Source organism: Pristis pectinata, chromosome 11 (genome assembly GCF_009764475.1).
Source record: "Pristis pectinata isolate sPriPec2 chromosome 11, sPriPec2.1.pri, whole genome shotgun sequence".
Taxonomy (NCBI): domain Eukaryota; kingdom Metazoa; phylum Chordata; class Chondrichthyes; order Rhinopristiformes; family Pristidae; genus Pristis; species Pristis pectinata.
In genome coordinates this window covers 13,071,657-13,143,745 of record NC_067415.1, presented here as the reverse complement: position 1 = coordinate 13,143,745, position 72,089 = coordinate 13,071,657, and the positions used below count along the sequence as shown (strand labels likewise).

Genomic DNA, 72,089 nt, shown 5'->3' with positions numbered 1-72,089 from the left:
GTAGGGATAGTCCAGGGAATTACAGACTGGGGAGCCTTACATCTGTGGTGGGTAAGCTGTTGGAAAAGATTCTAAGAGGTAGGATCTATGAGCATTTGGAGAAACAGGGACTGATTAGGGACAGCTAGTATGGCTTTGTGAAGGCAAGATTTTGCCTCACCAGCCTGATAGGGTTCTTTGAGGAGGTGACCAGGAAGATTGATGAGGGTAGTGCAGTGGGTGTGGTCTACATGGATTTTAGTAAGGTGTTTGACAAGGTTCCACATAGTAGGCTTCTTCAGATCCGGGGAAGCTTGGCCATGTGGATTCAGAATTGGCTTGCCTGTAGAAGGCAGAGGGTTGTGGTGGAGGGAGTGCATTCGGATTGGAGGGCTGTGACTAGTGGTGTCCCACAAGGATCGGTTCTGGGACCTGTACTTTTTGTGATATTTATTAATGACTTAAATGAGGGGGTGGAAGGCTGGGTTAGCAAGTTTGCAGACGACACAAAGATTGGTGGTGTTGTGGACAGTGTGGAGGGCTGTCGAAGCTTGCAGAGGGGTATTGATAGGATGCAGAGCTGGGCTGACAAGTGGCAGGTGGAATTCAGTCCAGTGAAGTGTGAGATGGTACACTTTGGAAGGACAAACTCCAAGGCGGAGTACAAGGTAAGTGGCAGGATTCTGGGCAGTGTAGAGGAGCAGAGGGATATGGGGGTTCATATCCGCAGATCACTGAAAGTTGCCTCTCAGGTGGATAGGGTAGTTAAGAAAGCTTATGGGATGTTGGCTTTTCATAAGTCGGGAGATCGAGTTTAAGAGCTGCAAAATAATGATGCAGCTTTACAAAACTCTGGTTAGACCACACTTGGAGTACTATGTCCAGTTCTGGTCGCCTCATTATAGGAAGGATGTGGAGGCATTGGAAAGGGTGCAGAGGAGATTTACCAGGATGCTGCCTGGATTGGAGAGTATGGATTTTGAGGAGAGACTAAAGGAGCTAGGGCTGTTCTCATTGGAGAGGAGGAGGATGAGGGGAGACATGATAGAGGTATATAAGATATTAAGAGGAATAGGTAGAGTGGACAGCCAACGCCTCTTTCCCAGGGTGCCAATGCTCAAAACAAGAGCACATGGCTTTAAGGTATTGGGTGGGAAGTCCAAGGGAGATGTCAGAGGGAGGTTTTTCACTCAGAAAGTGGTTGGTGCATGAAGTGCGCTGCCTGGGGTGGTGGTGGAGGCTGATACATTGGACAAGTTCAAGAGATTGTTAGATAAGCATATGGAGGAATTTAAGTTAGAGGGATATGTGGGAGGAAGAGGTTAGATAGTCTTGGGTGTGGTTTGAAGGTTGGCACAACATGGTGGGCCGAAGGGCCTGTATTGTGCTGTATTGTTCTATGGATCTATGGTTTCTAGTCTTATTTGTGCAGTAAGCAGATTGAAAGAATTATTAATGATTCAAAGAAATTGAGCATAAGATATATTGGTGGTGCAAAATGAATTCGAGGTTTCTGACTGTTATTCCACCAAAAATAATTCAACCTCTCCACTTCATTTCATAAGAGAACTCAAGAAGCCCACCAAGTTTTAGGTCGTCATTTCTAATGTGTTTTCTCTTTCCACATACCTCTGAACTGCCTTCTGCTTTGACAGAGTAAAATATCCCGCTGTAAATGCAAATGCGAGTCTTAAACTATAGATGTTGGAAATCCTGAAATAAAAAATAATGTTGGAAGCACTCAGCAGTTTGGGCAACATCTGTGGGAAGATGAATATAGATAACGATTCTGTTTTCTCTTTCCACTGTAAATTTTTTGAGTCAGAAGTGTCCATTTTCTATAATTACCCATATTGTATCCCTCAACATACACTTGCCATAATTTCATTTTGTTAAATATTCACCCCAACACTACCCATAATTAAACTAATGGAATGTATACAGTATCTAGTCATATTATTATTGCTATCTTGAAAAATGCTTTAAAAATGTGCATAAAGTTGGATTTTTCCCAAGTCAGGTCATCTGTAATCTGGGGAGCCCCTGTATGTCATACATTTGGTAGATAAGAAGATAATTTCAAATTAGCAGTGTGTACTTGGTGGGAAAAGTAAATATCACAAAGCTTTAATTTCAAAATAACAACAAACCATAAGCAAGGATAAAAGTGAATAGAAGCCAGTGCTGGAATCTGTTGCTTGTATTGGTTCTGTGCTGCAGTGATCCAAATATTATCCCATTTTCTCCTGCACATATCCCTCTTTCATATTTGTATCCAGTTTTTTCCTGTGCTGGACATACCTCAGCAGATCTCTGGAGTGAAGCACTCCACACTATATATTCGACACCTCACTCCTTCACTGATCCAAGGTGGTTTGACTCCCCAACCAAAGGAAATTCTTTTTCCATCACCTATAATAAAACCTATGATTATTTTGTTTTAATGTTCTATTCAATGATCTCTTAGTTTTTTTCCACAGGATGAGATTTGAGGTGACTTTCACCACTTAAGTTTATCACTCCTGCCATTGTTCTGTGGAGTCTGTGCCATAACTTCTAAATTTAATGATTTTTTCCACAGATTTCAATATTGCATACTAACTCCGGACTGACTAAAGCTTTGTACTTGTAGTCTGTGCTCCTCTGTTGATGTGTGGATGCTTTTTCTTTCTCTCTAACTGAGCCTCCACTACATCCTCTTCCAAGGCTTATCCTTTCTCATGTGGCACCCAGAATGAAGATGCTCCTCCAATCATATCTGAACCAACAAATCATAAACTGAATGTGGTCCTAGTTTGATTGCTTGTTGTGGTCCTGGTTTGTTCAGAATAAATAGTCTTGATGTAAATGATAACGATTATTGCTGAAATGGCATTGTGCAATTTGTGCTTTGTGATGTGTTCTTATCGGAATTGTGGTTTACCTGGCATTGGTCTAACTGCTGTGCTTGATGCAGAACATTCGTACTGAAACTGTTCAACTTTTGACTTAACAGAAAGGCTCCAGAGATGAAGGATTTTTGCTGTGAGGTTAGACTGGAGAAGTGGGGTTTGTCCCTGGAGTAGATTAACGGAAGATTTAATAGAGTTGTATGATATCTTGATGGGTTTAGCTGAGGCCATAGACCAAGTAAGGCAGATTTGGTTGGCAAAAGATCAAGGGATAACATGTAGGAAAACATAACGGTTATGCGCAGGCTGAAGGTGTGGTGGATACATTTTCAGTAGTAGCTTTCAAAAGGGATGAGTATTCAAAGGTAAACATACAGAAATGGGGAAAGAGCAGAGTACTGGTACAGACTGAATTGCTCTAAAGAGACTTGATGGGCCAAATGACCTCCCTGTTGGGGTACACAGGAACAACTTTTTCTGAGCAGTGCTGTGGAATCTTTACCAGCTGCCTGAAGAAGCCATTGGGGCTTCTACTTAATATCTATTTCAAAAGGCAATGCTTCAAATAGAACAGCATTTCCTTATTGCTGAAGCAAAGCCAGCATGCATTATTCCTATGCCATATTTGAAAAGCAACTTGTGATTTCACTGAACCAAGATGATATTTAGATGGCAATTATTTTATTACTGTCTGAATTCTGTAGATTGATGTGAAAGCATGATATTGTTTTAATTGTACTGAGTAATAGCATCAGCTGGTGGCACTACTACAATGATGTATATGGGCATATTCTTTGAAGGCAACTCTTGGACCAACAACCGCATGTTTGGACTCTTTTTTTCCCCCCCCACCTAAATTTTTTTTTTATGAAAAGCTTTCGTAACGAGGCTACGTCCACGTTCAGTCATATCACTGGAGAGCAAAGATGGTAGTAACCCAGATTCCTTGCCCCCTTCACTCCTCCTCCCTTTTGTGTTTAGAAACTACTGCCTGGCTGAGGTTAGTTGATTTTAATCTGAACTGAACCCGTTTACTGATCAATTTTCGCCTTTTCTTTTATTTCTCCTTCTAATCTTCTCACTTGCACAATGATGATGTCAAGTCTGCATTGCGATTGGGGCGATGGATATTTACTAGTTATTCCCCTTCGTGGTACTTCGTTCACAAGCACAGTGTAGCCACTTTTGATTTGAGATAATCACCACATGTGGTCTTGAATTTTTTTTGTCCTTTCTTGCATTTGCATCTAAACCACTAATGGGTATTTCTAATGGTATTTAGAGTGAGCCATTTCTTTGCTACTGTTCCAAATTCTGCTGCCCCTTTCCATGTCCTAGTTGAGATACAGCTGATAGCAGTTCCTGACCATGTGTCTTCCTGCACTGGTGTGTATATTTGATCAGATTTTTTGGTATATATTTTAAAATAATTTATTTTGTTCCAACAGATTGATGTTAAAGATTATATGCTGGTTGGCTTAAAGGATCAGACAGTAGGACGGTTGCCTGGTAAAGTTGCTGGTGAGCAGTTTGTCATTGAAGAATGTGAAAACTGCAACATATATATATTTGACCACTCTGCCACCATCACCATTGACGACTGCACCAACTGCAAGATATTTCTGGGACCTATCAGGAGTAGCGTGTTTTTCCGCAAATGTGTAGACTGCAAATGTGTCGTGGCTTGTCAGCAATTTCGTACGCGAGATTGCAGAAAAATGGACATCTTCCTCTGCTGTGCAACGCAGCCCATCATCGAATCATCTACGGGCATGAAGTTTGGTTGTTTCCAATATTACTATCCTGAGCTGGGTTATCAGTTCAAAGATGCAGGCTTGAGCATCTTCAACAATAATTGGAGCAACATCCATGACTTCACCCCTTCATCAGATGAAAACAATTGGATGTTGTTAGCTGAAGATGCAGTACCACATGATTATGTTCCTCTTCCTGATTCAGAGGAGCTGAAAGCAGTTCGGATCTCCACTGAGTTGAACAGAAGCATTGTTCCGGTCACACGAGGCCAGAGACAAAAGAGCAGTGAAGAGTCGTGCTTGGTTGTGTTTTTTGCAGGCGATTACACCACAGCCAATGCCAGGAAGTTAATCGATGAGGTGAGAAAATTGTATGTCTGTGTACAGTGTTCTTGTTTACTTTTGCTACAAAGGAGGTGCTCAAAATTGATTTGCAGCCCTACTTAATGAAATGCTTAGCATCCTTCCACTGAGCAAGCTGGCAGTGAACAAATTAGCAGTCATCTGAGAGTGGCCTGTACTTGCCTCATTTGCAAAAAGCAGGTTGGCTAACAGAAAGGGGAAGAAGAAACTAATTTCTATTTTAATTGATGGTACTCAATTATGAAAGCAAAGCAAATCATTAATGAATTGCTTAAGCAAAGAATTAAGTGGTGCAATTGGCAAAATATTTATCCATATTGCGAACTATCATATAACTTGTGTGAGAAGGTAGAATATGTTTTATTGTAGTTGAGGCAATCAATATGGACCTTGCATTGATGTAATGTCACCTAATTAATTGCTCTGCCATCAGGGTGGCAGATTGTACGGCAAGACAATAATGTTGAGCTTCCTGATGTAGTTCTTTCAAAGAGATTTAGATGGCACAAAAACAGTATGGTGTTTCCAAATGAGCCATGAAAACTTGGCACTGTAATTTTTGATCGTTAAACTGCCAAGCAGTACAAGGCATTGGGGAGAGAATGCTACATATGACTGTTATTGGTCTTTCTATTTCATGTGACAGTATACACATGCTAGCAGTCAAACAGAATGAGCTCTGAAATATTAAACTGTTAACTAAAAGTGTCACACTGAGTAAATGGGGTTATATTGATGGCTTCTAATTCTGGAAATCTACTTGAATAACTGTCAAAAGACATGCTCAATTTTAACTAATTTAGGTAATTTCTACTAATAATGTGATAGGGCCATGTACAGTACAGTTTAAAACAAAAATGTAAAATTAGCATTGCAGATCTTGTGATTCTATTTATTAATGAGCTTCCTGTAGAAATTGTGACAATATACAAGTCCTGCTATCGCATTGTGAGGAGTGTGGAGTCATCCTGGTGAAATTTAATTCCATGCCTTATTTTTTAATTTGATGTTTCAGGTAGCTGTGGGAGTCCGTGTTTTATTGTAGATCTCGATGGATAGTTTTTTTCTGAGAGAGGGACACAAATCAAGAAAATGTAGAGAAATTTCGGAAATTGTCTGGGTGAATTTGAGATTGGGTTGAATGTTGGTGGCAAAGGTGATAAAATTGACTTCCCATGAGTCCACCATCTGTAGTCTCTTGTGTCTCCAGTATGTTGATACTGATTTCCATAAAAGAATTTGGTTTCCAATCTTTTTGGGAAAACTAATAGCAAATGGGTTGAATTAATTTGCAGGTTTCTAGCATGCTTTTGAGCATTGTAGAGTTCTTAGAATTATACTGCAAGATAAATTCCATTTGTCTTGCTGTGTTTGTGCTGCGTGTTTGAAGGAGCTACCAATTAGTTCTGTTCCCTGTTTCATTCCTTGTGGTCATGCATATTTCTCCATTTCCAACATCTGTTCAAATACCCTTAATTTGTTATTACTACCAGCATCTTTTTCGGGCAGTGCAGTCCACTATTTATTAATGACTGTGCAAAATTTCTGAAGAATGGCAATTCATCTTAATACCAGTGTTTAGCTTTATTATAGAAAAAAAGCACATTTTTGTGTTTAGTAATGATATTTGCCTCATTCAGAATACCACTGTAGGTTTAACTTATTCTTAAAATGTTGCAGTTTCTGGTAGATGCAAATAAAATTGGTATTCTGTTTCCAATTTTGCTATTAAATGATTCTGGCAGTAAAATTAACTTTGCTCTTCTTTTCAAAAGATGGCCACAAAGGATTTTGCTCTTGTTCAAACAAAGGAAATTTCAATGAAACCAGATGATGTCAACAGGGTATTCAAAGAGAAAGCAGCAGAGTTTGTTCCATCGCTTCAGCAAGGTAGTTATTCTTCCCAATCATAATTTTAATTGAAATTTATTGAGAATGTATTTTAATTTGCATGATCCTTTACCACCCTACAACATCACCATTGCTCTGCCCCATCTCTGCATCCACACCTCGCTAAACCACCAACCAAAGTTCTGTTTCCTAAAGTTCCAAATTCCAACACAATCTCTTTTGTAACAATCAACGGCATAAAGTAATTTCAACATTTCAACCTCCTGTTAGTTTTATTTTAAAAAAAAAACTGCTGCCTTTGTTGGTCAAAAATGTAAGATTGTTCCTGATCGTGCATGCTCAGTATTCATTTTGAAACTGTGAAAGAGTTCCAGTGAAAATTGCAATTAATAGATTAGTCCCACCACTTTTCAGTGGTTTTCTCAAACTATAGCATGTTTAAACTTAGAAAAAATTAGGGGTGGTACTGTTGATCCTTCGCTTAAATTTGAGGAAGTTTCAATATTTCCATATGATATAAGCTGACCTTCTTCAGATCCCTCTCAATAACCCTTGAATGCAGAGGAGTGGAGTTGACGACATAGTTATGTTTTTTTTTCTTTTTAAGAAATATCAGTCCAGCTTTTTTTATGAAGTTTTGGGGTTTTTTTGGTTTATTATCAATATTTTTTTGATTTGGGGGTTCTTTCATATAATTTTCATTTCTTTTCAATCTTTCCATTTATTTGTTCACTTAATAAGAGAACGGGAAGTTTAGATTTTTTTTACTCTTTGTGATTTTATCTATATCTATGCATCTATATGCATAAACTGTTATGATTGCTATCCTGATCTCTTTGCACCATATGTATAATTACTAATGTTATATTATTTTGTACTAATTTGAAAATTAATAAGAAGATTGAAAAAGAAAGAATAGATTAGTTAGCCTGAAGCTTTGCAGTAGAATTGCTAAAGCAAGAAATAGAAATGAGGACCATTTTGGATTGCAGAGTCATCTTGTGGATGGAAGATTATTTAAAATGTCCAAATGTGATTAAAGTGATACAAGATTTGTTATGTTATAGCATTAAGTGTAAAATTGTGTTCAAATGATTAATTAGATAATCGACACAATGTTTGCTCTAGATAAGATTGCCAACAAACTAGATAATGAGACTTAAGTTGACAGTCTTTTGAGTGAAAATGGCCAAAACTATTGCAATGGAGAAAGCTGCTACATAGCCCGATTGTTTTCTTGTGTTTATAAGATGCAGATTGAAAAGGAATTATTATTTACTTCACCTTCTGAACTGGAAACAATAAATTGCTAAGAATGTACTTGACTTAAACTAAAAATTAAACCAAGCCCTGAATTTTATAATTTTATACAGCAGTTTTCATTCCTTTGGTACATTTTAAACCACTGATGTGAAGTCAATGTTTTTATTATAAGTGAGGAATAAATGGGAATGAGGAATTCCTCTAAATTGAATTACATAGCGCACATGGTACCGAAACATACCATTCATAAAAACTAGTCCATGCTGGCATTTGGGTGCCTTTAGAGCCTGTATATCTGCTCCCTTTTTCCTCTTATGCTTGTCCAGCCTCCCTTTAAATGTATCTCTACCATTTACTTCAATCAGCCCTGTTTCAACAAGTTCTACATTCCTACCACTCTTTGGGAAAGAAATTTCATCTGAATTTCCTGTTTGATTTCTTGGCGACTCCTGTATTGATACCTTCATCTAGAAGTAGAAATTTTTTCTCTGTATCCATCTATAGCACTCTTAAAGTGCAGTTTTAACCAATGCTAAATATAGGTTCAACATAACCTCCCTATGTTCAAGAAATAAACTTTGGTAGTTTGTTTGCATTATTAATGCACTTGCTGACCAGTGCTGCAACTTTCAGTGATTGGTCGATTTGTACTCTTATCTCTTTACTGCATTTCCTCCCTTCAACCTGACTTCCTACCTTCCAAGTAAGAAGTGACCTCCCTACATTTCCTACCAAAATGCATTATCTTTCATTTGCCTGTTTTGAACATTAAGAAACTCTCAGAATAGGCAAATCATTTATTTCTGTGGCAGTCCTCTTCCATGTTTATTATAACCACCCCACCCCAAAGTTTGTATCAGCTACAAATTTAGAAATTGCATTTTTGATCCAAAGACTGTAAATTGTCAATAGCAATGGTCCCAGCATTGAATCTAGTGGAACACCACTACCACCAACCTTCTATTGTTAATAGTTACCCTTTAGTCTCTCTCCACTTTGTCTTGAAGCCTGCTCATAATACATTCTGCTATTGATCTAGAACATCTTTTCATTAGTCTAATGTGATGTTCCTTTGAAGAGTGACCTTTTGCAAATCTAGATAAATTACATTGACTGCTTTATCATTCTCTCTATTGACTGTCCAAATCTTAATAAGAATCGGCTGACCATTATTGTACTCCTCATCTCTACGAGACTTTTGGGCGGCACGGTAGCGTAGCGGTTAGCGCAATGCTATTACAGTGCCAGCAATCGGGGTTCGATTCCCGTCGCTGTCTGTAAGGAGTTTGTACGTTCTCCCGTGTCTGTGTGGGTTTCCTCCGGGTGCTCCAGTTTCCTCCCACATTCTAAAGACGTACGGGTAGGTTAATATGGGTTTAAAATGGGCGGTGCGGATTCGTTGGGCTTGAAGGGCCTGTTGCCACACTGTAAATAAAATTTAAAAAAAAGACTTTTATATTGTCTTTTGACATAGTTTCCATTATTTTTCATACCATACCATAAGGGGTTATTTTATAGATTCTTGTAGATGTTCTGACTCCCTTTTCTTATGTTACCAAACTACCGATTTCTGACTACACTTCTCTCAAATGAATTAATAAATGTACGTCAGAATCCTTCTATCTCTTCCCTAGTTCCTTTTAAAATGTGCAGATACAATCTATCCGCACTGGGACTTTTATGTTCCAAGTTTGGAACATAATCAAAAATATGGACTTTTTGATTCTTTATTTAAATGTATTCAAATTGTTACATATCTCAACATTCAATGTCATGACCACCAGTTCTGTATCCCAAGTAAATCCTGAAGCAAGGTAATTTAACATTCTGCCCTTTCCTTCTGACTACCAGTGGTATTATCCAGACTATTCCCATCAAAAATTGTTCCTCAGTCTTGTGCTCTATGACCTGTTAAGATTTTCCAGCATTTTCTGTTCGTATTCCCTTTTTTGATTGGTGTCTATAAAAGAATTTGCTGTTTGTTTCTGTAAGTTCCTGTCAGTTTCAGTGTAATGACGATGATGACAGTTTTACCATTGCCATAATGATAAAATTTGGGTGACTGTCGAACATGTCATCTGAAAATAAAAACTGATTCATACCATTGTCAGTGATTAAATGATTCTGCACCCAAGAGATGGTTGTATCTGCTTTGCATTTTCAGCAATGAAACTCCTGTTTATTTTTATCTTGTTGCAGGCCCTGTTGTGGCATTGGAATTCAATGGAGATGGGGCAGTGGAGACTTGCCAGAATATAGTCAGTTCCGTATTCACTGCTTCCAAGGTAAAATAATTTTTTTGGAACTCTATATTTTGTTTTCCATCATGGGTTAGACCATTCAGTAATCTATATGCAGTGTCCATAATTAAAAATTTATCTCATCTTGGAAAGTAATTATAATGCCTTGTAATAAGCATATGTTATGATGAAATTAATTACTTTTACTAAATCATTTCAGTGCTTCCAGAAACATAAATATTATATTGAGTAAGATGTCAAAAGCATGTCATTGGGTTTAAGGTTCCATCTTGATCTGAACAGCTGAGTTTGCAGTGAATGAATACCAAGGATCAATTGGGTAACAATGTGTGGCACTATTTTAAAATGCTTGTGACCACTCGAATCATCTTCTACATGGTTGAACATAGAATTCCAAGCTAAAATGTAGTCTTTGACAATTACTTGTCAATTTTTTCTTAATTCAGAATTTCTAAATACATATTTTGGGTTAAACCCATATATATTCATTATAATGTAATGTACTGTCCTGTCAAGACTATTGGATTCTTTAGTAATTAGGTAGTGTTAATTCTAACACCAGGAGAAAATTCTGCATGAACTTTTCACTTTTTAATTTGCATATTCACATTACTGACTGCTCAACTGATAAAGTACCAGTTTTTGCCTTCTCTAAATGAATGGCATTACAAAGCATGCTCACGAGCAGTATATTGATCAAATTACTGAAAAGCATTAGCAAAATAATTCAGACTATAAATGAGGGCATATATTGTTCCAAGAGGTGCAATGTGGCTTTTCATTAAAGGTGTAGAGAAACATTTTCTGTTCGGTTTCTAGGACCAGAAGATATTTCGAACTAGGTTTTTGAGAAGTGAAGTTAGGTAACAGTTTGAGCTACAACAGGTCACAGTAGTTTGGAACTCTTTTTGCAAACAATAATAGATACTAAGTTAGTTCTAAATTTTCTTTTAAATCTGAAAGTAATAGATTTTTGTCATTCATTGTGGGATTTTGGTCAAAAGTGTGCACGGACTAAGATCACAGATGAATGATCTCATTAGACGGCAGACATGAAGCGTCTTCAGAAGTAGAAAATCAAAACATTATGGAAATCAATTTTTAAATGTGCAGATTATGGAGTATGTTTTCAAGTCAGGACATGCAGTGTGTGGACTCCATTTTCTGTCAATACTCTACACAATTGACTTTGCTGTAGAAAAAAATAGATAACATATACCACAGAATAGCATGGAAATATTGTCTTTTTTAAATTAAATGACTGTAGAATGGTGTTATTATTCCATTGAAGACAGCTGATATTTGATTTGTTATTGCATGCCACATGGACATGATTTCCAATCATCTGCTTCTGTTTTTGTTTTAAACAGGTGTTTGTTTCTGAAAGCAAATCTTCAGCATCCCAAGATGTGGACAATTTCTATAACTATGCTGATATACAGATGGGAATGTGAAAATGAACAAAGGTTATGTGTGACTATCTTGCCTGCAGATTGCTATTTTCCAATTGTAGAATATTTTTGAACTACTGGAAATAGTAATGTGAAGTAAGAGTGACTTTAGCTAAGATTTAACATCCTGAATGTACTGTTTTCAAAGTACTGCTAGTCAAATTATATAACCAAAGTATTTTAAGCATTCTTGTATATATATTTTAAACTTTGCCTGCTTTTGCTTAAAAAGGAAGAATCATTTAAAAGAAAGCAACAGGTTCTTGGTGTTTTTTTAATTTGATGTAATCATAGAATATTACTGTAGAAGATGAAAATATTTGTACCTTTACTGACTAATCCCCATTGTAAGTTTTTTTTTCCACCCATTCTCTAAATAGAACATTAGCTGAAGAAAATTTTAGGGTGATATAGTGGTGCAGCTAATAGAACTGCTGCATCACAGCTCCAGCAACACAGGTTCAATGCTGACCTCCAGAGATCTTTCTGGCATTTTCCATGTTCACCCTGTGGCCATGTGGTTTAGTTTGCATGTTCTGATTTCCTCCCACATCCTGACAGTGTATAAGTTAGTTGATTGGCCACTAAATTCTCTCTGTTGTGTAGGTGAGTGGAGAGTTGATTGGAATGAAGGGGGAATATAATGGGACCAGTGTAAATGGGTACTTGATGGTTGACATGGACTTATTTGGCTGAAGGGCTGTTTGACTATGACTTTCTTCTTTTAAGAAGTTTCCCATCCCATTCACACATGCAAAAGATAAGATGAGGTATCTTTATTAGTCACATGTATATCAAAACACAGTGAAATACATCTTTTATCATCTATCAATATCTTTCAATAGCATTTGTCTTGGAGGCTCTTAACTTGGTTTTCTTTTTGTGGATTACTGCACTTTTAACAGTAACTTGGATTTCTCTAGGAAAAGGTTGTCTTAGGAGTTTCCCCAGACAGGTGTTTCGAAAATGCTCATTGAGTCAAAAGAGAGGTTTGGGACAAGTGGCCAGTAGTTTAACTGAAATCTTTAGCCTCTGGAGAACTATCCAAATATTGGAGAAACCTACAAAATAGGGGAAGATATCACTGTAGGAAATTTGTACTCCTAAGGAATCTGGAGTTTTAAAATTTGTAATATCCAATAATAAGTACTTTTCCCTTGTCACTTGGCTTTCCTTATAGCCTTTATTGCAAGTATTAATTTTCATCTTTTACAGTGAAGTGAAATTTGTGGTACTGACATTGATCTATGGTTTTATTGTTGAAAAATATAATTTTGGTTTAAGTTTAGGATTTTTTAAGATTCTAAAATTTTTTAACTATATGACAGATTACAACATCCTTAAAATGGAATATGGTGTTTAAGATGAAAGTTGCAGGCTACATTGATGAAAACTATTGGAAAAGATTTTTTAAGTATTTCTGATCTACCTGATTCTGGGCATTTCTTATTGCTATGGGAAGGTTGGATTAGTGACTGTTTTTAAATTTTTGTGGTTTCTGAATTTTCCCTGCAAAAACCTTTGTGCTAAAAAAAAATTTACACTATCAATATTTTGTATGTAATTACTAAGCCTGTACTAAAGTGCAATAATTTGTTTGAGCTTAGTGAAAATTGGCAATTTGTTAACTAGAAGCACACCTGTAGTGAACAGTAATACAAACTTGCATTAACATCTTTACCATGAGTTCACATCTCCTTTTGATTTCACCGACTTCTGTTTGGTCTCAAATTTTAATTTTATTCTTTTCATTACATTACAAAGTGTCCAGGTGAATGGTGTCTTAAAACAGATGCACATTAATCCCTGTATAAATTTTGCATGTAAGCTCCTTTATTTAAGGAATATCTAATGAGCCTTTGTTGGTGTGCTCTTTGCTGCAACAAATATCTGAAATAACTAATGAAAAATATTTTGTTATAGATTTACAAAGCGTAGCACAGAAATGGAGCATTTAAACCGTGGCCCATGAAGTATCTATGCTCCACAGGAGCCTGTGCCCATACTTCTATCCAACTCTGTTAGCATCTATTCCTTTCTCTTGTATATCTGGATTACCCTTCAATGTATTCATGCTTTTTGCCTTTACTATTCCTGGTAACTATAGTAGTAAGTGAATTTGTGATGCACAAAAATCTTTAAGTAATTTGTTACAAATTTTGGAATTAAAATATAAAAGTAAATTTGCAGAAATGTTATAATTAACAGCAATCATGCACAGGGGCATCTTTGGCAAATGCTTGTAATGAAATCAATGGAAAATTTTCAAATTTGCTGCTGAAACTTTCTGATTACAGATAAGTGGTTACAGCACAGAGACCTAGTTCATCTATCAGCTTAACTGTGCAAGCAAATCTCATGTCATTATCCTCCTTATTACATCACTTAATATTTTTGAACCAATTATCTAATTTTCTTTTTAAAATAAAATGACACCAGATCAGCAACAGTTTGTGACGTACAATTCCACATTCCAACTATGTGAATCACTTTTTTTTGTAAAGTTGTCTATAATTATTTGTGACTGTGGTTGTAATTTTGTAAATGTAGATCCTTTTATTACCTTCTCACAGAACATTTGCAACACTATCAATAACAACTGTTCCAAAAAAAAATCTACTTCAATAAGAAAAATCCCATTTATGGTGAAGCCAAACAAATGTTTTTAAATTTCTCTTCTGGGTGTGGCATAATGCAAGAAGGCAGGAAAGAGGAACAAGGAGGAATGGATCATTTCAGCTCTATATACATCAACTTCTATCCTATAATCTAACTTCCTGAATTAGTATCATAAGGAATATGTTTGGGTCAGATAGCTTGATCACAAATGTAATTGTACTACAAATCCCTGAGATCTCCATCTCTCCTCTCTCGCCTTCCATCAGTTTTTCAGCCTAGTTGCTGTGATTCCAGTAGGACTTAATTTGTCACGCAAGTTTTGAATGTCTGTTACCAAATATTTATGGACAATGGTCCATGGAGCATGCAAATCTGCTACCAAACTTTGAACTCCTTTCAGACTTTACCAATTAAGAATAACTCTACCTTTCTGATGCTTGAAAACAAAAGCTTGGTATTAAAGAGTTTACACCTTTTCCATGAGTGGTTACACAGCTTTTTTTAAAAATCTCAAACATGAACAATTTGAGCTGTTTATTGTAAATGTAATTCCCTCAAACTTTAATGTGATTGTTCTTCCTTTTTGTAAAAGCAGTGCCACATTGAATGGCTGTTCCACAAATATTTGTTAGTGTTCAGTATTTTTTTTGACTTTTTCAAACTTCCTCATCCCTACCCCAATAACATTGAGCTGCAGCAATTGAATTTGATGCGCCTTATTAATGTACATTCACTACTTTGGAATGTCTAGCATTTCTCAATGTTACTGTTGATTATGAAACGATTTAATTAAAAAGTATCTTGTGTCTCAATACAATTCCATTTAAGAAGTTGCTCAAAGTAGTTTTACTTCCTTTTAAAAACATTTTCAATCCTAATTATGCCTTCTATTTTATAACAGGCTGCTTGAAATCAGATTAAACTAATTTCTGGCTGCCTCCTTGTAATGAATTGTGACCTTTGCAAAGCAACACAATACATATGCCCTTATGAGGCCATTCAGCCCATTTAACTTGGAGTGATTTTATCAATGAGTAATGCAGTTGGTCCCAATTCCTCATTCTGTATGGAAATTGACTTCAAAAATACAAACTAGACAAAAGATTCTGTAAGGACACATGCATACCTGCAGCAGACCTACTCTACAATTACAGTTCCATTGAAAGCATGCATAGGAAGATTATACTGATATTTGTTGGAACACTATGCCCACTGAGCAGCAGGAACTCAAGAAGTGGTTATATATTTGTCACAGAATTAATGGTATTGCTTTTACTTCTGTAAATTATGAATTTGTAACTATTGTAAAGATTTTTATTAAACACTACTATACCATAATTTATGGTCCAATGGAAAAATGGATCTTTGCTTCATTGGTTGAAGGCAACACGCAAACAACTTCTTTTGTTATATAGGCAAATAAATGAACTCTAAACTCTTAAAGGTGGTGAGAGAATTGTGGTGCACCAGTCACCTGCCTGTAACAGCTTCATAAATGTATTTTGGTATTAAACACTTTAATTCTTGAGCTAATTGTTGAGATGACGTAAAGGCAGATATAGGTCTCTTGTCCAAGAGTTTGAAATGCTGATGTAAAGTACAATAAAAATATTATGAATCAGAGGCTCAACAACAACTTAGAGCCAATAACAAGGTGCCTATTACTTTGCAGGCTAGTAAATCTGATTCCCTGATCTTAAGGGATTGCAAAACTGGAAGTAGAATGGTACTCTTATTGGATAAAGATGTTATAATGTTAGGAAGAGAGAATTTTTAAAAATTATACTAGTTAGAACTGACGGGATGTTAACTGCAGTGGGGTCTTGGCAGAAGCAATGTTTGCTTTATTAATGACTTCAATTTCATACAAATTGGAAAAAGCAGGCTAGTTTCTGTTTGGTAGTGAACTTATTGCATTTTAATTTTTTTCTGTGGCATTGTGATCTAGAACCATCAAGAGGCTAGGCTGTACAAGATTTATTAAATGAAGCAGGCTTGGATTGATTTTCCTCACTGATAACTTTGCCAAATGTGTCCATATGATTAAATTAAATATTAAGTTAGCAATGGGATGAGTCAGTCTGAGATCTAAGCACAGCAAACTGGTCAAAATGGTTGTTGATTAGTTGATTTGTGAAGAGAGATCAGAAAAAGAATTAAGTTTGCTTCAGCACAAGTATAAATTCCAGGAAGGCAAAAGATTAATTTTATCCTTTTAAATATGGGAAATGATACCTTCAAGAGTTGTGGAGTCCAGATTACTCTTTCCACACACACCCCTTTTTTGTTTTGCTCCTTACCCAAAACAAAACACTTGACAAATTCATGACACCTGAATTTTTATTAACAAAAGTGGGAATAAAAAGTTCCTCAATGAGTTCTATCATTGTACATTTATAAGCACAAATGTTTCAACTCGACATAATGAATTCTAATACAGAAAATGTAAACCTACAATGTTATATCTAATGACCTGCTAATATTCTGAAGCCTCAGGTGTAATCAAATTCCTTTTAATGAGATTTGAGTATAGGTTTGATTTAGTAAAGTTTTCATTGCAGGTCCTGTTCTGTTGATAACATTAATGTTCAATCTTCATGGGTGTTCATGGTCCTGTTCCTTCTCTAGAATGTACCAAATATTTATGCATACACTGCCTCTAGGTCTAACATTCCTGCGGGGTATTACTGCACCATTAATCCTCCAAACAAAAACAAGACTAACTTGGCAATAACATGAGGTAGAGAACAAGTACCTCTTTTTAGAATTCTTTTTAGAATAGAACCACATTTGATATCTTCAGCAACTCTTTCAGCAGTAAGGTGGTCTTGGGTGCGTCATATCTCTACTTTGTATGTTGTGTTGGCAGAAGTAATGGAAATGTCTAAGGCATGGACTGGTACCCACCATTGCCATCATGTTGTTGAGTTACTGGCTCATCAACTGCACATATCACAGATCAGCCTGAAAAATCTGTGGCCCCTTCTTGGTGATTAAGTTTGGTTTTAAGAAACTTTTATATCCATTGTTAGCTTTCGAAAAAAGGAACATTTTCTCATGTCATCCCTGCTTCTATAGCGTCCCCTACAACTTGCAAGGCTTGCGGTTACTGAGATATGGTTCACGTTATGCCTCTGTGCAATGCATCTTGGTATTTGTGAGTTTACTATATTTGATCTGCTGTGTGAATAAATTCTATCTAACTTCATTTCCACTTAAACTGAAAAATATAGGTAAATGAAATGGCTTTGGATCTTCCCCCTCTGATTAACCTCAATTTACTATAAATATTGGAATAGCAAAGCAGCCTTTTACTAAAGCGAAGCTATGTTAGAAGTGGCCACAGCTGTTTTCCTTTGCCAGCCCGTCAACTCTAGATGGGTACTATTTGTACACTGGGGTTCTTTGCAGGTAATTGCTTTGGTTTAAGGAAATTTACTCTTCAGTCTAGAACAGCATGAAGTTAATCCTTTATACCTGAGACAGTGATTGATTTACGAACAGAAATCGGCAGAAAACACTTGATTTCATTTTTATGGACATTTATTGTTAGGTTTCCTATCATGTAAACTAATACAGCAGGGCTTATACCACCCCCACCAATTCCCACCTCCACTGAGCTGAAGATTCTACTCCTTGCCGGTGTCTCACTTAATTTGACGTCTCCTACTCGATGGAGCCACATGGAATTAAGCATTGGAAAGTCATTACCATGGTAAGTAATGGGGTCTCTGCTGATTCAACTTCCTTTTGAGTTGAAGTGGTAGGAGATGGGACTAAACACAAAATGCATCAGCTGTTTACTTTGACTATTCCCAGTCGTGCTAAGTTCAAGGGTCCAACCACTCTCTGGGTTAAGAATGCCCTCATGATTTTTACCTAAAGGCTGTAATTTTGGATTTTGAAATGGAACAGTTCAGCCAAAATGTTCAGAAGTTTTTTAAAAAAGTTCACTTTTGTAGGTGAACTCCCAGCCTTTGCATTTCCAGAGTTTTGTCGAAGGACTGGCTATCAAGCCATGGGAATTGAAAGTGGGGAAAAAAACAGAAAATCTTCCTAATGTATGACTAATTGATGAGGCTGAGTAATTTATATCTAAAAATCTAGATTTGGTTCTCAGGAGTTTGAAAATCTGAAAGAAAATAGAATAGAAAATGCATGTTCAGAAATATGATCCAAACATAAAATTGACATTTAAATTTGTCAGCTTTAGTGCCATATTAAAAAGAAAAATTAATCCACTATTTATGAAATTTCCCCAATTATTTACAATTGAAATTGGAATAAACAGAGGAGAGGTATTGAACAGTGAGAGACGGAAGCATGGGATTAGTTTTTTTTACATGTTGACCAGATAATGTGTTTCCCTCAGGAAAAACGAGAGAAAAACTGAAGTTCCCTGCAGGGGAACTTTACATGATCTGACAGTTGACAACATCAGTTTTCAAATAGGTCAAAGACGAGGGCTATAAGCAGGGTTTTGGAAAAGCAGAGGGGAATTATGGAGCAAATTCCAGAAAAGTGGATCTTGGTAACTGTAAAAGTAATTCTAGATGTACCCCATTAAATAAATTGGTTTATTATTGTCACATGTACCAAGGCACAGTGGAAAAACTTGCCTTGCATAGCATCCATACAGATCATTTACTGTAATTACAACAGTGAGGTAGTACAAGGGAAAACAATAACAGAATGCAGAATAAAGTGTTACAGTTGCAGAGAAAGTGCAGAGCAGGTAGACAATAATGTGCACAGCCATAATACAGTAGATTGTGAGGTCAAGAGTCCATCTTAAAGTACAAGAGGTCCGTTCAATAGTCTTATAACAGCAGGATAGAAGTTGTCCTTGAGCTTGGTGGTATGTGCTTTCAGGCTTTTGTATCTTCTGCCCAATGGAAAGGGGGAGAAGAGAGAATGTCTGGGGTGGGTGGGGACTTTGATGATATTGGTTGTTTTACCAAGGCAGCGAGAAGTGTAGACAGTCCATGGAGAGGAGGCTGGTTCCCGTGATGTGCTGAAATAACGTTTCTCCATTCTTATTTTTTACAGCATAAAAGGAAGACATACCAACTTAAGTATTTGTGCTAGTTCTATGCTAGAACGATCCAAAATTAATCCATTGTTTCAAATAAAGTAGCATATATTAGCACTATTTAGCAGACACCTGTGGTTAACACTGCAGCAAGCTGCTAGATATATAGTGCTGGATACTTGTAATACAGACAAAATGAAGTCATAATAAGGAAGTCATGAGACATGGCACTGCAGCAAGTACTTATCAAGAGAAAAAAATGATTGTATTAAAAATGGCACTTAGAATGGATGTTTTCTTTCAGAAGCCAAGTTATTTTTTATTTGCATATGCAAGTCTTGAATGATCTGTTCCTTCATGGGTGCCTGGGATAAGAGCTTTATGCAAGGGTAAACATATTGGAAAAAAAGCAAGCAATCTGTACACTTGGTTCAATCTGCCAACTTTTATCACAGCAATTCCTCGAATAAAGTCAGTTGATGAATTGGTATTAATTTGAAAGAAAGAATACTAAATAAGACACTGTATCAGAAGTGGTGGACTTTGGGATATCCTGAGAACAGAAATGCTTTACATATATATATATAAAACATTTGAATATAAGTTGCGCCACAGCTGAGATACTGAGAATAATCTGAGCATTCTGGTATAGGAAAATAGCCATGGAAATCGTTTAATAAAAATTCATTGGAGTTTGAGGTATAATAAGGAAGCAAGACTCAGAAGAGAACTCTCCATCGTAAAATAAAAGTTTAAGGACTCCAAAAGTGGTTTCAAAATTAACAAATGTACAAAAAGTCATTTCTACTGGTTTCAAATTGTTGACAGAGGAAGAGAAACTTTGGATTTGTTTTCATTTGAATAGTATATAAAGTAGATATATTTGAAAAGAAATAACAATGAAAGGATATTGGGAAGGTTAATAAAATGGACTGAAATAGCTACAGCAGAAAACTAAGTACAAAGCAAATAATCTATTTACCCTCTTTCTGGATGATATTTTTGTGATCTCCAAACCCCTATCTAAATGGAAAAATTGCAGAAATCGTGAATTCCACAGTATCAGGCCTCTAAAGCAATGAACTGAGTCATTTGACCCATTCTCACTCCCTGGGTTTCTGGTCTTTATCTCAAATGCTTGCAGGGTCTTGGCCTCCATCTTGGCTGTGCCTAGGGACACTATCCTCCATTTCCACTGCTGCTAGGGCCTGATAGGCAAACGCAGATCCCATTCTGCTCTTTGCAGCAGACTCAACAAACCAATGAAGTGCAGTGCACCAAGTTATGTGTAATGGGAAAATAAACGATAGCTGTAAAAGTAAAATATACAGACTCAATTTAATGGGATTATTTAAATGTTTTGAAAAGATATAAAAATATTGATGAGGTTTGAATGGTTTTGCCCCAGAAATGCATTTACCAACCAACAGTTGCAAATTACTGCAATTAATATAAGTAAATATCACTTAGTCATAGAGTCATACAGCATGGAAACAGGTCCTTCAGCCCAACTTGTCCATGCCAAATGTGTTGCCTAGTGAGCTGGTGCCATCTGTCTGTGTTTGGCCCATAGCCCTCTAAGCCCCTCCTATCCATGTACTTATCTAGATGGCTTTAGAATGTTGCTAATGTGCCCGCCTCAACCACTGTTTCTGGCAGCTCATTCCAAATATGTACCACCCTTTGCATGAAGAAGCTGTCCCTGATGTGCCTTTTAAATATCTTGCCTCTGATCTTAATCAGAATCAGGTTTATTATCACAGACATATGTCATGAAATTTGTTGTTTTGTGGCAGTATTGCAGTGCAATACATAAAGACATAAAAATTACTATAAATTACAAAAATAAATAAATAGTGCAAAAGAGGAATAGCGAGGTAGCGTTCATGGACCATTCAGAAATTTGATGGCGGAGGGTAAGAAGCTGTTCCTGAAATATTGAGAGTGGGTCTTCTGGCTCCTGTACTTCCTCCCCAATGATAGTGACGTGAAGAGGGCATGTCCCAGGTGGTGAGGGTCCTTAATGATGGATGCTGCCTTTTTGAGGCACTGTCTCTTGAAGATGTCCTCGATGGCGGTGAGGGTTGTGCCCATGATGGAGTTGGCTGAGTCTACAACCTTCTGCAGCCTCTTTCGATCCTGTGCACTGGGACCTCCATACCCAGCGGTGGTGCAACCAGTCAGAACGCTCTCCACCGTACATCTGTAGAAATTTGCAAGAGTCTTTGGTGACATACCAAAGTAATGTAGTGGTTAGCATAACGCTATTACAGTGCCAGCGATCCAGGTTCGATTCCAGCCACTGTCTGTAAGGAGCTTTTACATTCTCCCGGTGTCTGTGTGGGTTTCCTCCGGATGCTCCGGTTTCCTCCCACATTCCAAAGAAGTATGGGTTAGGAAGTTGTGGGCATGCTAATGTTGGCGCTGGAAGCATAGCGACACTTTTGGGCTGCCCCCAGAACACTCTTCACAAAAAGATTTATTTCACTGTGTGTTTCGATGTACATGTGACTAATAAAGATATCTCATCTCAAACTCCTAATGAAGTAGACCCGCTGGCATGCATTCTTCGTGATCGCATCAATGTGTTGGGCCCAAGGTGGATCCTCTGATATGTTGATGTCCAGGAACTTGAAGCTGCTCAGTCTTTTCACCGCTGACCTCTCAATGAAGACTGGTGTGTGTTATCCTGACCTCCCCTTCCTGAAGTCCACAATCAATTCCTTGATCTTGCTGACGTTGAGTGCGAGGTTGTTGTTGTTGCGACACCACTCAACCAGCCTCCTCGTCGCCATCTGAGATTTTGCCAACAACAGTGGTGTCATTGGCGAATTTACAGATGGCGTTTGAGCTGTGCCTAGCCACACAATCATGAGCGTAGAGAGAGTAGAGCTGTGGGCTAAGCATGCATCCTCGAGGTGCACCTGTGTTGACTGTCAACGAGGAGGAGATGTTGCTACCGATCCGCACTGGCTATGGTCTCTTGTTTTTAGCACCCCTTCCCTGGGAAAAAGACTATGTGCTTTCACCCTGTCTATGCCCTTCATGATCTTATATACCTCTATCAGGTCACCTCTCAATCTTCTAAGTTCCAGGAAGTAAAGTCCTAGTCTATGCGACCTCTCCTTGTAATGCAGACCCCCAATTCCAGGCAACATCCTGGTAAATCTTTTCTGCACACTTTCTAGATTAACAACATCTTTCCCATAATAGGGTGACCAAAACTGTACACAATATCCAGTGCGGCCTCACCAACATGTTATATAACTGCATTAAAACTTCCCAACTAGTATCCTCTGTGCCTTGATTGATGAAGGCCAGCGTGCCATGTGCCTTCTTCACCACCCTATATACCTGTGACGCTGCTTTCAGCGAACTATGCACTTGCACTCCTAGGTCTCTCTGTTCCATTTCCCCTAATTTTGTCTGTCTTCCCTGCAACTCAGCTACAAGTCCAGATGAAGGGTCTCGATCCAAAACGTCAACTGCCCATCTTCCTCCGTGGATGCTGCCTGACTGGTTGAGTTCCTGTAGCAGTTTGTTTTTTTGCTCCAAATTCCAGCATCTGCAGTTTCTTGTGAATCTACAAGTTTTTGAAATTCATCTCGCAACATAGTTCAGGCTTTAATAGTCCCTTAAATAAATATCTCAGTGTAGGTTTGGCTTGAAGTGATGCCTTCTACTTCTCTCGTGGATATATTCTTTCAAAAGTGGAATTATACTAAAGTATTGAAGTATTCCATTCTGTTCAAAAAAGTGAAAAATGAAATTGAAAGGTGTACTAACCTTTCTTGAGCTGCAGGTATCATATTGGAACATATAATAATGGAAGTGTAATGGATATTGTATATTTGAATTTTCAGAAGATGGTTAATGCCTCATTTTAACTCCACCAAACAACTGCCTTTTTTTAATAATTTAAAAAATCCATAGTCTCATGTTTTGTTGCTTGACTACCAATTGGATTTCTTCAAATTCATTCAGTTCATTCATCATTCAGATTCATTATTTTGTTCTTTCCTAAATGTTTTCATTCTTTTTTGAAAATATCATAGGTAGACAGTGCTTTCCATGTTTAAACTGCATCGTTACTTTTCCTAGGATTTTATTCTGCTAATCCGCATATATCATTCTAACCTGCCTGCATTTATTACCAGCATGGAATATTTGAACCATAACCTATTGGTGGGTAATTCCAGCTGTTTCAGATTCATAATTTATGATATTATTGGAATAGATTCTGCTTTTGTAATTTAATTTGCCATTCCAAAACTTTCCAAATTAAAATATGGTTATATATTTGCATTACTTCTGGAGCACCTCATCATTATTCAGTGTCATCATAGAGGAAATTAGGTGCATGGATAAACACTGGAGTAAATGTCACATGTGTCTTATAATGCTTCTGATTAGTCTGATGATGTGAGATCCCAGGTGACTAAAAATTTCCAGCCATTAGGGAAAAAGATTAGTTGAGAAATACGTGTTGATGTCAATCACTTGATGCCTTTCTACACAAGATTTAATTAGCATCAGAACAAAAGACAGAAATCACTTGCTGGAAGTAATTTTGAGAACAAAGAAACTGTAAAGGAGAGTTGGAGTCTGTGGAAGTCTCGTAAAGAAGATTCAAGAGGGTGACATTGTCAAGTGGGCGCTGAGTGGGAGGACGTGGATGGTGGGCATGAGAAGAGAGCAAAGGTGTGCTGCGATGGATCTAATACCACAGGTTGAGTTCTGTTTTAAATTGCCACATTCAATGTTAATTTTATTATCATGTAAAATCATTTCTTAATATTTATAAAAGTATATTCCTATACTTCAAAAGATCTTCTCAGTTTCTAACATCCTGAAGGTGCTACATACCTTCAAGTTTTTTTTCTTTTTCTTGAATGGCTACAGTGTGTCTAAATAGTTTTCATTTTATTACCCAGCAACTTTGATGAAATACGTAATGAATATAAGATGGTACATTACTTTGAAAGTGATGGTGTCCCATCACAACTGAAGGAAGATCACCAAGAGTGATTAATATTAGGAACGTGTAAGTTGCCAAAATTGAGAAGTACAGAGAACTCAGAGAGTTGTAGGTCTGGAAGCTGTCACAGATGTAGGAAGGTCATGGAAAGATTTGAAGACAAGTATAATAGTCTATTCTGTGTTTTGTTATTGCTTTTCCTTCTGTGCTACCTTGATGAAAGTTGGTCGAGTTTATTGTCATACGCAAAAATACATGTATACGCAGGTGCAATGAAAAACTTACTTGCAGTAACATCACAGGCACATAGCATCAGATACATAACATTCACAAGCAAAACATAAATTATACAAGAAAGAACACAATTAGAACAAAAAAAAACAAAGTGATCCACTTATGTTTTGAAATTATCTATATGGATGGCATGCAAAGCACAGTATTTCCACTGTATCTCGGTACATGTGACAATGTAGGATTCTTCAGCCTGGTGGTGGTGAATCTCTGGAATTTGTTGCCACAGAGGGCTCTGGAGGCCAAGTCATTGGGTGTATTTAAGGCAGAGATTGATATGTTCTTGACTGATAAGGTTAAGGATGACGTGCTGGTTAAGGGTTATGGGAGAGAAAGCAGGAAAATGGGGTTGAAGAAGAAAGTCAGCCATGGTTGAAAGGTGGAGCAGACTTGATGAGCAAAATGGTCTAATTCTGCTCCTATACAGTATCTTATGGATCTGATGAACCCAATAATGCTTCATGTGAGCAAGGAATTTCATTGCACCCTAGTGTATATGACAATAAACTAATCTGAATCTGACTGGCACATGAACAGGGCAGGGAATTGAGGGATACAGACATTTACTGGCAGATGTGCAGTGTAAATTGGCACCGTGGTCGGCACAAACACTGTGGGCTTAAGGGCCTGTTCCTGTGCTGTACTGTTCATTGTTACATATGAGCCAATTTCTCTGGGCTGGACATAACAAACTGTAGGGCCAAAGGGAAAGGCTAATTATTCTAATATCCATCTCTCAATCACAAGGAAGGTGCACCAGCATCTTTACTTTCTTTGGAGGTTAGGGAGGTTTGTCTTGTCACTGAACACTCTAAAAACTCTACAGATATACTACTGAAAGTATCCTGACTATTGGCATCATGGTCTGCTACGGCAATTCCAATGCTCAGGAACGTAAGAAGCTGCAAAGAGTAGTGGACTCAGCCCAATATACCATGGGCATATTCCACCCCCCCCCACCATCAGTAGTATCTACAGGAGGCGCTGCCTCAAGAAGGCAACATCCATTATCAAAGATCCCCACCATCCGGACCACGTTATCTTCTCATAGCTTCCATCGGGCAGGAGTTACAGAAGCCTGAAGCCCCACACCACCAGGTTCAAGAACAGCTACTTCCCTTCAACCATTCGGTTCTTGAACCACCGGCAGACCCCCTAATCACCACACTATGGCCACTTTGCACTAAAATGGACTTTGTCTTTCTTTGTTCTAATTGTGTTCTAATTATGAAAATTGTGTAAAATGTATTTTTTTGTGTGAATGCTGATTATCTGATGCCGTGTGCCCGTGATGCTGTTGCTAGTACGTTCTTCATTGCACCAGTGCACACAATAATACTGTCAACAGAACCAAAACAGACGATATCTGTTCGGTTTACCAGAGCGTTGGCCGAGTTCCCAATCGCACTGCAGACTTTTGGAAGAGCTTCATCGGCGCTCCAGGACGTCCGGACACCCCACGCCCAGGAGCCGGTGCCGGTCTCTCGCCTCTCGTCCCGGCGGCCAAGACGCCTCCGCCCTCCCGCCCGAGAGTGACCGTTGGTGCCCACCATGCTTTGCGGCGCGGCGGGCGAGCGCATGCGCACTGGCTTCTGTCAACACGAACAGGAGGCGGCGAGAGGTTAAAAAAAAGAGAAGCGGCGGCAACGTCGTGGAGCCGCATAATAGGAGCCGTTGTTGGTCACTTCAGCAGGAGGGCGGGTTGGAGGCTTTTTTTCCCTTTGGCTATGATAGAGCGGTGGGCCACCGGGTCTGGCGGCTTCCAGCATGCCGAGCCTGAACGCTCGGTGAGTGCATGCGGTCTTGCAGCGTTTCCTTTGTGTGTGGGTGAGGAGGGAGGAGAGGGTTGGGGGGGGGGAGAGTGTGTTGTCCTCTACCCGAGGCCGCGGCGGATCCCTCGGCCTTCCCCTCCTGGGTGCACGGCTCCGGGCAAGGGCAGGGCTCCCAACCTCGACGCGTCCGCCTGCGTTTTAAATGCGGATATTTAACGGAAAGTTGTGCAAGTTTCAATTTTTTTTCCACCTTCGTTATGATTACTCGCATTGCGAGCTGCCACACGGCGGCGGTGCTGGCTTCGTGTGTGTCTTTCAACATTTTGTTGAGCAGGGAGGGCTGCTTCACATTGAGCTTTGGCGCCAAGGCCTGCCTCCCTCCAGCTCCCCATCACCACTACGTCTGCCAGCTCGGCCTTCCTTCCGCTCTCCAGATGGAAGAAATTTGCATTGGAAGTCTAAAACTTTCTCTTCACTTTTTTTCCACAAAAATAATAAATCTCTGTTTAAAGATGTTCCTACTTGCTGATTGTTAAATAATATTGCACAATTTTCCCTCTCTGTATTAAGCTGGGCTTTCAAAGCATCATGCTGTCAGCGGTGGCCAGGTGATAGGCGTCTCACCTCCTGCGTCAGAAGGTTGTGGGTTCAACTTCTGCTCAGTGGAATTGAGCGCAATAGGTCAGGTACTGAGGCGATGCTATACTGTCTCTGATGCCAGCTGTTGGGTTGGATGCTGGAATTGAAGCCCCATTTGTTGCCTTGGGTGCCAAAGTAAAAAAATTGCTTTTTGCAACTTCAAAAAGGGGAAATTATAGAACATAGAGCTACACAGCACAGGGACAGGCCCTTTGGCCCACAATGTTAATGCTGACCATGATGCCAGTTTGAACTGCATATCTGCCTTTACGTGATCTATATCCTTTCATTCCCTGCCTGTTCATTGTCTCTTAAACATTGCTATTGTATCTGCTTTCACCAATTCTGCTGGCAAGAGTTCCAGGCATCTACCATCCTCTGGAGGAAAAAAAACTTTGCCTCCTAAATCTCCTATGGTGGTGTCTATGTCAATGGTTATCCCTCAATCAACATCACATTACTGTTAATAGGAACTTTTACTTTTGTTTACATTGATAGAAAATGTGATTTCTGGATGTCTCTTTACACCAATGGAAGTATGTTCTCATTTGTAATGAAAGAAACTCGATAAGAATTTGAAAGATAATCAAAGCAAAGAAAAATGCAGATTCTGAAATAAAAATAGAAGGCTAGAAATACACAGGACAGGCAATATCTGAGGAGAGAAACAGTCAATATTAGCTGTCTAACTAGCTGAGTATTTCTAGCATTTTCAATTTTTATGTGATGGATAATCTGCCCACTATGTTAATTAAGCAATTTATATTCGCCAGGGCCTCAGAGAACTCCTTTCTACTTTAAGGTAGTCCAATGGAATTTTTTTGCATTTGTCCTGAGAGAGGAAATGGGAATTCCATTTGACATCTTGCTGGAAGATGGCATTTCTGGCAGTGCTGCACTCCAGCATTGGAGTGTCAGCCAAGATTTTTTTGCTTGTCTTTGGATTCAAGTTTAGCAGGATTTTCTATCTTCTCTCCTGCACCACCCCAACTAGTAATCTTATGCACTGTAATCACTTTATGTATGGGAACAACACACCTTAAGCTTTGCTAAACTAGATCTTAGTCAGGGGATTGATAAGCCTACAACAATTGACCTCTTCAACTATAGGGTGAAGAGGTATATTATTGTACAGGCTTTGAACTTGTAACTGCTGCTGGAAAATATTCTTATGTGGACTTTGGGCAAATAAGTGATTTTATTTTTTTTCCTTTTTAAATGCTTACAGCCAACACATTCATTGGCTCTGTGACTTTTGTATAAAATGACTATATATGCCATGAGTCATGCTGCAGTACATGAAAACAGCTTTTGATTTAGTGTGGCACCAAGAAGTTGTGGTAAAATTGAAGTCATTGAAACTTTCGTGGAAAAATTCAAGTGGCTGAAATCATAACTTCCACAAAGAAAGACGATTCTCTTTATTAGAGTCCTGGCTTTGCCAAGGTAGCATCTTGGCTGTAACCATTTTTAAGTGCATCTATTACAGCCTTCCCTGCATTGTAGGAAGTATGACTGTTCTCTGATCATCTACACCTTTGCAATCCATTTGCAGATCTTCAGTTGATGAAGTAATATACAGTTAAGGGTGACTTGCTTCAACTCTAGTTCTGTGGGTTTTGAGTTGGCTGATGAGAGCAATGTGGGACCAGCCGACTCTGCCACAGATGGGCAAGAGGTGTTTAATGAAGTGGCTGGGTCGTTTGGGAAATGGTGTATTCTTTCCCCTTTTTTTTGAACTGTTTCTGCATGCTCCAACAAAGAGACTCTGCTCTCAGTGCTGTCCTGAATACCTCTTCTCCCTTTTTGAATGGTAGTGGAGCAAGGGTTTCCTCAACTTAATAAATGTCTTGTACATTTTCAAGGAGGCTTTGAGATATTCCATGAATCGTTTCCTCTGTCTACCCGTCAATGTTTGTGTGATGGAGCTTGGAGTGGTGGCTTTGGGTGTGTGGTGTCACGTGTGTGAATGATTGGCCTGCACTTTGGAGTTAGCTAAGCTTAATTAAAGCTTCTGTTGGGGATGTTGACCTGGCAGAGGACACTGACAATGGTTGACTTATCCAGTAAGTGGATTTGGATCATTTTGCAGAGATAGCATTGTGGTGCCTCCCCAGTGCTTTGAAATGCTTTCTGTAGATGCCCCATGTCTCAGAAGCTTACAGGAGTGCATGGATCATGGCTACTCAATAGACCGTGTGTGTTATGCTGGATTTGAGGTTTTGATGTTCAAACACCGTTTACTTCAAGTGACCAAAGGCTGTGGCTAAAGGTTATGCTGGTGCTTTGTAAATAATGATTAAATTTCATCATCAGTATCAGTTTGTTGAAGGTGGCTCTCAAGGGGCCATTTGTTCCATTACTGGTTATGAACCCATATTTTTGATTTGTGTTTTGCAGCAAGGTTTGGTTGTGAAAGGACATTTGCTTTGTAGATGTTTAGTGTAAGGCCCATTCTGGTTTGTTTTAGTGAATGAGTTGACAATAACTAGGAGCTCAGCCTCCAGATGTGCATATATGCAAGCATTGTTTCCATACTGCAGCTCTAACTGACATTGGAGTGACTTTAATTCTGGTATAATGGCAAGGTAGGTTGGACGGTTTCCTATTCGTCCCATTATTTTCCTTTCAGTGGAACCTTAATGGAGGAAACCTGCAGTATTGAGGCAGGAGGAATTCTAGAAAAGTATTGGGGTGATGATCAGATTGAAATGCTCTTGCCTGTGGGCACTGATTGCCCTTCTATTCTTGATGAGTGTTCTTCCAACCTTGGCTCTCAGTGGGGTGGGCACTTGGGTGTTTGTGCAGTCCGTGGTCTTGCCAGCTTTGATAAGCATGACATATGTAGATTCTTCAATTGATTTTTTGCATTTCTTGCACTTTATCACTACCTTTGGCAATTCCTTGGGTTTGAGGATGATTTCCACTCTGGTTTTGTGGATACTGAGGTGGCTCGTGAGGCGAATGTGGGAACCGCAGATTCCTTCACAGAAAGAGCTAGTCGGCAAGGAAAAACAATATAGCACAGAAACGGGCCCTTTGGCCCACTGAGTCTGCACCAACCATTAAGTACCCAATTTACACTAATCCAACCCACTTTATTCTCCCTTTCCCCTCTTGATTCTACCATTCATCTATACATCTGGCAATTTACAGTGGCCGATCAACCTCTTAGCCTGCACGTTTTTGGGTTGTAGGAGAATACCAGAACATGAAGGGAACCAATGCGGTTACAGGGCAACTGTACTAACTCCACACAGTCAGCGGCAGAGGACAGGATTGAACCCAGGTGGTTGAAGCTGTGAGGCAGCAGCTTTATTAGCTGCACATCTATGCCACCCCAGAGATGTCGTGGGCCAGAGGTTCCCAGGAGTTGCTGGGGATTGTGCTTTGGGCACATGCTTGAAACCTCATCCTTCTGGTAATGTCATCCCAAGACAGAGCATGGAATAGAGTGTCTGTCTCAGGAATCTGGTGCTGGGCACACAAATGTGGTGGCCTGCCCATTGTTGCCAACTAAGTGTTTCCCAGGTATCAATACTGGGATATGCTGGGCTGGGAGAGGGTATTGATGTTGGTTTGCTTGTCAGTCTCATGAATTTGGGGGATTTTGTGAAGACAACATTGGTACTTTTCCACTGGCTTGATACCACTACTGTATCTAGTTTAGGTGTCAGAAGCATGATCACTGCTGCCTGGTACATCATGAATTTTATGCCAGGTCTGATTTGATCTTCAGATACCCTTTTTCTCAATCGATCAGACCAAAGGCTGTGCTGTGCGTTGAAGGCAGTGGTGAATTCCATATTTAATGTTTGCCTTGGCTAAGGGGTGACTCCTGAGATATGGAGAATGGTCCATTTTATCTAGGGTCTTGCCAAGAACCTTTATTGTCAGAGGACAGTGTGGTGCAGCAGGAGCATGTTGGTAGATGGCTTTTGTCTTGTGGATATTGAGTTCAAGGTATATGGAGAGTAATTTCTGTGCATGTGCAAGCACAAGCATCATCTGCATACTGCAGCTTGACTGCTGAGGTTTGGAGCATAGTCGCCCCAGGTTGAACAGCTTCCCAGTTGTTTTGATGATTGCAGGAAGAAAGATCAAGAAAAGTGTTGGGGCAATGATGTAGTCCTGACAACATGCAAGATGTGATATTAACCAAAGGGTTTACAACAGAACCATTCTCAGTGAATACTGGTGTCAAACACAGCTGCTTCATTTCAGCCACCATCTGTTCTTTAAGTCAGTAGTTTTCTGTTAGATCTCAGTCTGCAGGTGTCTGCAGAGCTGTTTCTTTTCCCCGAGGCATGATGGAGTTTCCAATCTAAGGACACTGCATTTGCAATTAATTAGCTCGGGTTGTTTTCTGGAAAAACTAGCCAAAAGTCCCTTTGCAGGAGCTAATTATGGTAAACTTCAGGGCAGTGTAGGCACTGAAGTTCACCATAATTCTGTGCCTTCGGTTTGTTGCGGCTAGTCAGGTCCTCTACTATCTGAGAGGACCTATCATTGTAGGTCCTTGAGATCTTTAACATTGATTATCTTTTTGTATTGATGCCATCCTAATGGAGATAACAATGGATTAACAGGTGGTCAGTACCAACAGTCATTGCTACCTATCACTGCCAGGATGATGTGGACATTCAAGTAGTTTCTCACTCGGGTGATTGTTGGACAGGTGTAGTGCCTAAATCCAGGTGTGTTGTTGTGATGTCTTGTACTTGTGTCTCTGACAAAATGTTGGAGTTAGCTTTCCTTATTCCTCCCTTGGCTATCATCCCTTTACAGAAAATTGTATTCTTTCCAATCTTGGCATTGATGTTGTCCAGCAGGATCAGTTTGTCTCCACCTAGGTTGCAGACCAGAGCTCTCTTCAAAATTTGTGTAGAAGCTCTTCTTGGCTTCATTTACAGGGTACGTTGCTGATTACTATAGTATGCTCATTCCACAGTGGGTTGAACTGGAATGTCATAAGGTATTTACTTATCCTAATGGTGTTGCTGAAATACCAGATTAACTTGAGGTCCATGTCCATAGATCCCTCAAGGTCGCTGCCCAGGTAGATAGAGTTGTTAACAAGGTGTATGGTGTGTTGGCCTTCATTAGTCAGGGTATTGAGTTCAAGAGCTGCCAGGTAATGTTGCGGCTCTATAGAACTCTGGTTAGAGCACACTTGGATTATTGTGTTCAGTTCTGGTTGCCTCATTATAGGAAGGATGTGGAAGCTTTAGTGAGGGTGCAGAGGAGATTTACCAGGATGCTGCCTGGATTGGAGAGCATGTCTTATGAGGATAGGTTGAGTGAGCGAGGGCTTTTCTCTTTGGAGAGGAGGATGATGAGAGGTGACTTGATTTTTCTTTACACAGAGTGGTGAATGTGTGGAACGCATTGCTGGCAGAGGTTGTGGCGGCAGATACATTAGGGACATTTAAGAGACTCTTAGATAGCCACATGAATGATAGAGAAATGGAGGGCTATGTGGGAGGGAAGGGGTAGATAGACCTTAAAGCAGGATAAAATGTCGACACAACATCGTGGACCAAAGGGCCTGTACTGTACTGTAATGTTCTGTGTTCTAACTCCTTTTTGACAGCAGAACCAACCCCATGAAGATGGTCTTTGGTTTCCTTTCCCTGAAGAAGCTGCACTCACAACCTTGTACTTTGAGCTGGCCAACTGTTACCTATCATTGTCAGAGTTTCCAAGTTCCTGAGCTATGAAAGTGGAGCAGTGCTCAGATCCTTCGGAATTGGAATGGTCCTTGAGGGCCCTGATGCTCTAGGTCTTGAACTTCTTATTGAGGGTGGAAGTTGATGTGCGGACTTCTTTCTGTGAGCTGGCTGAAGCAAACCAGCTGTCACGTGAACCCAACAGAGCAAAGTCTTGGTCCAGTAGCGGAGAGGTACAAGGCAACTGTCAAGAGCATGAGCGCGGGCACTTGTTGGTGTGTCAACGTTCAAGGGTGAGCTTGGGCTTGGAGATCCTTGCCTGCTACTTGCTCATTGTCCTCCCCCTACCCTTTTCACTGTTGATCCTTCTAACTGAATCTCCTTCCCCACCACCCATCTCCACCCACCCTCCCTCAGGCATCTTCCCCTTCCGTCCACTTTCCTTGTATCCTTTCGCTTTGCCTCCCTCCTTTCCAAGCTCTTCTGCCCTTTGCTTTTACCACTACACACCCTAGCACAAACATGTACAGACATGCATGATCTTGCTCGCACTCCTTCAGGGCCTCCCCTTCCATTGCTTTCTGCTGAGTATCAATAGCAGCCAAGTGAGATGCTCCTGCCTCTGGCTGGGAAATCACTGAGTATTAGGAGACTGATCTGCTGGCATCAGTCAGTACCTTTTGGGGCCTGTCATGGCTGAACATTCTTCCAAGGTTTATTAGGAAAGATTCAGGAATTGTGACCTTGCCACAGGCTTTGAGTGATTTCTTGCTGTGATCATGGGTGGGTTTGAGGACCAATGGCAGTCACAGAGAGGTGGGGCAGACCAGCGATGGGTGAGAGAGAACAAGCAAATCGAGGGAGAAAGAAGTGGGGTAGGTTGGTGTGGGGGGTGGTGCTCAGTGAGTGAAGGGAAAGGGAGCTGTGAGCAATGGGACAGAAGAGAGACTGAAGGGGCTCATTAGTCACTTTCACTGAACCCCCAACTATCAATATCCTGGAGATCACCATGGACAAAAAGTAAAACTGAACCACAAATGCTTTAGTTGCTGGAGCAAGTCAGAGATGGGGAATTCAATGTCCTGTGACTTTACAAAATATGCAGGAGCACTTTTAATTTATTGGTTCACAGGATGTGGATGTCGCTAGCAAGGCCTACATTTAAAAAGAAAAGACTAGTGAGGACAGATATGGGCTCCTTACAGACTGAGATACGAGAATTTATGACTGGAAAATGGCAGAGTAAGTGATGAATTACTTTGTGTCTACGTTTACAGATAAATTATACGTAACTTGCTGGATATATTACTGAATCAAGGCTCTTGCAAAATTGAGGAACTGAAGGAAATAACTATTGTTCAAAAATACTACTAGTGAAGTTAGTTAGCAAGCTTAATAAACCAGGTCATTTCAGAGATACCAGTGCATTATTTTTTGGTTGGATTGTTAGTTAACTTCTAATTTGGTTTCACATAAAATGGGCATAATGAAGTAAATTGAACCTTTAGAAGCATGGATTAGGTCTCTGCTGTATTCACGTCTGTGCATTGCACTTTAGGAAGGAAGTCTTGGGGGCACAGGGAGTTTATTGGAGTGGTGCCATGAACAAGGGTCTTCATTTAGCTGTAAATATTAGAGATACTGAAATGATTCTTGTTAAAGAGGAGCAGATAATAAGGCTATTTAATAGAAGCACTCAAAATCAAGTTGGATTGAGAACTGGAGGACACAGCTTTACCACTTTGGAAAACTGCCAAAGGTGAAATGAGGATAACTTTTTTTGCACAGTAAGTTCTAACTGAAAATGCACTCTCTGAGAGGCTGATGGAAACAGATTCAGTATTGGTTTTCAAAGAAGAACTGGAAAGATGAGTAGGCTATTCAACCATTCATTTCTGTTCAGTCATTTAATCTATATCCTAAACCTAATTCCCCCTCTCAGAAAGATGGAAAAGAAAATGGCCATGGACGAAAAGCAATGGAGTGAAACTAATAGGAAAGCTCTTTTAATGGGCGCAATATTGCTGTTATTAAGCTTTTGATAAAATATTAACCACAACTGTCAAACTTTGTTGCTTATTTAAAGTCCGACAAATGAGAAGGAGTGCAGTTGTAGGATCTTAGAACATAGAAAATCTACAGCACAATTCAGGCCCTTCGGCCCACAAAGCTGTGCCAAACATGTCCCTACCCTAGAAGTTACTAGGCTTACCCATAGCCCTCTCTTTTTCTCAGCTCCATGTACCTATCCAACAGTCTCTTAAAAGACCCTATCATATCCGCCTCCACCACTGTTGCCGGCAGCCCATTCCATGCACTCACCACTCTGAGTAAAAAAAAAACTTACCCCTGACATCTCCTCTATACCTACTCCCCAGCACCTTAAACCTATGTCCTCTTGTGGCAACCATTTCAGTCCTGGGGAAAAACCTCTGACTATCTACCCGATCAATGCCACTCCTCATATATACCTCTATCAGGTCCCCCCTCATCGTCTGTCGCTCCAAGGAGAAAAGGCCGAGTTCCCTCAACCTGCTTTCATAAGGCATGCTCCGCATTCCAGGCAGTATCCTTGTAAATCTCCTCAGCAATCCACTTCGATGTGTCCCTACCACTGAACTCCAGTATTCAACTCCTCTGCAACCAGTATACTGTGACTGCAGAATGTGCAATCTACATGACAAAGCTCAGTGTCATCCAGTTCAGCAACATTTACCACAGAGGGACAAAGACAGCAGCATCAGAGAATGCCATTAGTTGTAAGCTCTGCCAATCAATCAACCTGGCATGGAGCCAACTATCAGTATTATTTATATATCATTACTATTTCCTCTAGGAAATTATAGGCCAGCAAGCCTTACATTAGTGGTGGGGTAATTATTGAGGATTCTTAGGGATAGAGTCTACCCGCATCTGGTAAAGCACAGACTTACTAGGGATAGTCAGCATGGCTTTGTGCAGGGAGGTCTCATTTTACAAAATTGATTGAGCTTTTTGAGGAGGTGACAAAGATGACTAATGAGGGTAGGGTAGGGATTTTGTGCTAATGTTTTGGACTATTTTGGGAAACTGCTATTGGCTACTTTTAACATATGGTGGAATGCATGATGGTTTCAGGTTGGTTATTACGTGCTGGTTTTAGAAGAAAAAATTAATTTCATAACATACTTGGCTTAAATGTTCTTCCCTTCCATTGGAAATTACTGGCTAAATAACCAGTTTTGGAGACCTGTAACAAACTGTTTGGTTTGTGAACGTGAGGTGATCTTTCTATGAACATGATTGCCAAGGCAGTGGTTTTCTCTATGTTAGCAGTGTGACATCCATGAAGGTATAAAATAATTACATTATTTGCTATCTGACTAGCAGGGATGTTGGTTTAGTACCCATATTGCTTTTGACAGTATATGTATGCAGAAATAACATTCTGGCTGAATAGTAAACATTACCATGATGTCTTCCATATCTGTGAAGGTCAAACTGAACTGTCCAATGTAGGTATTGCCTTGCAAAATGTACTTTTTATTTCTTTCCAAGCAAACTGTAGTTTTAATTTGTTTATTGATATACTAAATTTAATGGAGAAGGGCATTGCTTTATGAAATCGAAGGACACTACTCTAATTATTGAAGAATTGGCTTCATTCCTCTGGTAAATGATTGTGACTCATAAATAATTTATGATCATTACCTATATGTGTAATAGGTTGGAGAAAGCAAGGGGTTCAGTGCTGAGGATATGAGACGTTGGAAAACAGTGGCTGACTCATGAGTTCTTACTCTACTGGTCTTTTGCAAAGCAGCACAGTTCCCGACTGGGCCACATAACAAATATTGTGTAGGTAAAATAAAAGGCAATTTAAACCTGGTCATTGTGGTTTCCTGCCAAAGGGGCTAGGAGAGTAATCTTTCAACATTGCTCTCTTTTTTTTTGTTGTTTTGTTTGCATATTGATGAGCAAGAGGCATCTTTATAATACTTGATGAATAATGAAGAAAAAGCCTGAAGGAGATGGTCTCTCTCTTTCTGTCATTTTTATGTCATAGTGAACATGAAGCTTTTCCCCAACATGTAAGGCAACATTTAGCCTTCAAGAAAATTATTAAAGCATATTCTTCTATCATTAATTTCATGTTCTTTGGCTGTAAATCCTGGGGGTGTAAGTTGTTTTGTAATGCAAGTCTTTTATTAATAGAATTCCATATATTTTGAAATTGATCCCAATTGAACAGAAGAAATTACCAAATTTTTATCACCTATTTAACAGCTTTAGATTATTGCTGGATAAGACTGGGACAGCTTTCCTAATTTAGACACCAGTCCCCACATGCTTGTGAAGAAGACCTTAAGTCAACAATGTTTTGGGGGGGGGGGGGGGATTTTGTTTTGACTTAATTTGGTGTAGATCAATACCTTTTTTATTAAAGACTTTGTTTTGACATGTTATAATCCAACTGAATGGGTTGCTTCATTGTTTCGAAGGGTATGTAAGAAGAGTGAACCATGTCGATGGGTCTGAAGTCGTAGAGTCCGGAATAGGGGGAGAAATGGTAGATTTCCTCCTCTTAAGAACATCAGTGAACTAGATGAGTTTTTGCAACAATCTGGTAATTTTGTGGTCATCATTGATAATAACTAGTTTTTTAAAATTTTTAGAGTATCAACTAGGTTTAAATTGTGCCGGGTGACTGAATTGTTGATCCAGGTTTTTGAATTACTAGCCTGGTAATTTAACTGCTGCACCGCCACTGTGTCCTCCATCTTCTAATTTATGAGTAAAATTTTGCACACCATTTTTGCCAGAGCTCTTCATTCCATTAGTTCATCACCTCTGTGAAATCTAAATTATCTCTTCACCTTCCCTTGCATACATATGACCACAACTATAGTTTAGATTAGTAATCCTGATTTGCTTTTGGATTCAAATAACAATTTATTCCATAACTCTACTTGAATAATATATTCCCTGAGCTGTCTTTCTCTGGAGAGAAGTATCAGAGATTCTGTCCCCATAGCGAAAAAAAATCTTAATTGGTTAACAATTAAGCTCTTTTCTTTGATATTATTTTAAAAAATTATGCAGACTATTCCAGATGTGACTCTACTTGTGATTTGTATTAAATCACTTTGTTTTCCTACACTAATTCTCAATTTGTACAACTTTCGTTACTATGGATATCTTTTGAGCTTTCTACCAGTGCTATGCTTTGGTCACTCTTGTGATTTGTTACCAAGATTGGAGACAATTATCCTCAAGTATTCTCAAAGCTAAACTAAATTTCTATTCTATAAGCACCTATTAATGATATCAAAATGTTGGCTTGATTGCTTCAACTAATATCTACACATTGCATTTTTTCACAATAATGTGTCACAAGGTAGATCTCTTTGGATTTTTCTCTTGCCTGCTTGCTATTGCTTTAAATCCTCACCCATTTTAGAGTAACTTGTAAGTTTAGTTGGTTTTTATCCTCTCCCTGGATTGAGGTATTGTTACCCATAGATCTATCAGAATAAGTAAACTTGGATGCATCTTGATTTCACCTTGCAGCCACAGATCTGGGGGGGGGGGGGGGGCAAAATGTTCCCATTGTTAAAAATTAGAATTCATTGGTAAATCAACCTCAGAAATAAGATGGAATGGTTGGTCCATGGAGGTCATATTTGTTAGGAACAGAACTGTGAAATGAATTTGTTACAAACATGACATTAACTGCCAAATGAACACTGATTTGAAGTAGGTAAGACTTGTGTCAAGGATGTTGGATAGGAAAGGTTTAGAGGGATATGGGCCAAACACAGGCAAATGGGGCTAACTCAGTTAGGCAACTTGGTCAACACGGATGAGTTGGGCCAAACAGCCTGTTTCCATGCTGTATAGCTTTGATTCTGTCTGCATTTTAACTACATTTTGACAGGTTTTAATGGTATGCAAAGCTTTTTGTGGCATACAATCATTGATTAAATTTCCTTTGCTCTACTAATTTTGTGCAATCCTGACAATTAAAATTGATAAATCAAAATTTACTTTTGAAATTGAGTATTTTTTCCTGTTGTAATGATTTAAAAAAAATCAAATTCTACTAATCCACCAGTGAATGGCCCTGATAGTGAGTCCCATTGTTCCTTTACTAAGTTCCATGTTGAAATGGTGTCAATTTTTTCTTCTTGGATTATAAATTTTTTCCTCCAGCAACTGGTTCCCATAAAATGCCTTCCAGTCTTGTGGACAAAACACTTGAGTTTGAAACTATCAAGATTTTTGCTGTCTCTTGGTTATACTCTCATTACATTTGTATTTTATGCTATACTTGGACTACTGTATTCCAAAATGCAAATCTTTTGCAGCTAAATATCCTCATGTTATTGGAAATACCAAGAGCGATGGCTTGGGAAACCTAATTTTAGAGCAGGTACTGGCTATAACAAGTTGTTTACTTTTGGGGTATTGATCGCGTAGCCTGACTATCAGCACCTGACACTAGCCTGCTACGAAAAGAAATGAAGAATAAAAGCTTTGTAACATAGATGTACTTTGGTGAACATAGTAAATAAAAAAGATTCAGTGAGGGTTATTTTGGCCATCTTTACTTTAGAGTTATTATGGAACTGTTGCAGAAACATTCACTGGCATATGCGTGTTCGTAATCCGTTTATACACATGCAAAGCAAGCTTTCTTTTAATTTGCAAGTGCAAAGTGAGCAATATAGATCAATTTTGCTGGAATTTATCATTTGTAAAGTTCTAAATAGAAACTATGGAGTGCAGTTTATTTAAGGGTGCAAATCCTCTTGCCGAGCTGGATGCACCTATACTCACTTTTTTGGTTTCATATCTATTTAATTGTAGCCAGGAAATCACCTGTAGTGCTTTCTCTTCCCTGATCCATACTGTTGCCTCTGGTGTCTGAGTGATCTGTATTTGGCTCCTCCTATTTCTCATTTACGTTGCTGCTGCTTGGCAATGTCACCTGAAAACGCAGCATTGGTTTCCATTTCTACGCAAATAACATACAGTTATACTTTGAGACATCTTTGTCTCATGTTACACAATTTACTGGTACCTCCTTCCATATAAACCAATATATAACAATATAATTATACTACCAAAATGAAGGGTTGCTCCAACATTCACCTTTTTTTTTTCAAACACATCTGTGGGATGCTGTGGGATCGTCTTTCTTTCTTAGAAGGTTAAGGAGGTTTAGCTTGAATATTCTAACAAACTTCTACAGATGTACTGTTGTACATATCCTGACTGGTTGCATTGTGGTCTGGTACGTTAATTCAAATGTGCAGGAATGCAAGAAACTGCAGAGAATAGTGAACTCTGCCCAATGCATCACGGGTACATCCCTCCCCACCATTAGTAGTATCTACAGGAAGTCCTGTCTCAAGAAGGCAACATCTATCGTCAAAGATCTGGGCCATGCCATCTTTTCGCAGCTGCCATTGGGCAGCAGGTACAGCAGCCTGAAGTCCCACACCCACTAGGTTCAAGAACAGCTACTTCCCTTCAACTATTTGCTTCTTGAACCAACTGGCAAAACCCTTATCACTGTAGTTTAGCAACTCTATGGCCACTTAGATCACTTTGCACTAAAATTGACTTTTTTTGTTCTAATTGTATTCTTTCTTGTAAAATTTGTGTATAATGTTTTCCTTGTGAATGCTCTTCATATGATACCTGATGCTGCTGCAAGTAAGTTTTTCATTGCACCTGTGCATACATGTACTTGTGTGTATGACAATAAACTTTGACTGTACAGAAATAAAATACTGCATATGCTGGGAAGCTGAGAAAATCTGAATAAAACTGAGAAAGCTCAGCAGGTCTGGCAGCATCTGGAGATAGAAAGAGCGTTAATGTATCTGGTGGTTGACCTTTTATCAGAACTTTTATTGTTATCTAATTCCCCAAACATTTGTTCCAGGTGAAGCAGTGATTTACTTGTATTATCACAAATTCAATATACTGCATTGTATGCTCATAGTGCAGTCCCTTTTCACGTAGGAGAAACCAAATACAAATTGGGTAACCCCTTCATAGGATATCTCTGTTTAATCTGCAAGGATGACCCTGAGCTTTCACTTGTTCCTTTAATTCTCCACTTCATTCCCACTCTGACCTTTTGCTTTTTGCTTCTGTAACTAAGGCATAGATAGCACTAGCCTGAGGAACAGCTTCTCATCTTCTGACTTGGTGTATAGCTTCTGGACTTTGAATTTAACAGTTTCAGCTTTGTGTCTCTTATTTCTGATAATCATTTTTTTTCTGCTCTTCTGGTGATTTTGGATTTTGTTATCTATTCACATCTCTCCTGGCTTGCTTCACTTTTTTCGATTCACTTTCCTTTACCACCCTCCATCAGCAGTCAGCATTGCTTGTATTATTCAGTCACTTCTGAACCCCACTCTTTTCAGACATCCCCTTTGTTCCTTCCACCTTTTCTACACATGCATACACGTGCACAACACATGCCATTTTTTTTAAAGAGTTCTGATGACTGGAAGGTTGATTTCTTCTGGGACTATCTCATTGACTTGAAAAGTTAACTTGCTTCATTCTCCACAGCTATTGCCCTTAACCTGATTTAATTCTAGCATTTTCTGCATTTATCTATTAATACTGTGTACATACCTGGTACTTCTCCCATTTGTATTAAGATTTAGTTGATGGTTTAATTTCAGGTTCGTCAAAATCAACTGTAGTTTACCCCACATGCGAAAAATTGTGGACACCAAAAGTTGAGTTTCTCCACTAATTATAGCGAACATTATTATCTGGAAGTTTACAACTAACCTAAGCATGAGGAAAAGTCCCAATGGTGGAAAAATTTGTGAACTCTAAAATATTATTTTCTGGATGAATTCTACCTTATTTGAATTGAAATCATGCAGCCTCCAATGGGAAATGTTAAACGGCCTACATCTGAGGATTCCAAACTATCGGCTATCAGTTACCCAAAGGAGAACGTGAAAATGATATGCAATTGGGTACAGATCTGATAGACCAAATGGCTATAAGATGTACTATGATTCTAGATAAGTTACTAGTTTGTGTACTTGAGTCTAAATAACTATTCTGAAAATCTTTATTTATAAAGTATCTCCGAAACTAGTTCAGTTTAGTCCTGACTCTGTTCTTGCCCAAGCTCCCAACATGTGGATTTTCTACTTGGTACAGCCAAAAATATGATTGGACACAACAACCTTGGTTCCAGGTATTTCTTTTTTGCTTTTTCCTAGTTCAAATATTTTGAGGCAGTTTCATTTTTTTTGCTATGCCCCAGATTTTTTTGCTGGCAAAGAACTGAACCGGTGCAGACCTCATTAATGAACCTGATATTTTCTGGTTACTGCTGGAAGATAGATTTCTCCACTTCGACTATCGAATGAGCAATGGATAGCTGATGCTGAAATAGTGCGGCAGCGACTGCTGACTCTCAATAATCTTTCGAGTATATGTCCATTCCTGAAAGATCAAAGATTTCAACATGTTTTCTAGGTTAGATTTGATTTTTTTTTTCCTCTTTCCTCCTTGTAGAGCTGACTTATGTGGATGATGGATTCATTGATTGCTTGCCAATATTGAATTAGCATGTGCATATACGTGGAATTTATGGTAAGTTCAGTTCACTTTTATTTTAAATATCTTCTAATCCTTGAGACTACTTTAAGACCGTATTTGACATGTTGAACTGGAAAACTGAACCTCTTCCTTGCCTTAAAGGACATGACAGGATGAAACGCAACAGACATCTGAGCAGCAGTGACAGTTCAGACAATGAGAGTAAGTAAGATGACATATGTTTCAGTAACCTTATCCTTGTGTTGTCATAAATGTATATTTTTCATCAGCTTAAGATTTCTGTAGATACTAAATACTTATTATGCCAGGCAACTGTATGATGCGAGTTGGGATTTTCATTTGGGTTCACCCATGAATTAAATAGCCATTTCAGAATCTGACATTAATTGGCATCCATGCAAGTGAGTGAAGCAATTAATGTAGTTGTATGAAAGTTGAAATGTTACATTGGGCGATTCTGCTTTTCTGAAATTGCAGAACATTGCTAAAATTTTCTCAAGCATTTCCAAGACTCCTGTGAGGTACCAGTTGTTTAAAACAGATTTTAATTGATCAAATGTTCTGGGGAGAAAATGCTCAAAGGAGGATTTGCCATCTTGAAAAGACGAGACCTGGCAATCTCCTGTGCTTTTTTTAAAAACAAATCTGGTGATTGACTTGTTTGTGCTGTGCGCAACTCTAGATGATCATCCAGGGAACATCTGAGAAACAACTGTCCCTGTCACCACTGTTTCCTGTCTCCTGCAGATGATCTACCCCAGACTATTGAAATGCAGACTCTGCAACATGTATGAATGCCAGTCAAACCTGGAATTAACACTCAATCCCTCTGGTCAGGAGTTTTTTCCCCCCATTTGTTCTTGGGATGTGAGTGACAATGGTAAGGCAGCATTTATTGCCCATCTTTAGTTGCTGTGAGGGAATTAAGTCAATCACGTAGTTTGGACTTGAGTCGCATTTAGCTCAGACCAGGTAAGCAAAGCAGGTTTCCTTCACTGAAGAACTTTAGTGATTTATGTGGTATTTAAGGAACTGAATCCCCTAATTTTAAATTTGCTAAAATTTTGCTAAATTTCCCTATCAATGTTGATCACTTGATTATATTAGATTATTGTATATACATATTGTAGGATGAAGCATTGTACTGTATGTATAATTTGTGTGCATTGTGAAATGTCTTGTTGCTTTATTTTCAACTCAAGGTTTTTCTGTATAATGCAAACTTTGTAGAGGGCATTGGTTGTGTAGGGTTTCTATACAAAATAGTTGTGATTTCTGGTCTCTGGTACTGCTTTATGTCAGACCACCATAACTTTGCTATTGTAACATTTCAATTGAGTCCTGGCTTAGGTGGTCCATTGTTCAATGTGCCTGATTGTCCACATATTCTCATTATTGCTTTTGTAACTGCATAGGTCCTTCAACATCATGGTCATCCCATTCCAAGTATCGAGGTGACAGGCATGCCTCAGCAAGTGGAAAAAAGAAGCCTGCTGAGGTTAGTATGACTTGAGTTTTAAAACGTGCACCACACAAGAAGAATGTCATTGAACATTCTTGTTTATGGAAACTAAAAATTACTGGATTTTTCAGTCCATGGAGAGTAGATCCTGTGCACTTCTAATTCTATGTGGATTCATGTGAGCCTGGACTTTGAGGCCTGGAGATTCCTTCCTCAAGGGAAAATGGATTTGCATGAAAATTAGTTGTTTTGGAGAGATTAGCTTTTCACACGCTAGTTCCAGTAAATGGCATTATTATTCTATTGCTGAAAGTTTTTGTAGCTTATGGAAAGCATGTTTTCTATTACCACTGAAGGCTCAAGTGTGAGAACTTTAGAAAATTGAGGGTGGGAGCAGGCCCCTTTTGCTGCTCAAGCCTCCTGTGCCATATAATAAGATCATGATTAATCTGATCTTTGCATCCCTGTCCAGCTGCAGTAGCTTTTCACTCCTTTGCTGATCAAGTATCTGTCTATCTCTGACCTAAAGACATTCAAATACTCTGCTTCCACCACTCCTTGAAGAAACTTCCAATGACTCGCAACCTTTTGCAAGATTGAAAGGCAACTTCTGTCTCAAATGGACCGTTGTTTTATTTTAAAACAGTGACTCCTAGATTCTTCCATAAGAGGAAGCATCTTTTCCATTTCCATTCTGTCAAGACCTGTTAGGATCTTGTATGTTTTAATCAAGTCACCACTCTTTGTTATTCATTCCAAGTTGTACACTCCAGGTTATTTATTTTATCTTTCATATGTCTTTTCCATCTGTGATTCTTACTTGAGAATTAAAAGCCAAATCAAGATTAGTGAATGAGATTTCCCATCAGATTTATCAGTATGAATTTGGTATTGGCCTCCTCAACATTAATAACATTCAGAAGACTTGTCATTGAGAAAAGCAAAGCAAGGGTTTTTAGTTTACTTCAGTTTATTTCTGAATTAAAAAGTACATAATATGTATACATGCATTTCTCTCTCCAGCTCTGGTATTCTCCCTGGCTGAGATGGTTAGTGGTAGTCTCCAAGATTATCTCAACCCTGCATTTTATTTAACCACTAGGTAATGTACTAGAGCTACCTTGGACAATACTCTTCTGTTGCCTAGGTGTGAGGAACTGTGGATGTTAACCAGATTTTTGCCTTGGCATAATACAGTGCATGACCACTCAAATGCATTATGGTAGCCTCCTTTAATGTTCGTTTAAATATTTAAGTTTGGTTTTATAGGTATTCAGGAAGGATCTCATCAGTGCCATGAAAATTCCAGATTCTCATCATGTGAACCCGGATGAATGCTATCTCTTGGCTGATCAATGGAAACAGGAGTGGGAAAAGGGTGTACAGGTTCCAGCCAGTCCAGAAACTATCCCAAGTCCATCTGTCAGGTAACAGCTGTCTTGCAATATGAATGTATCTTTCCACTTGATTATTGCCAACTGTCAAAATACAAACCTAAATAAATCTTGGAATATTATTATCGTTTGGTATAGGTGACCCCTGTGCCGTGGGGGTGGGGTTACATTCCTAGAAAATGATCTGTATAGCAATTATCTATATCTGTGCACACATCAAGAAATGGAAGTTGAAGAAAAATTGTTTCATTTACTTTTTTCTCACAAATTCCATTATAGCAAATTTTATTCAGTGTATCAAATTTTTGAGTAGTAATTTGTGAACTCTTAAGGGCAAATTTCTGTTACCCAAGTGGTCATAACACTAAGACCACTGACTTACTGCTCAGTTCCTTTGCTCAACATGGTTAACTCTTAATTAAATTCATTATTCCTGCTGTTGACTGTGTAAGTATTCAGCAGCTTAAAGGGAGGATTAGAAATTGGGGAAGATGATGTATGGCCTTGCTTCATGAACCTGCTCCACCCTTAAGTGAGATCATGGCTGATGTCAGCCACTTTTTTGCCTGATTTTCTTTTTATATATATATTATTATTTATAAGCCTTGGCTCCAAATGGTACAAAAAAATCTCAGTCTCAGCCTGAAACTTGTTCACTGATTCAGCCACCACTGGTGTCTGGGATAGAGAATTCCAAAGATTTGTAACCATTTGAGGGGGGGAAAAAAAAGTTATCCTCACTTCCAACTTAAGTGGATGACCCTTATTCTGAAACTATGCTCATCTAGTTTTGATACCTTCAAGGGGGAAAGCATCCTTTCTGCATCTAATTGCCTGGCAGAGATTGCTTTTTATGTCAAAGAGTTAGTCGGGAATTTCTTCCCATTTTGTTCTCTTGTTTTGTAATTCCATTAACCCTGAAAATGAACAGATTGCCTGCAGATATGTGGCACAGGAAGATCTAAAATAATCATTTAATTAAAACCTTATGACTAATTATGTTTTTTGGTGTAAAGTTTTAAGTGTGTGAGAGAATACTTCCATTGAGTTGATTCTAGTCCTGTTCCACCTTCTGGGTTTGACTGTTTTAGGGTTATTGTAGAAAAAGTGAAGGAAACTTTATTTACTAAACCACGGAAGTATATTCGATGCTCCACCACCGAATCCACAGATCCTGGATATATTAACATGTTGGAACTTGCAGACAGTGTATGCCGCTATGACTTAGATGATGTGGACATCTATTGGTTGGAAGCAGCAAATGAAGAACTGAGAGAAATGGGTAAGTAAAGATTATTTTGTACAGTATTGCAAATAGATTTCTTTACCAAATGAGGAGCAGTAATAATCTGAGTTAATAATCCTGAATTTAATTTAAATGTTTTGTGGTAAATCCAAGCAAAACTTAACCCGAAAATTTAAGTTATTATTTTGTCCCGAGATTGCAGGATATGGTATTGTAACATTTTAAACAAAGCAGACCTATCTTGCATCTAATTTTGTGCGTGGGAGTGTAAATGGTTAATCTTTTTATCCATTACGTATGATCTTCAGGAAGCCTGCTGAGGGAACATCATAACAGAACGTAAATTTACTCATGGTGGATAAACAAATTATTTAAGCTTTTCATTTATTTTGTAGTTTATGCTCCATATACAATGTGAAGTTCATGTTTTTTTGTAATGGAATTCAATAGAACATGGCAGTACCTTGAAAAACATTAAAATTTAAGAAAAGGTAATTTTTGTTCCTGCTTGAGTTTTGATATTTATTTGAGTGAAGAGAACAAAGAATTGGATTTGAAGCACATTCTTGCCATACAAAAATGTAACCAGTATCATTTAGTAAATTTCACTGTAAAGAAAGATTTTAGTGACTGATGAGGGCAATTGCGTATTGGAATATTTGTTGAATAAGCATTTTGAAAAATAAAAACATTGTTCTTGTCCACACAAGCAGTATGAAATTAAAAGATTGTAAAGAATTTTAAAATCCTATGATAGATTTAAATGGTCTCATGATGTTGAATGATTTGTATATCTTGACAATAAATCATTTTTTTAAACTGAAAAAACTGAACAATGAATTGAGGTTTTTATTCTGAACTTTTTTTAAATTCAGGATGTAGTTTGATTCCTGAAAACACTATGGAGAGAACTATAGAAGCACTGGAACGTCATTGTTATGAGAATATGAACCATGCCATAGAGACTGAGGAAGGGCTCGGGATTGAGTATGATGAAGATGTTATCTGTGATGTATGTCGTTCTCCTGATAGTGAAGAAGGCAATGAGATGGTCTTCTGTGACAGGTGTAACATCTGTGTCCATCAAGTAAGACGTTCATTTAATCAAAATAAAAATAATGAATGATTTAAATTCCAGTGTTTATCTTTTTCATGTTATGTGTCATAGTCATAGAGCAAATCAGCATGGATACAGCATGACTTTGCTAAACTGGTGTAAAATCTGCTTTTTGTTTAAATAATACTGGTTTAAAGCATTGTTTATAGTGAAATCAATCTAAGATATTTAGCTTGACATCTGAAAGAATGTCAACTTTTATACTGCATCTTTGCTAGCTAAATGGTGCTAGCTAAATGGTATTAGCTGGGACTAATGAATGAAGAGGTTCAGTTCCATACAAGAGCTTCAAAATACAGAATTAGATAAATCTAATATAATTAAAAGTTCAAGTTCCAACTGTAGAATACTAGAGGTGGATTTATAGTGTGCATTTTGTTTTAAGTATTTTTTAAGCTGTTGGCATTGCTGGCTAACTCAGCATTTATTGCCCAACCTTAGTTCCCATGTAGTCCAATGCAAGTAATTGGTTTGCCAGAGCATGGCAGAGGCAGTTTAAAAGCAGTCAGGATGATATGGAATTGGAATTAGACTTGCAGACCAGATAAGATTGGTAAACTTAATTCCCTGAAGTAAACTAACTGGGTTTTTACAATAGCAACACACACAATGCAATGGAGAAACTCGGCAGGTCAGGCCACATCTATGGAGGGAAATGGGCAGCTGGTGTTTCAGGTCGAGATCCTTCATCTGGACTGTGTTTCTCTCCGGGTTTTGTTTTACAATGCCCAGATTTCTTAAGAGATTTTGTTTACAGAACTCAAATTCCCAGGTATTCTTCCAGCCTCTACATCGTTGGCTTAATAACATAACCAAACTTGTATAATTCTTCCAACTAATTGAGAGCAGGGTTGGTGAGAGTGCAGTGTTAATTTCTGAGGCCAATTGGTTTTCAGAATGAAAAGTTTAAATTTATAATTTTGGGCAAATGTAGATTAATGGATTGAAATACTGTTTAGTTTATGGTGATAGTGATAGTCTAATGTAAGGGCCTTGGATTTTCCTTTTACAAGGAGTTTTGTAAATGTTGCATTCAGCAAATTAACAGAAGTGTTTATCACTCAATGGTGCCTTTGCTGATAAGTTGTCCTCTAGCTGAGTTTAAAAAAAAAGTAGTTAGATCCTTTAGTTACCAGTGGAATACTGAAGAGATTAAAACTATGGAAGAATCCTGTAACTGTGGTTATTCTTACACACTTCAAGTCCTGCAAGGTTTTATTACTAAGGTCCTAAGAGTGTTTATCCTCTCCATTTTAGTGGTGAGATACATATATAAATAACTTTCTAATGAGGTGGGTGTGCTGTCATTTCTTGCTTGATTTATTTATCCACAAAAGGTCTTGGTTCCTTGTCTTGGTGGACTTGTTGCCACCAGTCAACTGTAAATTTTCCTTGTCTCTGTATCCTTCATTCCTCTTGGCCCTTATAAAGAATCAATAGGATAAAGATCTACACATTGTATTGTTGTCAGCAATGGCTTTGGATACATAACTTGATGGGTGGCTTGATTGCACTTGCCCACAGTTCATTATCGGTGTCAAAATGTTGCAACAGGTTAGATTTTATTTGACACAGTACGGTTCAGAAACATAGAAAACCTACAGCACAATTCAGGCCCTTTGGCCCACAAGGCTGTGCCGAACATGTCCCTACCTTAGACATTACTAGGCTTACCCATAGCCCTCTATTTTTCTCAGCTCTATGTACCTATCCAAAGGTCTCTTAAAAGACCCTATCGTATCCACTTCCACCACTGTTGCTGGTAGCCCATTCCACGCACTCATCACTCTGAGTAAAAAAAAAAACTTACCCCTGACATCTCCTCTGTACCTACTCCCCAGCACCTTAAACCTATGTCCTCTTGTGGCAACCATTTCAGCCCTGGGGAAAAGCCTCTGACTATCTACCTGATCAATGCCTCCCATTATCTCATATACCTCTATCAGGTCCCCCCATCATCCTTCGTCGCTCTAAGGAGAAAAGGCCAAGTTCCTGCAACCTGCTTTCATAAGGCATGCTCTGCATTCCAGGCAGCATCCTTGTAAATCTCCTCTGCACCCTTTCTATGACTTCCACATCCTTCCTGTAGTGAGGCGACCAGAACTGAGCACAGTATTCCAAGTGGGGTCTGACCAGGGTCCTATACAGCTGCAACAATACCTCTCGGCTCATAAATTCAATTCCACAGTTGATGAACGACAATACACCATATGCCGCCTTAACCACGGAATCAACCTGTGCAGCTGCTTTGAGCGTCCTATGGACTCTGACCCCAAGATCCCTCTGATCTTCCACACTGCCTAGAGTCCTACCATTAATACTATACTCTGCCATCATATTTGACCTACCAAAATGAACAACTTCACACTTATCTGGGTTGAGCTGCATCTGCCACTTCTCAGCCCAACTTTGCATCCTATCTATGTCCCGCTGTAACCTCTGACAGCCCTCTATACTATCCACAACACATCCAACCTCTGTATCATCTGCAAACTTACTAACCCACCCCTCCACTTCCTCATCCAGGTCGTTTATAAAAATCACAAAGAGTAAATGTCCCAGTACAGATCCCTGAGGTACACCACTGGTCACCGACCTCCACTCAGAGTGCAACCCTTCAACAACCACTCTTTGCCTTCTGTGGGCCAGCCAGTTCTGCATCCACATTGCAATGTCCCCTTGGATCCCATGCCTCCTTACTTTCTCAATAAGCCTTGCATGGGGTACCTTATCAAAAGCCTTGCTGAAATCCATATACACAACATCTATTGTTCTCCCATCATTGATGTGTTTAGTCACATCCTCAACAAATTCAATCGGGCTCGTAAGGCAGGACCTGCCCTTGACAAAGCCATGCTGACTATTCCTAATCATATTGTACCTCTCCAAATTTTCATAAATCCTGCCTTTCAGGACCTTCTCCATCAGTTTACCAACCACTGAAGTAAGACTCACTGGTCTATAATTTCCTGGGCTATCTCTACTCCCTCCCTTGAATAAGGGAACAACATCCACAATCCTTCGGAACATCTCCTGTCTCCATTTGGTGATGCAAAGATCATCGCCAGAGGCTCCGCAATCTCTTCCCTCGCCTCCCACAGCAGCCTGGGGTACATCTCATCCGGTCCCGGCGACTTATCCAACTTGATGCTTTCTAAAAGTTTCAGCACCTCCTCTTTCTTAATATCTACACGCTCAAGCTTTTCAGCCTGCTGCAAGTACTCACTACAGTCCCCCAGATCTTTTTCCGTGGTGAATACTGACGTAAAGTATTCAGTAAGTACCTCTTCTATTTCTTTCGGATCCATACACACTTCCCCACTGCTGTGCTTGATAGGCCCTATTCTTTCACATCTTATCCTCTTGCTTTTCACATACTTGTAGAAAGTCTTGGGGTTTTCCTTAATCCTGTCTGCCAAGGCCTTCTTATGGCCCCTTTTCGCTCTCCCAATTTCCTTCTTGCGCTCCTCCTCGTTAGCCTTATACTCTTCCAGATCTCTAACATTACCTAGCTCTCTGAACCTTTTGTAAGCTTTTTCTTTTCCTTTTGACTAGATTCATTATAACCTTTGTACACCATGATTCTGTATCCTTTCATGACTCCCCTGTCTCATTGGAATGTGCCTATGCAGAACTCCACACAAATATCCCCTGAATATTTGCCACATTTCTTCTGTATTTTTCCCTGAGAACATTTCCCAATTTAAGCTTCCAATTTCCTGCCTGAGAGCCTCATAATTCCCTTTACTCCAAGTAAACGCCTTTCTGGTCTGTCTGTTCCTCTCTCTCTCCAATGCTATTGTAAAGGGGAGAGAATTATGATCACTATCTCAAATTCTCTCTTACTGAGAGATCTGACACTTGACCAGGTTCATTTCCCAATACCAAATCAAGCACAGCCTCTCCTCTTGTAGGCATATCTACATATTGTGTCAAGAATCCTTCCAGAACACACTTAAACTCCACCCCATCTAAACCCCTCACTGTATGGAGATGCCAGTCGATGTTTGGGAAATTAAAATCTCCCATCACAACAACTGTTGTTATCACACCTTTCTAGCATCTGCTTCCCTATTTGTTCCTCCATATCCCTGTTACTATTGGGTGGCCTATATATTTTTTAAAAAAACCCAGTAAAGTTATTGACCCCTTCCTGTTCCTAACCTCCACCCACAGAGACTCCGTAGACAGTCCCTCCATGATGTCCACCTTTTCTGCAGCCGTGACACTATCTCTGATCAACAGTGCCACTCCCCCACCTCTTTTGCCTCCCTCCCTGTCCTTTCTGAAACATCTGAAACCCAGCACTTGAAGTAACCATTCCAGTCCCTGAGCCATCCAATTCTCTGTAATGGCCACCACATCATAGCTCCAAGTATTTATCCAAGCTCTAAGCTCATCTGCTTTGTTCACTATACTCCTTGCATTAAAATAGACACATCTCAAACTGGTCTGAGCACCTCCCTTCTCTATCACCTGCCTATCCTCCCCCTCGTACCTACTACAAGCTTTCTCTATTTGAGAGCCAAACACCTCTTCCCCGGTCTCTCCAGTTTGGATCCCACACCCCAACAAACCTAGTTTAAACTCCCCCCCCCCCCCCCAGTAGCCTTAGCAAACCTCCCCGCCAGGATATTGGTCCCCCTGGGATTAAAGTGCAACCCGTCCATACCTGCCCCAAAAGAGGCCCCAATGATCCAGAAATCTGAATCCCTGCCCCTTACTCCAATCCCTCAGTCACGCATTTAACCTCCACCTCATTCTTTTCCTATACTCACTGTCGCGTGGCACAGGCAGTAATCCTGAAATTACTACCTTTTGAGGTCCTGCTTCTCAACTTCCTTCCTAACTCACTATAGTCTTTTTTTTCAGGACCTCATCCCTTTTCCTACCTATGTAGTTGATGCCAAATATGTACCACAGCTTCTGGCTGTTCTCCCTCCCTCCCTCTGCAGGATATCTTAGATGTGATCGGAACCAGCTCAGACCCTGGCACCTGGGAGGCAAATTACCTTCCGAGTTTCTTTCCTGTGTCCACAGAATTGCCTGTCTGCCCCCTAACTATAGAGTCCCCTATCTAATGCCCTCCTCTCTCCTTTCCTTTCCTTTCCTTCCCTACCCTTCTGAGCCACAGGGCCAGACTCTGTGCCAGAGACACTGCCACTGTTGCTTCCCCCAGGTAGGCTGTCTCCCCTAACAGTTAATCAAGCAGGAGTACTTATTGTCAAGGGGTATAGCCACAGGGGTACTCTCTAGTACCTGACTCTTCCCCTTTCCCCCTCCTGACTGTGACCCACTTGCCTGACTCCCATCGCCCCAGTGTAACTACCTGCCTATAACTCCCTGCTTATAACTCCTTTCTATCACCTCATTCTCCCTGACCATACGAAGGTGATCGAGCTGCATCTCCAGTTCCCTGACACGGTCCCTCAGGAGCTGCAGTTCGACATACCTGATGCAGATGTGGTTGTCCTGGAGGCTAGGAGACTCCAGGACCTCCCACGTCTGACACCAAGCACAGAAAACCACACTCGTGCTACTTCCTTTCCTCAAATCACCTACCTCTCCTCGCCCCTTTACCGCCTAAGCCCGTTGAGCCAAAGCCCAATCACTCTGCTGCCCGCTGGATATGGCAGTCTGCTTTTTAAACTGCCTGTGTGCTACCTGCTGACGTCACGCATCTGCGCAGTCCTGCCCCACTATTCCCAATGAGAATTTAAAAAAAACTAGCTGTTCCAACGTCCTGAAGCCTGCCAAAACGAAACCTCAAGTTTTATTTTTATTCGCTTTTTAAACTTTAATTCAAGTGGTTTTGATTAGTACTTAATATCCAGGAGAGAACCAGGGTTCAAAACTATAGTTGCAATGTATTTTTTAACTTGGCTGTCCTTTGAAATCTTTCTAAATTTGTGAGCTCCAAGCACATTCATCTTTTAACCAATAGTAAAACTGTAACTGTATCTGTTGACTAGCGATGCAAAGCTGCAGTGTTTTTGCACTCAAGTTCATTTGGAGTGATTAACCTAAATCCTGAACAGGTCTCCTGTTTAACATTCAACAGGAGCATCGGGCTTTCATTTATAGTACCATTGAGGGGAACTTTTTCCTGTGATGTGCATTCACAGGAAAGTGTGTTTCCTGTGAATGCACTTCACAGAAAAAGTGCATTGGGCGTTGAAACACAAGGCTATTAGAACAGATGACCTGATGTTAGGTTGAAGAGCGATAAGATAAAGATAAGAGCGAGAGGAAGAGACAAGAATAGTAGGAGTGAAATACCAGAGATTGGGAACTTGACAGCTGAAAGTATAGCCACCATTGTTGGAACATTTGAAAATCAGGAATGTATTAGAGGCCAGAACTGGCAGAGACTTCTGTATTTTAAGTTGATAATTGATGTAATATCCAGCTCATGAAAACTATAAATATTTAAGTTGATTTTTATCCACTTCTTAAAAAAAATTTTCCATTACATTTAGGCTTGCTATGGGATTCTAAAAGTGCCTGAAGGTAGCTGGTTGTGTCGCACTTGTGTCCTTGGAATTTATCCACAGTGTCTTTTGTGTCCAAAGCAAGGTGGAGCAATGAAAGCCACACGGGCTGGAACCAAGTGGGCACATGTTAGCTGTGCCTTGTGGATACCTGAGGTAAATGGAAATTTGAAAGCATTTTGATGGAAATCCCTGTTTGTTGCTGCCTGAAATATCAAAGTGATTGTTTCAAAGGACAAAATAAGTTATGAAAACTCACGAGATCAAGGGATATGTTAATGCAGGATGGTTTGAAAAATGAAGTAATATAACTTGTTTCACAGTAGACTTGTTCCTCATTTCCTTGAACTGGAATTTATTTAGTTTCCAAAAGTAACAAAATGCACTCATCCAGAAATTCAGTTTTTTCTAGTGCAAGTTTTTAACATGTTATGTGATTGACTTCTAACATAATATCAATCAGTAAATGCATTTGTGATCATATAGCATGCAGAGTTGTTTCTCTGCTTATGCATGTGGTGTGAACAGATTATACCGATCCATGTGAAATCCCCAACTAGTTGCTCCCTGTGAAACTGAATTGTGCAATTAAATAGCCTTTTGTGTCAGGGCAAGCCCTATCCCTCTGCTATTTAAAGGGATAATCTATTATTTGTAGATTCATTGACCCACACTCAACAATTCAGAAACAGCTTCTTCACCTCTGCCATCAGATTTTTGAACAGTCCATGAATGCTACCTCGTTATTCCTTTTTGCACTATTTATTTTTATAATAGACAATTTTATCTCTGCACTGTACTGCTGCCACAAAATAACAAATCTCACATCATCTAAGTCAGTGATAATTAATCTGATTCTGACGATTGCATGTTGAGTTGAAGGAGAGCATTGGATGACATTGAAGTGTTTCTTGGAGCCAGGGAGAATGTTGCTATCGAGGGACGTTTTTGCTCTTGCTTATAATGGATGCTTTAGTAGCACCACCAGGAGCAGAAGGGCTGAAAGCAAAGTTGAAAACAGAAGTGAGTTAGAATGGATCTTGTTGGGGGGGGGGGGTGCTCCTCAGCTTTGCAGCAGCCTTGTTTCTTCCTACCTCCATCTATAGAGGAAGAGTGCATCTGGACGCTAAGATTTCCTGAGGGTTTTTTTTTGAGATCTGTCACCTTCTACAGCACAGATTCAGCCAAGCACATTTGCCAAGACTGCTCTAGGTACAAAAGTGAGGGTCATTATTCTGCAGAGCTCCTGGATTATATCCAGGCTGTGGCAGCTGATGGATGTCTCATTTTCACCTTGCTACTGCATGAAGAATTCATGGACACTCTGCATTCAGGGCAAAGGAAGTCATCTCTTCCTTGAACGTAGACCAGGAGCATCATGGGCAAGAAATTTGCCAGGATTGAGGGTGTTAGAAATTTACGATGTGGGCTCCAAGTCTCCGAGCTACCATGGTCTGTTTAAGTAAGTATCTAAAATGAGAGAGTATGGGTATGGTGCGAGGAAGAGGTATATAAAAGGAGAACCTTTTGGTTCATCTAGACTGAAGGTAGAAAGTTTGTAATTGGAGGTTGGAATGTGAGGAGGATTGTAGAGAATCCTCGGTCATCCCTGATCCACTCCTGGTCAATGGTATTGGCAATTGAGTTATGATGCTCATTACACTCTTCTGTTCTTTTTTTTAAAAAAGAATTTGGTCTTTGGGTATGATTAGGGATCCCTTCCATCCTGTTGCATTCAGTGGTTGTGAGCTAGTTCCCTCTGCAAGAGAAGGGGAGGTATTTTGTTGGAATGTTTGTGTATGATGACATTGAATAGCTATAAACACATAAGGTATGCTTATGAGTGTTGTAGAGGTGGTGAGTGTGTGAGTGACCGTCCATGTGTTGGCAGATGTGATTTGTTGCTGTTTCCATAGATCTTGACTACCGGTACCAAGTCCTCTGGGCACCACTGCAGGTGTTAATCTCTCTGACCACCACCTGACAATGGTGTGTTGAAACTTTTTGAAGGTGTCCCATCTTCTCCCCCATGGATGTCCCAGTCTCTGTGTGCAGTAGTACCTGCTCCCAAGCTCCACGGTGACTTGTAGGGGTGAACACCATATTTTTTTTAAAGAAGGGGAGGATGTGAAATCAGTTAGTCATAGTTCTATTCTGTTTCCAGCAGGGGTTTTGAGTCTTTGAAATTATTCGTACTGTAAAGTGCTTGAAATGCAAGCAGGGAATTTGCATGAAGGGCACGAAAGCAAACCTTACTGTGGCTTTTTAGCTCGTCTTTTAATGGGCTAATGAGTTTCTAGACCACTGTGTTCTCGTATCTTTTATTCTGAACTAGTCTTCCAATCCATTTTTGCTACTGCAGCCTGGTTATCCTGTCAGAAGGGCTAATTGAAGAATAGAAAAAGAACACACCTGGGCTTCCTCTGCTCCATTCTGATTTCCTGACACCAAAAAGCATGGACTTAATTCCACTCACTGCTTGGTTGAATTTTAAAAGAAGTCTACCTCCTATTTAAACCTGAATCAAGGATCATTTGGGAATAAATCATAGTTGATAGTTAAATGCTATCTGTTTAGGATGAAAGATTTGACCCTTTGGGTACCTTGCAGATTTTTTGATTTGCGCTGATGAGCTGGAGACACTCATTTCAGCTAATATTTTAAACCGCTGCAGAATGAGGGAGACTGCTGTTGTGGAGAATTTGTGATTAATAAATGTAATTACTAGATCGGTGGATATTTTAAGGGAGAAAGTTAATCCAGTTGTGATTATTATTTAATGATTATGAATTTGTACTTAAGTGTTATTCTTATATTTTGTAAAATATAAAACATCAAATACACATTTCATGAGTAATATTATATCACCTGTGTATGTTAAATATTATGTAACTACGGAAGCATTTCTGTAGTTTGTTTCACTTAATTGGAATAGCAGACATACTGTTATTTTGCAAGTTGTTCTTGTTGACTCTTAAATGTTTACAGGTGTTTACTTAAAAATGAATTCCATTATGAGGATTCAAATCCAATAAGCAGTTTCGCTTTGTAGAAGAACATTATTGCCTGCTGTATTCTTTCAGTAATTTAAGAGGTTTCCTTACTGGGAATTAGTACAGTACAATATTGGCAAGTGTGCATGCATGCCATTCCCAGTGATTTAAGTTGTTCCAGTTAAGAGACTAAGGTACTGATTCATTGATTCAGTTTGAGCCCTAGCAAATCATAATTAGCCATTTGACATTAGTTTTGTTTCAAACTGAAAAATGTTGTAATTTCTTTTTATTGTGACTAGGTCAGTATTGCCTGCCCAGAAAGAATGGAACCAATCACAAAGGTGTCTCACATTCCACCAAGCCGATGGTCATTAGTCTGTAGCCTCTGCAAATTGAAGACCGGCGCTTGCATTCAGGTATGCTTCTCCCAGGAAGCTGGTTAAGGGGTGGGTAAATAACAGATGTGATTGATTCTAGGTGAAATGAGATTTCCTTTCTGCCCTTGTATGCTTGTGTTTGAATACTCATATCAGGCTGTTGCAACATTCATTTAATTACTTTAACTGAGGTGTATCTGAATTTCTCTCAATACTTGGAACAGAGATAATGAGAAGGCACAACATGGTTTACTCTTGTCAAGACTTCCTTAGCCCATTCATAAAATGTTAGCATTGTAGAACGACGTACATTGAAGTGATTCTACATGTTGGGTCAGTTCTTGTGGCATAACTTTGCCCTGTTCGTACACTCTGATTTAGAGACTCAAATATACCTGAGGGAGATTCTCACTGGACCTGTTTAAATGCTAGCTGCACCAGAAAGATTTCAGTCCTTTGTACAGTAAACAGTAATTTAAAGTTGGAAGATGCCTTCTCTTTCAGTGTAACAATTTTGTAAATTCTGTATAATTTTAAGTAATTAAAAAATTAACATTGTCATGATTTGAAGTGCTGCTGCAGGACTAAAACGTAGAAATTATGTATAAACAAAGCTCTTGTGAGTGAATGGACTCTACACATGGAATTGGGAAAACAAAAATTGTTTCACTTAAATACTCAGCTGGTCAATATATTTATCACAAGTTTTGAGTTTTTCATTCATTTGTTATGTGTTTTCATGCTTTAATCCTCAGTGCTCAGTGAAGAGCTGCATCACAGCCTTTCACGTAACTTGTGCTTTTGAACACAGTCTGGAGATGAAGACTATCCTGGATGACGGTGATGAGGTGAAGTTCAAGTCCTACTGCCTCAAACATAGTAAAAACAGGCAGAATCAAGAAGGTGACTGTGAGCAAAGTGCAAAGATCAGTGAGCAAAAGCAGAAGCAGACTGAAACAGAGAAGAAAGGCCTGCGTGCACAGAAACTTCAGGAGCTAGAGGAAGAATTTTATACCTTAGTGAGGGTTGCTGATGTAGCTGGTGAACTGCATTTCTCTGAGCAGGTGGTGGAATATATTTTTGAGTATTGGAAACTGAAAAGGAAAAGCAACTTCAGTAAACCATTACTACCTCCAAAGGAAGATGAAGAAAATTGCTTGGGCCAGCAAAAGGAAGACCGAATCCATTCCAGAATGAAGATGTTCATGCATCTACGGCAAGACTTAGAAAGGGTTCGAATTCTTGCATTTTTTTTATATTGCATGTCTGTAAAAAAAAAAGAGAGACAATAATTTGGGGTTTACAAATACTAAAAAAATACTTAAACTGGTGTCCCTGTCTATTCCCTTTAGGTGAGGAATCTTTGTTACATGGTTAGCAGAAGAGAGAAACTGAAATTGTCACAGAGTAAAGTGCAAGAACAACTTTTCAATTTGCATATTCAAGTCCTGAATCAGCACACTGCTGCAGGTAAATATATACCAGTACTTCTCGTGCATTCTTATTCTTCCTGGTTGCTGTTGCAGTGCAGAGATTTGTGTTGCTTAGAATGAGATTGCAGGCTAGGCAGTGTTTAAATATTTTTTTCCCAAGAGTAGTAAAACTTGCAGTGCACTGTCAGAACACAAGACCAAAATTCTGCAATTGCTGGAAATCTGAACTGAAAACTAAAAATACACAGCAGGATAAGCAATATTTGTGGAGAAAGAACCCAGTTGTCATTTTGGTTTCATTTGAACTGGGAAAAGTTGGAAATAAGAGATGTTCAAATTAGATAAAATGACGAGGGGGCCCACACTCTAAGAGATGGTTAACATCTTTAAAAGAGACCTGGCTGAGTAGAATTTTTAGAAAAATTGAGAATAGCACAGCTTGATTTTTTTTGTGTTTTTTTTAAAGATGTTTCTTAAACTAAGGGATGAACTGATGGGACAAATCCTTTATGGAATTATTAAATTAAGACACTGCAGTGAGTGGGTTGTTGTCACTGACGAGGCTGGTGCTTTCTTTCATCATAATTCTATCTTGTGACTTTTTTCAGTTCGTTTTAACGCAAACATTTTAAAGAAGATTTTTGTTTTCATCCATACTTCAGATTAGATCCATATCTCTGTTGTATAATTGAAGCAATTTTGCTTTAAGGCAGCATTTCCCTCATTGTCTATGTATTTACTACTTTGCATCCTCCTGTTAATTTGATTATTATCTTCAAATTTCCACAAGCTATGAATCTCTTTTTCATCTTGATTTCAAATTTACTTAACTTTCCACTTTCTCCCCGTTTTTTTTTCTTCAGAATTTAAATTTCCAAGTTTTTACAGCATTTCCTTCCATCATACAACCATTGTACTTATTGAACATTTGCTGCTTCATCAACAAAAAAAATCTATATTTTGTTCACTGCTTTGACAGGTTGTTCCATTGACTGACAGCATTTCAAAAGACTTCAAATGTATATGTACAGAAACCAAATCAATACTCTTGTATATTTAAGCCTTCATTCTAAGTGCAATGAAAAAGTACTGGTCAAAGGCAGATTAGTAAGTTTTCTTTTTATATAGAGCTCTTGGAAGAAATGTTGAGTGCGTTGCATCATGCTAGACTCAGTCTAGGGATGCTTGTTTGATAAATCTGGCAAATGTGAGCTGTTTTGGCTGGGTCTCCTAATGTTTCATTAGTTCCCGGAGAAATTGAACCTGACGCAAAGGCAAAGCTGGATTAAGCACACCCTGAAGAACAATGTCCCTGCATTAGCTGTATGTTTATGATTATGCATTGGAACTGTTAAGTCATTTGCAGATGAGGCTGGCCAATGTACACTTTTCAAACCTGCTCGCACCCTCAGCCCTTAGTATATACCAAGCTTGAATGTATGTTAGTATGTGTTTTATTGGAATCTGGCTTTTGAGAAACAAGCTATGTATTTGTACTGCTGAAGGCCCATAGTCTGTCACACATCTGAGAAGAAAACATGGAATATTATAAAATATTTGCTGGGGCTACTTATGAGATCAGATATATCCCATGTGGGAGTACTTTCAGCGTGAGATTGCAGTGGTTCAAAGGTTACCATTTTTTTTTGATAATTAGGGCTGACCAATAAGTGTTGCCATTACAGTGGTATCCACATTCTGAATAAATCAGACTCTTGAATGGACCTCTAATACACCAAAGATGAACTCTTAATCTCCCAGTCTATCTCATTGTGGCCCTTACACTTTATTTGTTTACCTACACTTCACTTTCTCCATAGCTGCAACACTATTCTGCAGTGCTTCTTTCTTTTCACTACCATGATGTACTTGTGTATGCCGTGATATGACTGGGTGGCACACAAAGAAAAGCTTTTTACTGTATCTTAGTACATGTGATGACGATAGACCAATATCATCACCAAAAACGATGCACACAGAACAGAACTTTGAATGAAGTGATGGCTGTCACCCAGGACGTTGACAGCACAAAAATAAAGCAGTTTTATGCAGTGCCTTAAATCTTTTATTCAGCATAAATTTTCATAGTCAAAAATGTCAGTTAATTGTACCCTATCTTTTGTAAAATATCTTTGTTTACTGTTGTAAGGTTTTTCTCTCTTCCTGTTCCTGTCCCCATCTACCAACACCATTTGTCGCCCAGTTAGCAAGTGACTTTCTCACGGTTCTTCAATGTTGCCTTGATCCTTAGGGAGTAGTCAACTTTTGTTCAACTCCCAATCAGCATTTGGTACCTCCTCTCAATGGTTTAACCAAAAGTAGCTTGGAAACCTTGGGTATAATGCATCATTCCATTTTAGATTGGAAACCAGTATTCAGCATTTCTATATACTAAATGCAGCAATCTTTTAATACTGAGGTAATTTTTGCATAATTATTCTTGTATGTTTGTTTTATAATAGATGGAGATAAGTTAATATTCCACTAGCTCTAGATTGCTTACTTATTTCTACCATGTTCCTTAGTCACTAATCTTATTTGTTTCTGTGCTTTGGGAGGAAGGCAAAGGGGGTGGATTTGCTGTGTTTGTGAAACTAGCTTCAAGTTTCAATGTATTTTCTCATTTCAAGGGATGCCTTTGCCATTCCCACGGGAAGGACTAATGTTCCATGATCCTCCAAGAATCACGATAAAGCTGAAAGCAACTCCAAAACCTTCACGAAGTGTCAACAGTAGTTCTGCCACTGCTGTCAATGGTCCACTGTCCCTCAACATTGAAAGTAGTTTGTACAGTAAAAACAATGTGCCAACACCACAAGGCTCCAGAACTAGTGAAAAGAAGTTACAGTCTCATCACTGGCTTAAACACGAGGAAAGAAGTAATGGACTATTGCTGACAGGCAGCCACCACAGACAGGATCTTCAGGCAGGTAGTTCTTTACTATCTGCTGAATGTCATGTGGAGCAGGCATCTGGCAAGCCATCAGCACTTCACATACCACTACGTGGACAATCAGCTAATGCCAACGGAAAGACTCGAGACAGCAATAATCCAGGGTTACTTAAATCAAATGGCTTATCAGGCAGGTCGGGCATTGTAATTCAGAGAGACTGTTCCAGTCAAACCTATGATAAGGTGACAACTCTTACAAATCATTTTGCCAACCAGGGCACTTTCAGAAAATCAAAATTGGGAGAATTTGGTCAGTCTTGTAAAGACAGATTGGACAGTTTAGTGAGGACTTCAGAAGACTTCCGAAACTGTGAAAAGCCTTTACGAAGGTCATCCGCTAAAGATCGCCTGTGGAGCAAGCAGCTTTCTGAGCATCAAACAACAGCAGCCTACCAGGATAACGACGGGTATTGTCCTGATGTTGAGTTGAGCGACTCTGAGACGGAAGCTGACATTAGACAAGAAAGGAACAGGCTACGGAAAAGAAACTCTGATGAAGAAAGCCCTGGCCAAGACTATGGGAGAGATTCTCGGTCACAGCAGCATAACAAGGAAAGCAGAACTAGGTTAAACATGCTTTGCCACATCAGTTCAGTGCAGAGGTGATCAATACTTGAATCAATGAGGATTTTGTGCATATGTAATTGAGCCAATACTAGTCCATTTTTTTTAATGTTCTGTATGGGAAGGAAGTTTTGAAATAACTGCAAATTGCACTCAATGACCTGGCCCATGAACAGATGAATGACAATTGTGTTTTTCTCAAGGTTTTTAAAGATGCAAGTTTTCTTTAATTGAATGCCTTATAGTGGTCTGGGGCATTCTAACTAACCTATTAAGGAACCTTTTAATTATTTTTCCTGATGACTGGCATTGTTTGATTTGCAGCATGTTTTCAGATGCAACAGGCTGTACTAAGAGTTTTTTTTATAATCTCGTGGGGGGGAGAAAAATGATTGTGCTAATATTTGCTTCCAAAAAAGTGTAAAGGTTTTCCTAAAAACTGAAAGCACTTGGCTCAGTCTTGCAATTATAAATTGCATAGGAAGTATGTGTATTCATGAAAGGTTCTGCATTACCATCCAGTCTTTTTTTTTAATTATTGTGCTGTATAAAGTCTTTTACTGCCTTTTAGACCAATCTGAATTCTGATTTTTTTTTAAGTCTTAAACTGCTTTTTCTCATTCGTCTTCTACATCCTGGGCCTCTTCCATTGATGAGTTGCACTGCAATTTCACACCCCTCTCCTCATTCTTGTTCTGGCCAGCTCTGAAGTTGCCTAATCTTTTTGCTAGTTACAACCAATTACAAATTTCAACCTTCAGTAACTTAAAATGACATCGTATGTTCTCATTAAAATCTTCTGTCAAAGTTGAGTTTCTGTAGCTCAATTGTCTCAGACCAACAAAGCAGTTGCAATCAATTGCTGCCTTGTCTAGGAAGTCTCAAAGGTGAGAGGGAGGAAGTGAAAGCATTGATTTCTGCCATGGAAAGGAAGCACACAGGTTTTGTTTTAAAACACAGGAAAAGATTTAGGGTGCCTTTGCATTGGAGAGGATTATGGTAATGCATTACATCTGTATCACATCCAACCTAAGACACAATGGTTGTGCACATAATTCCTGCTGCCATTTTTCTTGAGTTAACTACATGGAACATTTACCTCAAATTTGCAGCTTTTTTCCAGTGTTGGCTCTCGGAGTCTTTAATCTTGTGATTTATTAGTATGTCCACAGCTTTTTATGTATTGTTCATTACTTTTGTTTTTTTTAAACACTGCATCATCAAGAATATGTCTTACCTTACATGCTCTTTTAAGTGTAACCAGGGAGAACAAGATTTTCCAACACCCCATTCTTCTGCCCTCAGTATTTGTATTGGACTTGTACAACCAGAAGTTCAAAGTTCACCAAAAACAGTATATGATGGGATAACACAATAACAAATACATTTAATAGTTTTAATATTGATGTTAGAAAATGCTGATTTAGTTCTACTATTTAAGCACTAAACTACAGTGAATTTGCACAAGCTATTTAATCCAGAAGTGATGAATCTTTCTCCTTTTCCCCTCTCCCTCACAACCACCATTATCTTGTCTCCATTACTGTGTTAGATTGACTTTATTTCAATTTGGGAAGGCAATTTAACATCATATGTTCATTCCATATGGTTGTTGTCTAGCTCTAGTCATAACATCATAAATTGTAGCAGGAGTGGGGCAGATGGTTTCTTTTGGCCTGGGAGCTGTTCAGCAAGATCATGGCCAACCCACTACCTCAACTCCACTTTCCCACTCTACTCCCTTGATCCCCATCTCCTTTGGTTTCTTTAGTGTCTACAAAATCCATTGATCTCAACTTGAAACATACCCAATGACTGAGATCTACAGCCCTCTGGGATTAAAAAAAAAATTCTAACAACTTACAATGCTCTGATTTAAAGAAGTGCTTCCCTTTTTGCAGTCCTAAATGGCTGACCTTATCTTCGGATGGTGCTTCCATATTCAAAGCTCTCATCCTGAGGAAACAACCAGTTAACTTCTGCCCCATCAGATTCAATGACCTTACCTCTTACTTTCCCAAACTCTAAGTGCAAGGTCTTTCTTCTTTATCTCCTCCTTGTATGACAATGCCCTCATCACAAGAATCAGTAGTGAATCAGCACAGCACTGCCCCAAGTTAGGTGTATCCTCCTTCAGGGTTAGAACAAAGCTATACATGACCTCACCAAAGCCCTATACCAATTCTCAATTTTTTTCTGTATATGCTTGTACTCCAACCCTCTTGTTGTTGAGGCTAGGTTGCTACTTGCTTCACTAAATGTTCTCAGTACCTGCATGTTTTAACTTACTAGCCCTCCCAAATCTCTCTGTACACTAATTAGTTTCTAACTCCTAAATGTATTGATTTTTTTTCCATTCTGACAAAAGTCAATAACCTCAGCTTTTCAAAATTTATGTTCCATCTGTTCCTAGTTTGCCCAATCACTCAACCAGACTACAATCTTTAGGAGATTGAAAAGTAAGCTGTGAAGACAATTCAATATTGCTTTGTACTGTCAGGAAATTTGAATATATTGCACTCTGTCTTACCATTTTAGTCATTAATATAAATTATATATAGCACTAATCCCTGTGACACTCCACACACCTCACTGGTAAAAGTATCAGACTTGAAAATGACCCATTTATTCCTGCTGTTTTCTGTCCTTTTAATCAATCATCTGCCCATGTGAATATTTTACTCCCAAACCCATGTTCCCTTTGGCAGATTATCAAAATATTTTTGAAAGTCCAGATTAACATTCACTGGTTGCCCTGTTGGGTATACCCTTGTTGACTCTGCTAAAATCATTGACTTTCAAAGTGCCCTGCGACCACTTGCTTAATAATGGATTCCACTGTTTTCCCAATGACTTATGCCAGTTCAACTGATCTGTAATTCTCTACTTTTTTTTTGATTCCAATATCTAGAGAATTTTGGAAATTAACTATTAATGCCTACATTATGTCTGCAGCCACTTTTTAAACATGCTGTAATGTAGACCATTGGGTTAGGGGTTCAGATTTTAATTGCCTTAATTTCACCAGTGCTGTTTCTTTATTTATTAATCTTTACTAATGTTAATTACATTCAGGTCTCTGACTCTTATTAGACCCATGGTTCCCCACAATTACAGTGTATTCTTTGTGTCTTCTACTGCAAAGACTATATAAAATCAGCCTTTTCCTTTTTGTCTTTTATAATTTCTCCCACTTTCTCTAAGGGATCCATATTAATATTCTCTTCACTTTTATATACTCAAACTCTTTAAAGTCTTTTCATATTTCTTTAGTTTTATCTTTCCCCAGGTGTATAAATCATTGCACGGACTAAAGTGTTGTTAACACCTCCTTTAGTGTCCCTCCCCACTGGAGATTTCCAGTTTATTTTCATTGCACCTGTGCACACATGTATTGGTGCATATGACAATAAACTCGACTTTGACTTTGAAATCCTTCATCTTCAATTGATTTTCTTGCTTCATACACCAATCTGTTCATTTTTAAGTTTCATATTCTGAGAGAATTTTTAAGAAAAGATTCCAGAGCTGTGATTTGTATGCAAATGTCATGGACTAAAGAAGCAGTAGTTCCTTTTATATATTAGTGGGTTTTAGGTGCTCTCAGTAGCAGAAGCAGTTGTATAATCTTTGCTCCCCCTGCCTCTGGTGAATAATATGCATGAAACGTTTTGTGGTGCTACCATAATAAATTCTGCTGCAAGTTAACACCATAGAGCTCTTGGTGCTGTTTCTTGCCTTCAATTGAGGCTATTTCTTATTTTTGAAGAGAATTTGTCATCCTTCTCTAAAAACGAAGGAGTACTGTAAAATGTTAACACAAGTCATTCTAAGTGATTGGAGAAATGAAAGAAAGTGGGCTGTCCTCAATGTGTATGGTAGTTCACGTGTTCAGATTCGCTGTTAGTTCTCTTTAAAGTATGAATCTTTGTTACCTGAATTTTGTGTTATGTACTTCAGTTGTTTTATATATTGAAAATTCTGGAGTTTTGTCACTGACATTTTTTTCCAGGGCATCCTCTCTTTTACAGGTAGTTTTCTGATTAAAAATAGCAAAACAATGCGCAAAATGCTCTGTAGTCATTCTTTTGTGTATTCCAAGCATATTCGCATTGCATGTGTTGAAAATTCTTGAACACAAACACTAAAACAGCACTTGCATAGTTTATGGAGTATGTGTGGTAGAAGTTGGGTGTGGTTTAACCATGTTGCAAGTGTAAAGTAAATATAATTGGGGGGGGGGGGAGGGGTGCAATTTCAAGCAGCAACTTTCTGTGACTATTGTCAAAGTCGTGATAAAACCAAATTTGCACAAGTGGATCTCCTGACACCTGTGTGGAAACAGCCTCTGAGTTCATTACATAAGCCCCATGTTTACTTGCACTCCAGTTTCAGTAGCCCTGCACTAAATTGGTTGGTGCTTAGAGCCTTTTGGGAGTTTTCAGTGATTTTTTTTCCCCACCCCAAGGAGCTAGCTTGCTTTGTGATTTGATGACTGAGATAAAGAATAAACTCTGTAATCTTCTCTGCCTTGAATTTCATGATTTATTCTTCAAACAAAAAAGACAACTTTGTCAATATTCACTGTAGGATATGGCAAGTTAATAACCTAAACCATTGGTGGATCTGTGCAGAACTCAAGTTTCCTGGCTTAATTTTTTTAAGGCTGAGTACCTAATCTGAATAAATTTTGAAGTAATTTTTTCCCCCTATATTGTCTACATTCATTGACATCTAATCTGCAACAGGGGAAAAAATGTCAGTAACTGTTCTGTCATATTATTTCAGTTTAATGGCTTGGTAGTGGTCTCATTTGGAGTGAACAAGTCTGGAAGCTAACCAGGGCAAAAGCTTTCAGCCTTGGCTGGAATGCTTCCAAGTCTCAGTTGGGGATCCTTGTACATATATGTTGCTAGTTACTAACTTTCAGGCAATGACCACCAAAATAATACAAGTCAGTGATATTTAGTAGCAATGCCATTAATATTGTAGGAGCTATGATTGGGCAAAACAGTATCTGATCAGCAACCATACCATAGTTAAAACAAATGAAATAATTACAGTTTAAAAAAAAACACAAAGCCCTCAGTATATATTTTGGGGAAATTTCCAGTGTAAAAAAAAATTAACCCATTTAAGAAGATAGCAAGGAGATCTTTGGATTAAGTTCAGAAAGGAGCCTGGAAATAGTTCTGTTTTTCTTACTCATGCCTGGATAAAACTCATTGTGTTTTGAAGAGAAAAGCATTCTGTTTGGTTTGGTCTAAAACTTTATTTGAGTTGGTAAAATTGTCTATATCTGCATCGGTGAATGAAAGGTTCCCTCACTAAGGTGGTAGAGTTTGCTTCCAGTTGCATCTTAGAAGTTGCTAATTGCTCAAGACCAAGCGTGAAGCCTGGCATGGAACATTGCGAAAGGAGCAGTTTTAAAAGGTTTTATAAAATACAAGATTGGAGCAAAACCATGCAGAGGAAATATTTTTGAGGAATTGAATCATTCTGATTGTTTTGAAGACCTCTAAATATAGAAGCAACTGGTTTCTCCCACCCCCACCCCCCCAAGGGTCTCCGAGACAAATAATTAATAATCCGACAATCCCAGAAGGTAGTGATTATTGGAGCATGCATAAAAGTTGCTGTTCATTGATAATTTACATTGGAGAGACCCATCCTCAGTGGTTCAATAACTTATTCCTCCTCAGAGTATTCCATGAAGCATGCTCCTTACTGCCTTGACCTTCATCCTGATCCAAATCCTTGCCATTCTCAGCCACCTGCCCTTGGCTATGCTTGCTGGCATTATTAATTATTCCCTTGATAGTATCTCATTCAGACATCACCGTTCTGTACTCGCATCTACCACCACATTTCCTTTTATACAGTCCTTGAACATCTTTCAAAAATTCCCTAATGGGGGTGCAGAAGAAATTTCTATTTTTATAGTGTGTTTCATGACCTCCAGATATTCTAAAGCACTTTTTGGCCAAAGAAATTCTTTATGAATATCATCACTGTTGTAATTTTGGAAATATGGCAGCCAATTAACACAAGCTTCTACAGGCAACAATGTGATTGCTGTAATAATAATGATTGAAGGATTAAATATTGGTATCTGCACTTCACGACAGTAAAATATGGTCTTTAATGTCCACCAAACAAAGATTTGATCGAACACTTCAATCAGCAGATGCCACGGTTCATTATTCCCTCAGTGCTGTGCTGGAGTGCCAAGCCAGTTTTTGCCTTAAATCACAAGGGTAGGACTTGGATTTCAACTCACAGGTGAGAGACACTTGCTAACCACACTGTCTGGATCCCTTCAGTCTGCATTCTTTGCCAATCATAGCACCATCTCTCCGAGAGTAGACTCCCTCATTTTGCTCAGCCTGCCAGCGACTTAGTGGTTACTTATCGCCTCTTCTTGGCACTGTCTTCTTCAGTTCCTGTTCCCACACATTTTGACAATTATTTCTAGATCAACAAAGATGTGCCCCAGGATTGCAAACTTAACTCAGTCTTGTTCATTACTTAGACAAGAAATAGTTTGACGTGTACGTGGAAGACACCTCTAGCTTTGCCAATGCTATGTCCTGAGCTGCAAAAGCATATTAGTGACTCTTGTTGACTAAAATTTTCCCAAACTAAAATTCTTCATTTTATTGAACAAAAGAATTTTCTGAAATATTTGGTTGCTGGTCTATTATAACTAGAATGCGGAACAAACAGAGACTCGAGAGATGGCAGCTGCTGGAATCACCTCTGGCTCCTGTCTCACTACCCCCATTTCCGCTCTTCCGTCTCAGTCCTGATGTGGGGTTTTGATCTGAAACGTTGATAGTTCCAACCCTGCCACCGCACACACACACACTGCTGAGTTCTTCCAACAGATTGTTGCTGTATCTGAATAAGTTGGGGTGATATCTCTGTAGCAGCACTGGCATCTGGAGGCTAGTTAGGTTACTGCAAGTGTAATTGCATAGTGGTAGAATGATAAGTTCAACAATAGTGAAAAACCTCACTAAGTGTGTTTTGTCTCTCTTTATAGTTTTTCTTTCCAGTCACACAAATATGTTTTTAAGGCAAGCTCTGTTGGGATATTCAGTATGTGTATCATGTGATGTGCACTAAATTATACAGTCCAGGAAAGTCCCAGTTCAAAAACCTGACAGTTTGCAATTCCAGTAATAACAGGAGTAATAGAGTTATACAGCATGGAAGTGGGCCCTTTGGCCCAACTGATCCATGCCAGTCAAGATTCCTATCTAAGTTAGTGTCAGTTGCCCACGTTTGGCCTTTATCTCTCTGAACCTTTCCTATCCATGTACCTGTCCAAATACCTTTTAAATGTTGTTAATGTACCTATCTATGCCCCTCATGATTTTATACACCTCTATAAGATCACACCTCATTCTCCTACACTCCATTGAAAATAGTCCCAACCTGCTCAGCTTCCCTCCATAACTCTGTCCCTCGAGTCCCGGTAACATACTTGTAAATCTCCTCTGCACTCTTTCCAGCTTAATGGCATCTTTCCTACAGCAGGGAGACCAAAACTGAACACAATATTCCAAATGCAGCTTCCCCAATGTCTTGTACAACTGCAACATAACATCCCAACTTCTATACTCAATGCCTTGACTGTTGAAGGCTAACATGCCAAAAGTCTTCTTCACCACCTTGTCCACCTGCGATGCCACTTCCAGCGAGTTGTTAATCTTAGTCCCAGCATCGCTGGACTAGAGAGGAAAAACAACCATGATTTCCACTTCTGAAGCATCCAAATGCATCTTGGAATAATGCATGTCTATGTCAAAAATGTTTGATAAAAGTTGTGACTGAATTAATGTTCATTTTCTCTCCCTCAAAAAATGCTCTTTATAGTGTTAATTGAACTACAGAGTTCTTTAAAATATCAATGGAAACAATTTTATTACAAAATCTCATTGGTTCCTACATAGTACCTGATGATAACATTAACTGTGAAATTTTCCACCTACCTGGTAAAATTAATGATTAACATTCATTAATATCTCATTATTAGATTAACAACTAAATCTTTTCGAAGTGCTTTTGAAAGATACTTTAGTAGTGTGTTCATTTTAACACACTATTTCACAGTGTTAGTGTGAAGTGCACAAGTTATAGAAATCAACCTTGAGCTCAATTCATAGCAAAGGCAACTTGGTTTCAATGCAATTGGTACATACCTTGGTAGAATATGTGAACAATATTGACATAAAAGGATGTGTTCATGCAGTGTAGCTTCATGCCTCTCATAAGTGCTTTGTGCCACTTCATGTAAAACGTTCTGCAGAACTTTTGATCACAGTGGGATCCTGGGACCAGAATGAGGTGAATGACCAATCAATTTGTTTCTTGTGGTATTGAGAGAGAGCAGTATTGTGGGGAAGACTCCTTACATTGGATGGCATATTTGGAATGCAATGATTGTTGAACTGTAATAAAGTAGCATGACCTCAGTTTTCCTGTTGTCCAGTAGTGATAATATAGCATCTCCTTAGTGCTGCACCAGAGTGGTAGCCTTGGTTCACATGGTCTTCAACTGAGGTGAGTGTATTATATCCGAAGAAATTGATTAACTAGCTGGAGCCAAGTATATTTTTCCTCAGCACTTTTACTTTGATGTTACTTGCACTAGGTTGGGAGATGCTCAGTATTATTATGGGTAACACCATTCCATGAAATGAACAGAACGTTATACCTTCAATGGACAGTGTAATAATCCGTTGCTAAAGCAGATTGAACTCTTTTGACAGATGCAAGACTTGTTAAATCCCAAGAGTACATAATCTGGGCTGAGATTTCACTGTAGTTCAAAGGAAATGAGTCATTGTTAGAGGGTTTGTCTTTGAGTGAGGTATTAGATGCAGTCCCGTCTTCCGAGATAGTATCCCAATTTCTTCCTTGAATAGAAGTATGTACACTCCCCTTTGTCTTGAACATTTAACCATAGCTGTTTGTCTCATTGTTGTTTACAGAACATGGCTGTGCACAAATTGACAGCCACATTTTCACCATATTATAACATTAATTACACATCTAAACTTCATCAGCTGTGATTTACTTTAGAATATCCCAAGGCTGTGAAAGATAACATGTGCATGCACACTTTTTCTTTGTGTTACTCAGTCTTACTTCAGTGGTGGGCAAATTACTGGAGAAGATTCTTAGAGACAGGATTTATGGGTATTTAGAGAAACATAGGCTGATTAGGGACAGTCAACATGGATTTGTGAGGGGCAGGTCGTGCCTCATGAGCCTGATTGAATTCTTTGAAGATGTGACAAAGCACATTGAAGAACATAGAGGTGGTGTACCTGGATTTTAGTAAGACGTTTGATAAGGTTCCTCATAGAAGGCTCATTCAGAAAGTCAGGAGGCATGGGATCCAGGGAAACTTGGCTGTGTGGATTCAGAATTGGCTCGCCCATAGAAGACAGATGGTGGTGGTCAATGGAGCGTATTCTGCCTGGAGGTCGGTGACTAGTGGTGTTCTGCAGGGATCTGTTCTGGGACCCCTGCTCTTTATGAATTTTATAAATGACTTGGATGAGGATGTGGAAGGGTGGGTTAGTAAGTTTGCAGATGACATGAAGGTTGGCAGTGTTGTGGATAGTGTAGAAGGTTGCTG

General features: G+C 39.0%; 2 protein-coding genes across 4 annotated transcripts in view; both read left to right on the top strand.

The window, feature by feature from the left end:
- Positions 1 to 15,784, top strand: part of rp2 (RP2 activator of ARL3 GTPase) — a 22,518-nt gene extending 6,734 nt beyond the window's left edge. The window contains exons 2-6 of one of the 2 annotated variants that reach the window (XM_052026743.1): positions 4,319 to 4,984; positions 6,763 to 6,877; positions 10,301 to 10,386; positions 11,733 to 11,828; positions 13,737 to 15,784. In XM_052026743.1, the coding sequence (XP_051882703.1) occupies positions 4,319 to 4,984; positions 6,763 to 6,877; positions 10,301 to 10,386; positions 11,733 to 11,816 (951 nt within the window). In that variant the 3' untranslated portion in view covers positions 11,817 to 11,828; positions 13,737 to 15,784. Of the gene's footprint in view, positions 1 to 4,318; positions 4,985 to 6,762; positions 6,878 to 10,300; positions 10,387 to 11,732 lie in introns of both variants that reach the window. The other variant, XM_052026742.1, reaches the window with a different exon arrangement.
- A 10,526-nt stretch (positions 15,785 to 26,310) lies between these two features.
- On the top strand, positions 26,311 to 66,500 carry jade3 (jade family PHD finger 3). Of its 2 annotated transcripts, XM_052026490.1 has the most exons (13): positions 26,311 to 26,520; positions 42,360 to 42,437; positions 42,546 to 42,605; positions 43,152 to 43,284; positions 43,820 to 43,902; positions 45,136 to 45,293; positions 46,352 to 46,542; positions 47,382 to 47,593; positions 54,103 to 54,270; positions 57,410 to 57,526; positions 58,243 to 58,719; positions 58,840 to 58,957; positions 61,551 to 66,500. In XM_052026490.1, exons 3-13 carry the CDS (start codon positions 42,600 to 42,602, stop codon positions 62,477 to 62,479), a joined length of 2,592 nt encoding a protein of 863 aa, XP_051882450.1. In that variant the 5' UTR covers positions 26,311 to 26,520; positions 42,360 to 42,437; positions 42,546 to 42,599; the 3' UTR covers positions 62,480 to 66,500. The 2 variants fall into 2 exon arrangements, with proteins under 2 accessions (XP_051882450.1, XP_051882451.1); XM_052026491.1 differs by lacking the exon at positions 43,152 to 43,284.
- Positions 66,501 to 72,089: the final 5,589 nt, after the last annotated feature.

Coding starts and splice junctions, on each gene's coding strand:
- jade3 (XM_052026490.1), top strand. Junction 45,294..46,351: donor ATCCCAAGTCCATCTGTCAG/GTAACAGCTGTC, acceptor TGACTGTTTTAG/GGTTATTGTAGAAAAAGTGA. Junction 57,527..58,242: donor AGACCGGCGCTTGCATTCAG/GTATGCTTCTCC, acceptor TTTAATCCTCAG/TGCTCAGTGAAGAGCTGCAT.